The sequence below is a fragment of the Malania oleifera genome, chromosome 13 (genome assembly GCF_029873635.1).
Source record: "Malania oleifera isolate guangnan ecotype guangnan chromosome 13, ASM2987363v1, whole genome shotgun sequence".
Lineage (NCBI taxonomy): Eukaryota > Viridiplantae > Streptophyta > Magnoliopsida > Santalales > Ximeniaceae > Malania > Malania oleifera.
In genome coordinates this window covers 65,178,855-65,250,943 of record NC_080429.1, presented here as the reverse complement: position 1 = coordinate 65,250,943, position 72,089 = coordinate 65,178,855, and the positions used below count along the sequence as shown (strand labels likewise).

At 35.8% G+C, this 72,089-nt stretch overlaps 1 protein-coding gene across 4 annotated transcripts; it reads left to right on the top strand.

Moving 5' to 3' along the window:
• Window positions 1–18,796: 18,796 nt before the first annotated feature.
• On the top strand, window positions 18,797–70,098 carry LOC131146101 (uncharacterized). 4 transcript variants are annotated; one of them, XM_058095428.1, is made up of 19 exons: window positions 18,797–19,135; window positions 19,689–19,730; window positions 19,818–19,889; window positions 23,548–23,601; window positions 23,795–23,896; window positions 27,609–27,720; window positions 35,941–35,986; window positions 36,138–36,209; window positions 38,714–38,776; window positions 38,927–39,081; window positions 39,163–39,227; window positions 52,105–52,255; window positions 57,837–57,942; window positions 58,039–58,174; window positions 66,820–66,884; window positions 67,048–67,212; window positions 67,402–67,474; window positions 67,555–67,634; window positions 69,778–70,098. In XM_058095428.1, the coding sequence occupies exons 1-18, from the start codon at window positions 19,132–19,134 to the stop codon at window positions 67,614–67,616; spliced, it is 1,545 nt and encodes a 514-aa protein (XP_057951411.1). In that variant the 5' UTR covers window positions 18,797–19,131; the 3' UTR covers window positions 67,617–67,634; window positions 69,778–70,098. The 4 variants fall into 4 exon arrangements, with proteins under 4 accessions (XP_057951411.1, XP_057951412.1, XP_057951410.1 ...); XM_058095429.1 differs by having other exon boundaries at window positions 18,903–19,135; window positions 19,821–19,889; XM_058095427.1 differs by having other exon boundaries at window positions 18,958–19,135; window positions 19,821–19,889; window positions 23,548–23,612; window positions 23,800–23,896.
• Window positions 70,099–72,089: the final 1,991 nt, after the last annotated feature.

The following is a 72,089-nucleotide window of genomic DNA, read 5'->3' as shown; positions in this document are numbered from 1 at the left end:
CATGGAACTAAAAGAGTAGAAGAATGAAGATGCAAGCGACAAGTTCAAGAATGTCATGGAAATGGGTACTTAGAACTTATGTATACACATATTGCATATGATTTAATTTGAGGCTCAACATATACCCTAGAATGACCTTATGACTCATACATCTCATGAACATCATTAGAGGATATTTATGGACTTAGAAATATTTTTAAAATCCAAAAAATATTTTTATAAAAGAGCTAAGAAATGGAGCAAAGCAAATTTTTTGAACAAAAGGAAAAATCCAGGATTTGGTCACTTCAGAAGACCAAAGCTAAGCTCAGTCATCTGAAGAATTTCTTCAGAAGACCGAAGATTAAGTTCAGTCGTCTGAAGAATAAATGGTGAAACACAGAACCTAGCAGAAGCACTTCAGAAGACTGAACTCAGACTTCAGTCGTTTGAACCCGACACTTTAGAAGACTGAACCTCAACTTCAGTCGTTTGACCCTGTGTCCAGGTTTTTTTTTCGAAACTCTAAGGAACTTCAGTCGTCTGGGATTTAACCCTTAGTTGTCTGAACCTGTAGGAAAGTTTAAAATTTTAATTTTTAATGAAAGAACACGCGAGCTAATCTTTGATCCAACGGTTAAGATTGATTCTAAGGGCAAGATACCTATATAATGAACATCTAAACCCTAGTGCCCCAACCAAGATCAACTAGAACAATAAGAGAAGAGAAGAAAAAAATCTTTGGCATACGATTGAGCTGATTGCATGTTGAGCACAATTTTGAGCGCACTGCTGAAACATTTGCCTGGGATTTCAAAGCTTGTACATTGAATTTGAGCTGAGGCTATCACGATTTTCAAAAGGCCATCTAGCAATCATCGTGCTTTCATTTTGGTATTGAGGTTTGGTAAATCAATCTGCTTGTTAGTATCTATTCTCATAGAGTTTATTCATGTAAACTGATTTGCTGGTTGATATATAATTTTTCAAAGAGCTTGTCATGGCTAAATCAATTTTTGAATATTTGTTAAGAGGTTGATCTTGAGTGTGCATATATTAAATCATTTTGATAAGATTATCACTTGATAAAAGTTTTTGTTATTGATTAGATATTTTTTATTCAAGTGAGTTTTCATTCAAAGATTTGATATTTTCAATATTACAAAACTACTTGTTTGAATATCCTTAGTGTTCATAATGATATATTATTAAGGTAATTTTTCTAAAAATATAACATTAGGTTTTTTATCCTTGGAAATCTTATTGTGTATATATATTCGCATATTACAAATATCACATTGTGGTTAAATAATTGGAAGTAAACTTCTTGATTTTGATCGTTATAATATTCAAAAAGATCACAGTTGATATTTGTGCATTAAAGAAGTTGAACTCGAATCATAATTTCTCCAAAGCTTTTACTTATATCATCAATTTTGGGAGATTTGATAAAAAAGGAAATTGTGTGTTGAAGCATTTCATTCATAAAATGATTGTATCGTTTCATACATACTGAACTTCAAGTTTCATCATATATATATGAGATAGGTTTCAATTGTACTGACTTAGCTTTGTTAGAAGTGATTCTTGAGTTGTTTTGCAGATTTGATATTATATTGTAATCACGGTTCAAGTTGTGAACCGGGTGAGGAGGAGGTTCTTGTAAGCTATGGCTGTAAGGGAAGTTCCGTCCCAATTTAAGGAGAAGGGATTATAGTGGAATCCTTGAGTGGGTTGCTTAAGGCGAGAACGTAGGCCGGGTTGGCTGAACCTCGTAAAGTCGTGTTTGCCTTCTTTCTTCCCTTATCTTTTTATTTTCCGCATCGCATTCCAATATCTAGCTTGCATGTGTTTGTTGAATAACTCCACACGCACTTAATTGGGTAAAAAGGAATTCATTGATAAAATAAATTTAAATCAGCCTCAAACTCTTGCATTTAATTTGTTAAACTTATAAATTGAGATTAAGTGGTAATTAATCTGAAATAATTATAAAAATACCCAATTCACCCCCCTCTTAGGATTACACCTAAATCAACAAGTTGGAGTTTACCTCGCCTCGTAAGGAGAGATTGTAACGGCTTCTGCTATACCTGTTTAAGTGAGCAGTGATAGTGTAATCCTTGGGGGGTATGCCCAAGGCGGGGACGTAGGCTGCTTTGGCCAAACCTCGATAACAAATATCGTGTGTTTCTCTCTCCTTATCTCATTTAATTTACGCACTTTAATTCAACATGTGTATGCTTGTTCATTTATGGTTATAACAAATTGCATGTACACATTTATTTTAAATGAGATACACGTGTATGTCTACACATATTGCTTATTCAATTTTTACATACACAATCATAATTAAAATGGGATATGATATGTGGTGAATCAGCGTAAATGTTTAAATTAGTTGGAATATTTTTAAAACCCAATTCACCCCCCTCTTGGGATCACACCAATTCCAACAATTGGTATCAGGGCGAGGTTGTAATAAGTTTAACCGCTATTTATACAAAGATTGCAATGACTTATTTTTTCAATGTATCCCATTTTGAGGGTCAACCCTTTCCAAATCCTTCACTGTTTTCATTGCCTAGATTTTAGTGTTTGATTATTGAAAATGATTTTTGTAAAATCAAAAGATTGGAGGATTTGGAAAGAGTTTATCGAAAATTTTCATATCCTATCATGATTTTAAATGCAAAGTTTCCCAAACCTGAAAAAGATTTGAAAAAGCATGTCACCATTTTAATGCATATCAGTTGAGTGTCATGCATGTTTTTCTGTGCCTTAGTCACTAATGCTTTTACAAGTTCATTTTTTTTAAGTGCTAAGGATTTTGGGAACCATAAGAATTTTGGAAAAATTTAGAGAGAAAAAGACACCACTCGCGCTCAAATGCCTAAGAAGGAGCAAAGTTATGGTATATTCTTCTCCTTCTACATTATTGAAAATATTATGTCATGATTTGTGTGATATATCTTGTGTTATTTTTGTATAAATCAAGATGTATTTTATGATGCCATCTTATGAGGTGCACTTACAAATAATTTGTTTCTCTCATAAGATTTTTGGATATATGTATATATAGGGTTAGAATACTTGAAATGATTAAATAGTGTTTGGTGTTTAAGAGTTTAAAATTTTAGAAAACACTACTGCTATTCTAAGAACCCTAGGAGATTCTAGTAAATACATGAGTCGTAGTGATCATATCCAATCTAAGCTTAATATATATATCATTATGATTGGATATTACATGATAATACTGGCTATAGCATGCTTATATAAAACTATCAATTCTTGAATCAAATCTCATAAGCATGTTTAAATAAAATTCCATTCAAATGGACAAATTGATTTTAAGCGTCATTATATTCTTAATGCTATTTATATGCCTAAAGTTAAATATTTTAAATATAGCATATCTTGTCCATGATACAAAATTGAGTCTTAGGAAATTAATCTTTATACTATATCATAACCCTAAACTCATAATGAAATTTAAATGTTCAAATATCTTCAAATGCATCTGTAGCTCATCCCCTATTAGATTTTATAGATTAGAGCTAAGCATAAAATGATGAAAATTGAGAGCATAAGACAATAATGCTTAGGCTATTTAATTGAGGGGGAGTTCATTAAAATTCATCTAATGAGCATTTTTGATGTGTGGTTATACTTTTTGGATGATCTGTATGAGCTGAATGCTAATATCCATCTTTGTTGAATGACTATGTTGTGGATGGATAATTTATAATATAAATTACTATTTGAGCTACTACTATATTTCTATCTGAACTGAACGTTTACAATCCATTCTTCGCTTAAATGTTTGATCATACTAAATGGATGGATTATATTTTTTAAATGAAATGTTTGAGTTAAATGCCACTATCCATCGCCTGTAAGATAAATTTATTATTTAATGGATAATTTATATTGATTGACTACTGGAATGCATGTTTGTACTAAATGTCTCCTGCATGGCTGATGCAGTGATGTGATATGCATGCTGGTAGATATGATAGGTTCTCGCATGCTTAAACTGAATTTCTTGCTTGAATTTGTCAAGTTTACTGCATGAATTTTTTGAAAAATGTCCTATTTACAGACGACATGCTGCCAAAATTTCGGTAGACTTTCTCAACATAATTAAAGAATATAAAGCATGCTCTAAGATGATAATAAGTTTATGCATGTTAAGATATTTTTGAAAGGATGAATGAAACATAGAAGTGTTGGCCTAATAAGGCTTACAATTTTTATTTTGATGATAACAAATCAAATGATATATTTAATATGTTTCAAGTAAAAGTGTTCAAGAAAATAATAGAACTTAATTGTATAAAAAAGTTCATGGATTACAAAGAGCATGAAGAATAAAGTCATATTGTGAAAAGCTCAAAAGAAATAATGCAACTACAAAGATGGTGGAAGAACAAGTTTTGAAGACTAGATTATACTTTTAAGGATATTCTCAAATGTAAGTACTTCAAAGTAAATCTTAAGTATAAAGAAATTTGAAGCTCATAAAAATTCAAAAATATGTTTTTATATATATACTCAAAAGAATATTTCTTAAATCCATAAAAAGAAAGGGTTTAAGAAAAGAAATTTTTTTTTTGAAATAATGAAGTTTTTAAACATATTTATTTCAAAATATTTGGAAAATAAAAAATATTTTTTTAAACATATATACTCTAAAAAGTATTTTTTTAATAAATAAAAAGGGCTTAAAAAGAGAAGATTTTTTAAACCATGCTTTTAAACATATTTATTTCAAAATATTTGGAAATGAATTTTAGAAATCCTTGGGAGTAATGGATGATTTCAAAAAAACTCTATAAATAGTTCTAATCTCAAACATTTTAAATTAGAGAAAAGAAAGTACAAAGAAAGAGAGAAAGAACTTTGATGAAATATTCAAAAGAATTTTGAAATTGAGAAATCCTCTAAAGTTTCCAGATCAAGTGCTTTTCAAAAACTTTTCTGATCCAGAGATATTCAAAGTTTTTTAGATCAAAGTAAGTTTTTTTTTAAAGGTTTTGGATCAACTAATCTTCAAGTATTCAAAATTTTATTTTCAAAGGATCTAAAATTCTTTTAAGATAAACTCTCTGATCTGAAATCGATTTACATTCTGAAATTAAGTTTTCCAACGATCAAAATTTTTATCTTCTTTGGAAAATTATTTGATAATCCATCCCAAGTAATTGAGCTTAAAATTTCTTATATTTAAATTACTTTGAGGTATAAAGTGAGCTGATTGGTGTATTAATTCACTCTACTGTGAGAGTTTTCTTTTGTACACATATTCCTTCGTTATCTTTCTTAAACGATTCTAAGTTGTTGAATCGTTGAACCAAATAAGGGGTTGTTATTTGGAGAGGCGGGCTCTAGCCTAATTGAAGGAGTGCATTGTAAGTTGGTATTGTTCCACCAGGTAAAGGAACTGAGATAGTGAAATCCTTTGGTGTTTTTGCCAAAGGCGAGGACGTAGGCTGTGTTGAAGCCGAACCTCGTAAAAACTCTTGCCTCCTTCTCTCTATTTTAATTTACATACTTTATTCGCTTTTGTTATAAAATTCATGAGTGCAGGTTGCAGGATTTAAATTAAGTTCTTGATCAATAGAAAGTACGTTTTGATTAATCTTTTGCGGAAACCCAAAAGGGGAGTACGTTGATTAATTTGCGGAAATCTTAATCAAGTAAAGTGAATAATAAAATGTTACAGGGAAAGCAACAGAAGCCTAAATGTTATTGATTGATTGATAACTTTGATTGAATTATTATTTTAAATTCCAGTTTTCTTAAGTGTTGTTATATATTGTATTTTGCTGGGTTATTAAAATTAGAAAACTTAAAAATCAAATAAAATTAAAAGATTTCCAATTCACCCCCCTCTTGGGAAGCTATTCTTCATTTCAAGAAGAATATTAATTTTTCATCCTTAGTAGAAGATGCATGCACATGAACATATAAGGAAGACTGCACTAGTCACATGATAAAATGCTTTAATAGATAACTAGTGTAGTTATGTTAAAATGAGCGCTTATACTGTTTGGTATACTTAGTAAAATTAATTTTTGATTAGTATAAGCAACCCATTTCCCTTCCTAGGATGCACAAAAATTGCATAGGTTAGTACATGTAAAATATAAACCGCTAGATATTTTTGAAGACATGTACACATTTTTTGTGTCTTAGGATGAACTAGTTAATGGACACCATTTGGTCTTAATCCTTGGATTATGAATTTCACTCTGGACCTTAATGGTTGATCATCATGTCATAACATTCAAGTCCATGTAATTGGGCGATTTTCATGACTTAAGGGGAGCTTTATATTTTGTACACACTCATTGTGGATTTTGAGTTGTGTCATTCCTTCTTTGAACCACTACTACATTATCTTAAGCATAGCCTTGATGGGCTATCGTATTTCAAATTGAAATGCAATACGCTATGTTATGTGTTAAATGTATAATATTTGTTGCATACTGAAATCCTTAGAAAGGATGAAATATGGGGAATGTTCTTAAAAGACTATCATCCTTGATCTATAATGCAAGTAAGTATGCACGCAAATATACAGGGGGAGTTTAAGTCCCACTAGTAGGAAAAATGAATAAGAGCTTAATGTCTATATTCTATTGCATGCTAAGTTTTGTTAAGAAGAGTGAACATATGATGGATGTGCTTAAATGAAATTCATCCTTGCACTTAAATGCACTTATGTGTGCTTGAGATTATACCGGGGAGTTTAAGCCTCATCCTTAAGAAAAGGATAAAAATCATCAACTCCATGGACTCATACTATTATTGTTTTTACTTTTTGAGTCTGATTTGTTCTAGTACTTATACTATGTTAAACACTTAATGAATTCTCACAATTAATATTAGTATAAGTAGCTAACAGTATCTAAGCACGCAGTCAAATTGATAGGGGGGGCATCTGAAAATGATTTTCTATCTTGTTATGCTTACCAACATTGTAGGCTTAGATTTGTTCTAAATTTATTGTGGCATATGCTTAAATGTGATGCTTATATTGAAATTTTTTGAATTAAAATATTGCTTGGCCACAGTGTATTAGGTTTGCCATGTGGTCCTTGTTTTAAAATTATCATAATATTTTTAGGATCTGTATGGTTGGTTTTTCTGGGTATTTATTGAAATGCTTTGTACTTATCTGTTATACTAGAAAAACATTGTTTGCTTTAACTTTCATGTTAAAGTTTCATTTTCAACAAACATCGCCCCCAGCATTTATTGATAATCATAAGGGGAATATATATATTTATTTACTTATATATATTAATATATTTCTATATTCTTATGGTAAGAAATGATTTTAAATGATACATACCTTATTTCTTGCTTGTGTACTTAAATGCTATATTTATGGCTATATTTTTTAATAGTTATAAATTTGTATGCCCAATATGTTATATCAAATAGGGGAGAGTTTTTCTAAGAAAATTAAAAATTAAATTAAAAATGGGAAGTTCTCTTTGCTAAACCTGTTTTAAATGATAAAATTATTTTATACTTAGGTTAACCCTTTTTGTTAATGCCAAAAGAGGGAGAATTTTTATGAGCAAAATGTTAATGACCAAAAAGAGGAGGTTTTTTTAGGAGCAAAAACATTGGGGCAAATATTTGAGCCTGTGCATTAATGCTAAAGTTAAATGTATATGTTTTGAAATGTCTTCTTTCTTGAATATGTTTGCGCTATATTGTTCACATTTATAAATTATGCATATTGTTAGGGAGAGCCTTTTCATGCTGTACTCATTTTTCTCTGATGCGTTTGTCATCATTAAAAGGGGGAGATTGTTGGCTTTTTGAATACGATCCCTATTTTGATGCTGACAAAGCATCTGTATCTTATGTGTGCACTTAGTGTGTCAATGGTTTTACATTTCAGCATGGACATAAGATATGAGAAAATGAAAGCATACTAGACTTAAAGTTTATGCATTTTAGGCGTATTCCATGTAGAAGAGCCAAAGAAGAAGACACTTCATTTAATTTGTATATGCATTTGGGTCCTTATATTTTGATCTGTAATAAATGCATACATCCTGCATGATATGATCGATCAACCAACCCTAGGTTTTTATACCCTTTAACTAAATTGTCGCAAACTTATTCACACAGGGTTGAAAAAGTATAGGGGCTAAATAAGACTTAAATGCACATTTTTGAATAGCCTCGGGTGACCGAAACTTGGTGTTATAAATGCCTCGGTCGACCAAACTAGCCTAAAGTCAAACAGTTGACTTGGGTTGGGCGACCGACCCGTATTTGAACGTACTATCCACGGTCGACCCAAACTTAAAGACGACTTTTTTTATCTACCCCAACCGCCCGAACTTTTAGTTCAAAATCACCCCGGGCGACTGAATGGTGAGGGAGCCACTTGTCGGGCTACCGAACCTCGAACGATTGGAAAATCGTCTTGGCCAGCCAACCAGACTCACCTTCGGACACCCAAACTCAAAAATTCATCTTTTCTTTTTGTATCTATTCGGGCGACTGGCCCTAAGGATCGGGCGACCGAAATTCTGGGGTTGCCAAAAATTAATTGCAATAATTAGGATTAAAATTTACTTATACTTTTCTAAAATTCCTAATAGGTCCCCAACGGTCATATTTTTTAGAAAAGCTATAAATACCCATTTCATAACTTAGATTAGTAACTTTGATTAGCAAATATTTTCTCTCAAATATTTTTAACCTTTTGTTAATCAAAGTTCCCCCAACTTATTTTTTATTACAAAAACTATTTCTTGGGGCAAATCTTTTACTCTCCAAAAACTCTCTTTCATTTATTATTGTAAATCATTTTTACAAGAGAGTATTTTATTTGGGCCTTTACTTGCTTTGATTTGCACATAGATCTTCAAATGCATATATTTTGTTTTGTGCAAAATTTTTGAAACTATAACCCTAGGTTCTCCTACGCCTTATTGAAAATATTTTTTGGAGAAATATTTGGTTTAGGGTTTAAATCTTTGAAGTCTTCATCATATATATTATGTTCAAAGATTGCAAAAATATTTTGAGAAACACGCCCTTACTCTACTGAGCATATTTCATATCATATGAAAGTGTATGTTTTAGAGCTTTAAAGTTGTGCATCTCTGCTTGTATTCTGAAGCATATTTTTGTACGAAAAATATTCTTATTGTATCAGTTGGGTTCAACCCGGAATTGAACTGGGGAGTCTCAGCCCTGTAAGTGAGACCGGTTCAGTTCAGCCCGGTGAATTGAACTAGAGAGTCTCAGTCTCGTAAGTGAGACAAGTTGGGCTCAGCCTTGTAATTGAGCTGGGGTTTACCTTGCCCCGTAAGGAGAGGTTGTAACGACTTATGCTCCGCTTGTTTAAGTGAGCAAGGATAGTGTAATCCTTGGGGGTTATACCCAAGGCGGAGACATAAACTGGTTTTGCCGAACCTCGATAACAAATATCGTGTGTTTCTCTTTCCTTATCTCATTTAATTTATTCACTTTTAATTCAACATGTTTATGCTTGTTCATTTACGGTTATAGAAAATTGCATGCACACATTTATTTTAAATGAGATACACGTGTATGTCTGATTTTTTTGCTTATTCAATTTTTACATACACAATCATAATTAAAATGAGATATAAGATGTGGTAAATCGGCGTAAGTGTTTAAATTAGCCGAAATATTTTTAAAACCCAATTTACCCCCTTTTGGGATCACACCAATTCCAACAAAGTTGACCCCTTGGTGTTGGCTCCCTCCACTTTTAGGTTTGCCCTTCTTGAAAGACTTCCTGTTGTTTCCACGCCTACCACTCTCTTTGGATGTTGTGGAACTCTTTTCAGTGTAATTAGTCAAGCGTTCTGTGGCTGCTTGTATAGTAGACAAGTCTTGAACTCTTTGTTGATGAAGTTATATCCTTGCCTAAATTTTCAAGCCTTCAAGAAAATAGAATAGCTTGTTTTTCTCTGACATGTACTACATGCCCAACATCAAAGAAGAAAATTGTTTCATATACTCCTTGATTGACCCATTGTGTTTAAGATCTCTTAGTTTATGTTGAACATTGTACTTAACATTTTCATGAAAGAATTGAGCCTTGAGCTATTTCTTTAAGTATTTCTAACAATCAACAACACATTGTCCATTCTTAATTTCATCATAATTGGTACACCACCACAACTTTACATTACCAACAAAGTACATTGTTGTAGTGGCTACTTTCATCTGTTCTAAGCCTATCCTCATTGCATGAAAATATTGCTTTATATCAAACAAGAAATTCTCCAAATCCTTAACATCACTGGCACCTCCAAGTGTTCTACATTTTGGCACCCTAGTTCCTCTATATTCCTGAGCATTGGAATTTCTAGTAGCAAGAACCATTAGTGTTAGTTTGGGTGCAATCCCAATAGGGGGGTGAATTGGTATTTAAAAAATTTATCCCCTTAGTTCAACTAATCCAACAATCAGTATTACACAAGTTTAGGGTCATTCTATGTAATTGCAAACCTAATAAGATATTCAGACAATAAACGTAAACATACAAGTGTAGAAAATCAATTGCGAAAAATAAAATTGACACCAGATATGTTATCAGGGTTCGGCCAATATTGCCTACGTCCCCGCCTTGGCACACCTGCACAAGGATTACACTATAAGCTCACTTAACGGGTGGAACGACACCATTTACAACCACGTCAATTAGCGGGGTTGACCTCAACCTACACCATACCAGGATGGTGCACCTAACTTTCCTAACGGGGTTTAAGCCAATCTGGGACTATTCAACATGACTAGTCTCCCTTTTTAGGCCCACGCCTGGAATACAACGAATATGTATAAAATTTTGCATACAAGGAAATATGCTTTGTAATGACCCGAAAAATAATGATGTTTAAATATTAAAGAGAGAGGGAAATGGAAGCAGAAACTAAAGGAGGCAATAGGCTTTCACGTTCGTCGATGACATTGCATTTTGAATGGAATAACTTGAAACTCTTACATAGGGCCTCGTCGACGAACACGGGGAATTCGTCGATGAGCGCATAAGGGGACCTCGTCGATGAGATGACGTGTCTCATCGACGAACCCAGGGCTATAAATTGCCAAAACCCTAATTTTTAGCAGAATTTTGGCACAAGAAACGTCCATTTTCTCTTTCTACGCCTTGCTCCCCTTCTCTCTTCGATTCCGGCTCTGTTTCTAGCCGGATTGAAGATTTGAGGCCACTATGACGCTCCTGGCGAAGTTCTCTGCAAGTCTGCCGGAGCTGATCGTGGGAGAAGTCGGTTTGAAAATCATCCCAAATTCAAGGTAAGACATTTTACTCAGATTATGCCTTCCTCGTAGTTATAAGAAATGTTGTAGGTAAGAAAATACTGATGTTTTGTTATGGAGGAATTGATTTTCAGGGTGTTGAGTGGAGAAATCTACGGGTATAGAGCTAGAATTTAGTAGGGGCTTTTTAGAGTTAAGGTAAGGGAAATATGCTATGTTAGGAATTGTTATAATGTTAACAGAGATTTTACACATATGTATATACCAGCTTATTACCTAGTTTTACAGAATATGAATTTTAAATGCTTGTGTGACCTGAGTGGATATTTATGTGATGAAGAACTTATATAGTTTTTACAGTGTATCATATTATACTGAATACACAGATATAGATAGTATATACAGTTTATATACTTTTTCCAGCATATGAAGTTATACAGAATATATAGATATAGTTATATATTCACAGAGATTATACAGAAAGATATGCATGCATATACAACTTTTATATGAATAGTTTCATAAAACACACACACACACACACACACACACACACACACACACACACATATATATATATATATATACATATACATATACATGTATACAGTTTCACTTAAATCAGTATATATATTACAATTTTGTACATAACAATATATATAGTATTTATAGTATGCCATGTTTCCTATTACCATAACATACAGAGTATACAGACAGAGTATATAAATAGAGAATATAGACGGATATACAAAGATAGCATCAAGATGCTACAGATACAGTATACAGAGATTACAGTATTTACAGTATACAAAGATAGCGTTATGGTAATTTTGGAAATATGATGAAAACAGTAAAAGAGTATATATGTATATATATAGTATCAGATGTGATACCCCATGGATGAAAGATTTAAAAGATTAGATGTTACTATCCATATCAACAATGTGCACCTTTCTTTTCAGGAGTTTTCCCATAAGAACTCCACAGTTAAGCGTGCTTGACTTGGAGCAATATTGGGATGGGTGACCTCCTGGGAAGTTTTCTCAGGAAGTGTGTGGGTGAGGACAAAACACATTGAAAAGAACACATGTTGATCTGTGGGGTCAGTCATTAGTCTGATAAGGCCTGCCCCCCTGTTTTCTGGTCCAGGTGGAGGAGGAGAGATGCAATGCTCCATGGCAGACCCAGGTTGGGGCATTACAAATGGTATTAGAAACAACACCCAGCCGGAAGTGTGATGTGATTCACATCGCCTAGGTTTGGAAAAGTGGGTTCGTAAGGAGGACGTTGCGTTCTATAAGTGGGGGGAAATGTGATACTCCATGTATGAAATGTTTAAAAGATTATATGTTACTGCCCATATCAACAAGGTGTACCTTTCTTTTCGGGAACTTTCCCATAAGAACTCCACAGTTAAGCGTGCTTGACTTGGAGCAATATTGGGATGAGTGACCTCCTGGAAAGTTTTCTTAGGAAGTGTGTGAGTGAGGAAAAAACACACTAAAAAGGACACATGTTGATTTGTGGGGTCAGTCATTAGTCCGATAAGGCCCGCCCCCCTGTTGTCTGGTCCAGGTGGAGGAGGAGAGATGCAATGCTCCCTGGCAGACCCAGGTTGGGGCGTTACATCAAGATCCCTGAGGAAAGATTACAGACAAATACAGATAAAGAATATAAAGCACGGTACCATTGCTAGATATAGATAGAGTGCAACCACATATCTTAGTTAGTGTGTGGGTACCATCGACCATGCTCGGAGAGTATGCAGCTTCCCAGTTCGCTAGGTGGAGGGGGTTGGTTTGATGAGGTAGTAGCCAGTCCCGAGCCTAGGAATGGATGCAGTTTGGACGGGCTAAGGTAGTGTAGAGTATATTAACTTATCTGAAGGGCCGACTAGATTAAGTCTCGCCTACGGGCCGCACAATCCTCTCATGAGGGGTCAAATCATGACATACGGAGTCCAGGGATAAAGCATAGTTATATATATGTATATAGTTTTATAGTATATGATGGGTATAGTATGATATTAGCAATATGAAGAGTAGAAAACACAGATGATACAGTTATATTTTAAATTGTGAAAAGAAAGATATGCTTTACAGATTTACTATTGTAATACAGTTCAGTTGTTATTTAAACAGTATTCTTAACTTAGTTGCCACACACTATTAATAGCATATTTCCACTTACTAAGCGTCGACTCACCCCATGACTTTAACATCTTTCAGGTGAGCTAGCTGGACGAGCAGATCAGGCTCACGGATAGAGAGTATTTTGATTACCCTGGTTATAGGGTGAGTTTTTAACAGAGTTTTGTATTTTTGGGGTAGATGATGCTGGAGGGATTTGTTTTGTATGGCTATGGTCGATATATACTGGATTATGGTATTGTATAGTATTTACATATATATATGGTTATGTGATTTGTGTTCCGCTGCTTAGGTATGGATATAGATATATAGATATAAAAAATAAATAAATAAAAATAAAAATAAATATAGAGAAGTTTTGAGGGTATTACATGCTTCTTCAAAAGCAGATATGTACATTAGTATAGCTCAAGCAATAATGCAAGCACGAATGATATGTAAATATGCTCAGTGCTCAAATATGTGTGCTAAACACTCAATCAAGTAAGAATAATCAATCAATATTTAGAGTGTATATCAAAGCAAGATTTGAAATACAATATAATATCACAATATCATATCAAGGTTTCAAAAAATGCTAGCAAGATGATTCAAACAATCTCAACAAGATGTTCTCAATATACTAAGCACAAGGGATGTTTGAATGCAAGCCTGAAAATGATTTTTGCGCACAAAAATATAAGCTAAGGTAACTTGCAATGACAATGCAAGAACCACAAGCCTTTAAGTCTTCACAAATAAGATTTATCAAATAAAATCAGTGGAAGAACTTAATGCTTTACTCTTAATAAAAATCAATCAATTAATACAACAAATGAGAGTATGAGCGAATTAGAATGACACAATCACACAAAATATACTCACAACACTTGAATGATCAAGGAAAATGGAGTGTATGAGTGTATGAGAGTAGTATATGAAAAGGCCTGCTAGTAAAAATAAAATATTTTCCCCTAGTTTTTAAATTCAATCAATAACCTAAGCAGCGGAAGGTCAGTCATAAAAATAAATCCACACGTAATACAATACCAGAGTGTCCAATCATCCCACAATAAACAAACATCACTGTTCTCTTGAAACTGCCCTTACTAATACCAAGGGTTTACAAAACATGCCACCCAAAAATAATACTCACTCTAAAAAAGGGTAGTACAATAGCCCCTCTACCTGCGACCCTGCTCCGCTCACCTAGCTGGTTCACCTGAAAAACAATTCAACACTGGGATGTGCCAACGCTCAGTAAGACGAAACATTCTATTACTAATGTGTGACTATTGAGTTATATTTCTGTATTTATAATCTGTTTTAAAAAAAATAATATCATGAATAATTAGAACTGTAAATGCTGGTATAAGGAACATATTTTACAACTATATAAATTTACTTTTCATAATATTACTACTATTTTTGGAAATTTACTTATACTTATAATATTTGAAAAACTTTCCCTGGATGGCTGAATGTCATGATTTAACCCCTCATAATAGGGTTGTGCGACCCAAAGGCGGGACCTATCTTAGCTGGCCTAACAGGGTAAGTCAATTGAAATCCGACAGTCTGATCGCCCCCCTCAATTCATATCTGATGGAGAGCCTATCCCAACGTGGGCACGATCGACCTCATACCACTTACTATCTGAGTAAAGTGGTTGCACTCTGAACTGAATATCTGTAGCTACGGTACCGTGCTCTACTGTCTGATCCATCAGGGTTTGATACTATATAGGTAATTGATATCTGTAATATACTGTTTTTACTGTGATTTCTAAAATAACCATAACCACATAGAATTTATCTGAAATTCTGAATAAACTAATCGAAAATCTGATTTTTGTATAACAGAACTGCTGTCTGAATATCTATATATTGGGGCGTTATGGTACTGATAAACGTGTTATTATGAAATTACTGAAAATGCATATTTCTAAGTATACTGTACATTGAAAAATTTATCATTCTATAAACATGCAAATATCATGGTATTTCTGTTAATAACTATAAACATGGTATTCACAAATTCTATAAATATGGTACTGTTTCTGTTATCAACTCAAGCCACACAAGTAAATGTTAATATTACTAGGCTTTGAAAACTGTATATATAGTTTGAATAATAAGTTAATACAAGCATATAATTTGTATTGAAATCATATATGGTTGCTTAGCATAGCATGTTTCCCTTACCTGACTACTGGAAAGCCTCTATGGTATACTGGTCCAATACCCGCAGGGCTTCCTACTCAACACCCTGAAAACAACATTCGCCAGAACAGAATATCATTATTTATTTATCTCCATCATTTCCTACAACTACTAGAAGGCCAAAAACTGAATAAAAGGCCTTACCCTGATTATAGGGAGAAATTCGACTCGATCCCACCAACGATTCACCCCAGCAAACTTGAAGAGAATTCCGTTAGGAGCATCGTAGTGGCCTCAGATCGTTGATCCAGTGACTAACGGGGCCGAAATCGAAGAAAGAAGGGAGAGGAACCGTAGGAGAGAGAAAGAAAAGAGAACAATGCTGAATTTCTACATTAATCCGAGGTTTTGCACTATTTATATTGCGGCCTTCGTCAACGAGCTACGTCATCTCATCGACGAGTCTAATAAGAAATTCGTCGACGAGCTCTCCCCTTCGTCGACAAAATTTAGAATCGCCCAAAACATTCTCTTGGTATCTTCTAGTCGACGAAACATACCCTCATCGACGAGACCCTTTCATACCCTCGTTGACAAATGCCCTGTGTTCGTCGACGAGGCCATGAGAAAATTCCTTAGGTTATTATTATCCAATTTCACGTTCGTCGACAAAGTCTGCTACCTCCTTCTGTTCCTATTTCTATTTCTATCCCTCTTTATTATTTAAATAACATTATTCTTCGAGTCGTCACAGTATAGGCTGTAAAAAGATTTTTGAATTTGAGAGAATTTTGTCCTTAATGATCTTGCTAATCACTACTAATCTAAGCAAATGAACATGTATATATAGGCAAGGGTTGATTTATGACCGTTGGGGACCTAATGGGAATTATTAGAAAAGTTTAATAAGAGATTAAAAAAATTAACCCAATTTACCCCATTTGATCTCGGTTTAAATTCATTCAACCCAAGAGTTTCGGGTGCCTGATCCAAGATTTAGGTGCCTGAATAGACTCAATGCAAAACAAGTATTTTTGAGGTTTGGTCACCTAAAATGTGCTTTGGTTAACCGAACATAAACGATTCCCCAAAAAGACCGCAGTTCGGGTGCCTGGAGTACAATTTGGTTAACTGAACTAACAAGTTCGGTCGTCCGAGGCCATTTTGAATGCAAAGGTTCGGACGCCCGGGTTGGTGAAAAGTACTTTGACACGGGTTCGATCAACCGAGGAAGATGTGTTCACAAATGGTTCGGTTTGCTGAACACAAGTCAACATGTTAACTTGTCCACGGTTCGATCGCCCAAAGCGTTTTGAACGCCATAGGTTCAATCGCCTAACCTCTCACAATATTTTCATTTAAAGTCCAATTTGGCTTCATTTAACTTCCCTGCTATAATAAGTGATGTTGGGGACTATGTGCACTATGTGTAGGTACCTAAAGTCTAACTAGGGTCGATTTGAGCATACCTACCTATCATGCATGATGCAAATTATTACAAGCTATAGGTGTACAGTCCATAATTAAATTTACATCTCAGATTGAAGAAAATGAATAAAAATTACAAATTACAACACATATTTCTTCATTCTTCTGTTTGATCACCGCACGCCATCATGATATATATTTTAGTTTGAATACGGGCGTAAGGTGAACTTGCATGTAAGCCTTAGTACAAACATTAGTACCAAGAATATTTGTCTGGATCAAAATTGGGTGTGACCTATCAGGTCAACAATTAGGTTCATTTTGGCAGTCATCTCTACCATTTGGGCTCGTAAAGTTTCTATCATATGGTGGAGGTCCTTTGACATTTCTACCATAGAACCCCATTGAAGTTTATTTGGTCCCTCCAAAACATCAACACTTTCAACAAGTTTGACTGTCTACATGGCCACATTGTTGGTTGTATTAGCCTGTGCCTCTGGCACTTCGATTCTCTTAGTACTGATCAGCATGATCTCTTACCAATGCTTAACACAATCACATAATGAAGGCAACTGTATTCACATAGCAATTGACCAAGCTTTAGTGGCAATTATCACAGACCAAGTGTTTCACATCTTGTGAAAGGTCGTGCGACGCCAGTTAAAACACTTTTACTTAACTAGTTAGCTAAAGATGTACTACAGCTTGCCAACAAAACACAATAGTTGAGTGTAAAGTAAGTGGAAACAGTAAACAATTCATGAAAGAAAATGACAAGCAAACAGTAAACATTGAAGCAACATAATTCATTAACAAACACATATGCAAATAACTTGTGTTTAATGGGAGAAGCAAGTAGGCTAATCACATTTACAAAAGTTAGAGAGTTTTACAAGATTAATGGACATTCATTCTCATTTCAAGAGCTTTATATGCAATTTTAGCTCTAGCACTAGGAGACATCAACCTATCAGAGGAATCATGCTCTCACTTTACACTAAACCATTAACATAGTTAAAGCATAAAACCTATACTAGTATTTATATGATGATCGATAACCCATCCTATGCACACAATACAAATAGTTACAAACCAGAATAAACACACTTATTTAGTCGCCATCTAACTCAAGGTAGTTTGGGCCAACCCCTAGTCAAGGACGTGTCGAGAGGCTCAATAATTATATGTAGGCTTAACTATTCAAATATGGTTAGCCAACTACACCATAAGCCTAAGTCCTGTAACTTGGGAATATGGCAAATGAGTGTACCTTTAAAGTTTTACTTACCCTTGGTCTTGGCCCGTAAAAACTCTCATTGGTCTCTTAAAAAGGGTTCTAAGACAACAATAACTAAACTAGAGAGAACCGAGAAAATCCTAATTTCCACTATTGGGTAACTCTTTTAAAATCAAAGTTGCACACACACACACGCACAAAAAGATTGGTAATAAAAAATCAAACCAAATATCTAATTATTAAGTTATGTATTCTTCACTCAAATATCCATCTTTTATGGTCTAGCTCTCTCCCTCGAAGATTAGATACAAATTCATGTTTTAATAAATTGCCAATTTTGTCATTTGAAAGATCCACCACTACCTTATTCAGAAACATAGTCAAGAAGATCGGATCAAATGGTTTTTTGGTTCTTTATTGCAAAGAATTTCAGTAACTTTTCATTGAATCAAAATATTCTTTAAATTATTTATAACAATTATTATTGTAATGGTTTCATATGTGAGCTTTGAATCGTTATTTATTTAGTTTAATCCATTTATTAACTTTATCAGATTGGTCACCGATTTGGACAGAACCATGGCTTTCCTGGCCTCCTATCCTATGATAGCTCGGCTGCTCGAGGCATCTGGCGTTCACAACTTGTATTGACTATTGAACCGTCCGGTCCAGGTGCTGAGCTAACAGTGAACACTAAAGGGTTTCAAATCCAACCGGTTTCGACCGAGGTGCCAGCCAACAGAGGCCAAACACGAACACCACCACATATAACTGCGTGCCCCAACTGCGCCATAGCAGTCTCCAGAACAACACAACTACAAAAAGGCAAACTACTCTTTCCTCTCTCCTCCCCCCGCTAACGTAAAACCCTAGCGCCCACATCCGAGCTTAAAGCTTCTCAATCATGGGTACGCTCCCACAAATCTCCTTCTCCGTGCTTAGTCTCAGTGCTAAAATGTTCTGTGTAATCAGTTCATTTGTTTTTTGTGCCATTTATTTATTTTCTATTAGTTTCATTGATTGATTTTTTTAATTGTATGAGTTCCGATCTATGGTTTTTATATTGTTTCATCAGAAGTTTTAAATTAGTTTATATTTTATTATGATTTTGTGATTTAAGCCGTCTGTAATTCCGTTATATTAATCTGAATATGCATTACTATTGTAAGTAACGTCTTGTTTGGTTGCTGAGTAAAGTGAGGTGCAATAGCATGAATAAGTGAAAATATTAAGTCTAATGTTTATGTAAAAGAGGCGAATACTTGATTGGTGGCTCATCAGTATATATGTATTTTAAATAGAAAAACTTTCTACGCTTCTCTTTGTTTTTGTGGAATATTTATCCGGAGGAAAAGAAATTAACGTGCAAAGAATTTTTTTTTTTGCCAAGCTCTTTGGAGAAACATGGTGAATTTTCAGAATAGGTGGACTAAATTTGTTCTTATCTTTTTTGGATGCTAGATATTGAAGAGGAAATCCGCTCATTGCAGCTTGAGTCATCAGGTACAGTAATGAAGACACATCTTTGCTCTCCCTCTATCTGTAAGTTTGGGAAGGGTGAGATTGAATGCTTTTAATGAATATTGGCAGAAGATAATGGGGTGACTAATCCCGAGGAGGCAAAGCCTGAAGAAATTGAAAAACTGGACAAAATGGAAGAAGGTATGTACTATGTAGTCCTGCAAAAAATTTAATCTACTGCTTATTTGGTGCTTGGTCTCTGTGTTTTGTATGTGCCTATGTGTTTGTATTTTTATAATAAATTGATACTAAAAAGAGGAAGATGTTGTGTAATTTTACCAAAGCACAACTTATTACTCAATCACATACAATCTTGTTGCAAGTTTATATTGTTTTTCTATGTGAGTATGTTTTATTTTTGATTTGAAATGCTATTGTACTTCTTGTTTGACTAAAAAATGGAATGGAATTTCTAGAAGATGTTGGCATTTTTTATTGAGGTTAATGAGATAGATAAGAAACTATCAAAGTTCTGAAGTTGTAAATTATTGAAGATTTTTATCCATATGAATTCCATTTTTATTTATTTATTTATTTTAAAATTGGTTTCATAAAATGCCATTTTTTTGGCTATCTTTTGATCCTTATCTCCTTGTGTGGGCCTTACCTTTTCCTCCAGTGGAACTTATCACATATTATCTATTGACTTGGTGCATTTTGATGCATAGGGGACCTATCCTTATTGCTACAATGGTGGTAATCTGATTTATGATATGCAGCAACAAATTTTCTTGCTATGTAAATGTTTTATTTATGTAGAAGCTCAATCAGCTTTGTAAAACACAAACATGCATTACAGCTGTTGGTACTCAATTCTGTTAGACTATTGAAGTCAGTTTTTAAATGAGTGAGGTTAAATGCTTTGTTGTTGATGCCATTGTTTTTACAGTGTAATTCAAGGATAAACTGGAAAAACATAAAATATAAGATAAATTTACCTGCCCTGTTTCCCAATAAAAAGAAAGAGGATAAATTAAAAAAATTCAATCAATCATACTAACTAAAAACTCTTTAGTGTTTAAGTGTAAAATTTGGTTTCGATCTGTGAGAGTTGGTTTCTTTTGAAGTCTTGGAGATTTTAGGAGAGATAGAAGAGTATGGGTTTAGTCTTTCCAAGAGTTAGAGTAGGAGAAGATAAGGGTATCATGGGCCTATGTAGCATAAAACATGTCTCTTCTTCTGCATCTTCTTATTCTCTCTCAAGTTAGGGTTTCATGAGCTGCAGTTGAAGCAAGACAACAGGATGGAGGGCTCCTCCTTATCCTCTTTTCCCTCTCTGGTTACGCTTGGGTTGTTGGAAACACTTATTTCTTAATTTTTTTTTTTAATTTTACGGATAGCATTTTAAAATATTCCAAAAATGGAAGGCTTGTAATCATGTGTTCTACACGTGTTGAGCATGTCGGGGAATTACCTGCATCTATGCCTCAGAGGACAATGCGATCTTTACTATAGTGCAGCTTCTCAATATTATGGCATTATCAGTTCTTGGTGGAGTTTCTCCTTTTCAGCAGTACCAGTTTTACTGCAAGCCCCTGGACCCTTATCTATCTCCATTTGTGTGTTTTGGGTGTACTTGATCCGCTTTCTCCATTCCCTTCTGGCCTTTTATTGAACGTACCAAATGTCAGCTCATTTTAATGTGGATGGTCCTATAATCTTGCCTAATGATGTGTGCAGACTTCCTTGTGGTTTTCTTTATTCAGCTGCTTCTTTATTGACACTTTCAGCTGATTTTTCCTCATCTGCTTTGAGTGGACCCATCTGTTTTTCCTTAGCCAGCCATTACTCAAATTCACAGTAACTAGCAAGTGTTGATTTGTTTTAAGAAGTACTAGCTTCAAGTTATTGATAACTATGATGGGTCAAACTGCTGGTAGGCCCTTGCGGAGTGTTTCATTACAGTGTCGTTAGAAGTGATTCTAAGTATGACTAGGCACTAAGGAGGGAAGACTCATGGCTGTGGTGCTTCCAAGGCCCCTGTCAAGGACTCAAGGCACATTGAAATAGGCACACTTGATGTGCAGGCAGCAGGTGTCTTGACTGGGAGTCTCTTGCAGGCACAAAAAACATGCCTTTTGCTCCTTTTGATTTAATGATTATTTTCTTGGACAGTCTTGCTCTCCATTTCTCTTGATTATTTGAAAAAAGGAAGAAATAATGTTGTACATTATATAAAAAGACAAAATAGGGATATGTTGATTTTTTTCTTATTCAAATGTGTTTTCTTTTGTGATATTTTAGGGAAGCCCCTGGGTTTTTAGAATTTTTCATCAAGCTCCCCTGAGATTTTCAGCCCTTATGTTACCTTGATGTGTAATGCCTAAAATGGATTTCCTCAAAATAAATGGACACTTTTGCCCTTTGGAGTTTTCAATTTGTCCTCCTTTCTGCCCTCACTATCTGCCGAATCAAATTCTCCGGACTCTTGACTAATTGCACAATTGATTCATGTCGGTTAGAACATTGTGGTCTTAGAAGTTGTTGCAACTATGATTTTGGCTCAATTATGAGATGTAGTTGGAACCGGTGTTAAAATATTTCTGTGATGCAACCAGTTGATATGCTAAAAGGAATGCTGGGTTTTGTAGTGAGTTAGACCATGATTGGATAGCTAATTCACCAGTCACCATGAAGAATAATATCCCATCAATTAGTCTAAGGGATCGTTTGGATCCACTCATGGAGAAGTAATTTTTTGGAAAAAAGTACTTGTCTAAAAGTAGTTTGAGATTACTTCTTATAAGTACATCCTCAGATGAGTACTTTTTTCAGAAAAATATTTTTCAAAAAAAATATTTATTTTCCTAAAAATATGTATGCTGGAAAAGTGCTTTTTGAAATAAGTACTCGTTTAAGTGTAAACCAACCACTACTTATTGGCGCAAGTATTTAGCAAACACTACTTGTTGCAAAAGCAATTGGTATTTGACCATCTTAGAGAGAAACTTAACCAACTTTTGGTTCTTACTTGCTACAAATTTTCATTGAATTTGGAAATGAGGATTGATGGGTTTTATTTGTTTTTATTTATTTATTGTAGTAGATAATAACTGTTGGTTTTAATGATCCACAAGTCCATAGTTTGGTGAGGGGGGTGTTTTTGTGTGTTTCTAAAACTGTTGGACATGTTCTTAGGTTTTGGTCACGTTATCATTCATATGTAACTCCCATTGGTACCCATGGCTCAAAGATTTGACCTTGGGAGGAGCCAAAATGCTTTTGGCATCAGACACAAATTTCCTGAGACTAGAGTTTTGGGCCGACTCAGTGATATGTCAAAAAATCAATACATCTATTAGCTTGCTTATAAATCAACAATGGTGTTCACTTGACCGCCAAATTTTGCTGCATCTGTTTCTGCCACAGTCATGCCATGATCTTAAATTTTGGAAATTCCATCGAAATTTTGAATGATTTATTGGATTTTGGGCGGGTTCGAGGGGAATTGAGATTAAATTTCCTTTTTTTTTTTCCCCAAAAATTTGGCCAAAATTTCAGTAATTGAAATTGCAAAAAAAAGAGCAAATTTTGAGGTTCTAATTTTTTAAAATAAATTTTCAGCCATTTATTTTAATATTTCGAAATGTTCCATTAGAAATTTCCATAACTTATTACTAGTTTCCCCTCTTTTAATTAAAATTGTAATCTCGAAATTGAAATTTCCTTAAGTTGAGACCCTTAAATTTTCCATCGAAATAGAATTTTAGTCCTAGAGTGAAGTAGAGTTTCTTAATATTTGTGCATGTGATTGATTTAAACACACAATTTTGAAAAATTATCTTTGTGGTTATTTCAGATTCAAAGGATGAGGCCCATATGAACTTGCAGGCTGTGCAACTTGAGCAAAAAGGTGCCGCGGAGGTTCTCTTGTTACCTATATCATGATTCTTGCTTTTTGTATGTTACTTTTAAGATGTCCCATAGACATATTTTTTTTACTGATCATCAAATTGAGAGGTGGTATGCTATTTTTTTTTTGGTTTTCTTTGTTTTTTCCTTTGTTTGCCATTTTCTTCTGCTGATCTTTTGCCCTGGTTATGTAGTGAAGGATAAGGCACCTCCCGCTCCAGAAGATACTGATGCACTGGATGAAGATGAAGGAGCTAAGAAACGACACTTGAATGTTGTTTTTATTGGCCACGTGGGTATGTTCTTCTGTACTCGAACATACCGATGTACTGGAAGGAAGATTTTGCAGTCATTTTCTGGAATTTCTTTTCCCGTTCTTTCCTGCTTTCTGAATACCTCTTGTATTCCTTCTCCCCCTATAATTTTTCAATGTAATGAAACTTGAAGGTCAAACGTTCAAGTGACAAAAACCTCTCCAAATGTGGAGGTAAGGGTTTTGTAAGTAATGCCCATCATGGCCTCCACAGACCCGTGATGTGGTGTGGAGCCTTGTGTGCTGAGTGGTAGTATTTTGCTCCCCATTTTTTTTGTGTTGTTTATCCGATGTTTGATTTTGAATCACTGATTGTTGATTTTTTATTTATTTATTTTTTTGGGTACTGAAATGGCGTATATGTATGCACTTTTTGATTAGTGATGATTATCTGTCTTTTATTTCTTTTTGGGGACTTTTTCTTCTCTTCCCCAAATGTGAGCTTATCCATTGTTTCTGTGACTCTGTGAGCATAATATTGTTTGATTTCGGTATCGTTGTAGTTAGTTGAGTATGTACTTATAAACTTTTGAGTTCCCTTTCTAGATTTTGTTTATGTTGGCACTTTCTTCATCTAATTCATTTGGTGTCTTAATTAGCTCAAAATTTTGAATTGTGCTTGGATATGTAATATTTCATTGGCGTGATTCTCATTCCTATTATGCGTCTATATGATTTACCTTCTTTAAGCCTGCTTATCTTCAGAAGTTGAATGCTAAAATCTGATAGTATTGAGTTTACAAATCTAGTAAATATGTCTAAGCTTTGATAATTGAATACTAGAATATCATATTGTGAACTTCTAAATGAAAATTATATTCAAATTAAGGAGGTGTTTGGTTCATGGCATCTCTCAACACATTCCTAGGGATGTGATGTCCATGACATCTCATTCCCACATTTGTTTAGGCATGGGAACCCTGAATGGCAGGTGTCGTAACATTCCGGGGAATGAAATAATCCCAAAAAATAGGGGCATCTCATTCCATGCTCCCTCCATTGGTAAGTTTTATTGGAATCCCATTCCCATGGGAACACCACTTTTTGGACCAAATTGCCCATTATTATTTTGGTGAATTGGGCAACAATGTCCCTATTATCTAATATTATTAGACTCTATTATTATATTAAAAATAATAAATCATTAATAAAATAAAAGTAATATTATTATTATGTTATAATAATATAACTTAATTATAAAGGCACTATATTACTTCAATTATTTCGGTATATTGGATTATTTATGTATTGATATATATTTTTTAATATATGATTTATGAGAATTTTATGGCCTGGATTTAATTAATTACATGTTCCTAGTTTTTTTTTTTTGTGTTGAAAATATAATTATTCTTCATATATTGGGCATTACCATACAAATGTCAAGGATATAATGGTACCACTACCATTATAGCTGTAGTGGGTACCCATGTGCAACAAAATATTGACATGAGAATCTTGTATACATTATTGGGAATCTTACAATGTAAACCAAACGAAAACATTCCTATGATAGGAGGCATCCTATTTCTAGGAGTGAGATTCTCAGGAATGCCATTCCTTGGAAATATTTTTGATGCTATGAAAGAAACGCCTCCTAAGAGTTTCGACCATTGATTGAAATTGAATGTTTTGAACTTCATGATCTTGAAATATTGATTATTCCTCTTTAACATGTCCTTTGTTCAACCTTTTGAGTGATTTGTTGCTTGATTTGTTCATAACTTTTGAGTCAACAAAGCATTTTAATATGTTATCCTGCTTCTAAATATCATTAAAATCTCATTTCTCACACTCATTTCTTTAATGTGTCATTCTTTGGGTTTCCAAATTAATTATGGAGAAGGTTTAAATTGTTTATTGCAACTTACAAGGGATAATACATTTGAGGGACATGGAATAGCTTAGTTGTGATGTGGGCTCATTACTCTCTACATTTAAGCAGGCTTCAAATCCCATCTTTCTCCTTTTCTACCTGCCTATCAAAGAAAAGAGCGTCTGGATATTGCTCTTTCAATTGTCAAACTTCTCTTGAGTTAGAAAAGAAGAGTTGATTTTAATTCTTTTACTTCTTGAACTTTACATTTTAGTTGCATATTTGCATTTATATATTGATTATAATTTAACCCAAATCAAAAGTTTGAAGCCTATGAAATATTCTAGCTTGCGGAAGAACAATGTTTGACTTGCATGCATAAAGCATATAGCTTCCTTCTTGTTTTGAGCATGCAAGAAAATTGGTTCTGTGATAGGGGGGATGGGCTTTTGCCGTACCTGTTTTCACCATACCCATGCTCTTAAGTCTTTCTTTTGCAATGTGTCTGATTATTAAGGAGTTATATGATAAGTATGATAAAAGCTGGTGGGTTTGAGAGTGACATTATCAACTGCAGGGAAACTAAGATTGGATGGCACCAATTGAGAGAGGACGAGAGAGTTGGATATTTAAGTGTACAACTACTGCAAACTATGAGGGCAGGAGTTTAAAAAAAATGTTTTTTGGGGAATAAGTTGGCTTTGTTTCTTTATTTTTCTTTGTTTCTTTATTTATTTATTTTGAAAAGCTCGGAAATCTCTTGTTCTCCTTTAGTTTGTACTTCTTTCTCTGTTTCTTAATAAATATTAAAAGTAGGGTTCGACACTTCTACTCTATCTGGTGTAGTCATGTTTCTTGTCTTGATCATCTTGTGCACTACAATTGCATGTTGATTGAAGTTCAGAATACTCATTTCTGATGTCAATCTTAATTCATTTTGGTAATTTGGCTGTGGCATCAGACATGATCAACTTTCTCCAGCTCAGATGTTTGCGGATGGACTTTTGTTCATCAAGAATAGAAGAATATACCAATCCTCACTCCAAAAAAAAAAAAGGAAAAGAAAAAAAAGAAAAGAAAAATACACCAAAAAAGTGGAATGAAGGGAAGTGATGGGCTATGGGCTGTTTGTTTTATTATTGTTTTTTCAGTTAGTAATTTTTATGTTTTGTTGATTGTTCCTTTTCTTTCTTTCATATGATTTGAAAGGCTGAAGTTCCCTCTAAAATTAACGCTTTTATTTGGCTTGTTGTTCTGAATAAAGTTAACACTAGCAATCTGTTGCATAGTATGATGCCTTCCAACACATCATCTCGGACGTGTGTGTTCTTTGTTTTGATAGTTCTGAGTCTTTCTTTCATTTGTTTCTGCACTGTTCATTCTCTTGGAGGATGTGGAACAAGTGATTTGGTTTTGTTGGGAAAAGTTGGGTTTGTCCAGAGTCTGTGGAGGATGATATGCTGGCTATTTTTTTTTTCGGGGTTTGGAAGGAGCAAAGAGAAGTCTGCTCTATGGAGATGTGGTTTGTTTGTTGTATTATGGTTTATTTAGATGGAAGGAACAATCACATTTTAAAGGGGAAGATGACTTCTTGGTTTTTTGTTTGGGATAAGATTCAGTATTTATCTTCTTTATGGGCTGTTGCTGCTGGTTGTTTCAAGGGAATAATGTCTTCAAGATGTTCAGCGTGATTAGTTTTTCGTATAACTGTTCTGTTTTTCTACTTCAGTTTTCAGTTTTTTATTATTTATTTATTTATTTTGGTGGGGATCCCTTTTTCTGCTGTATTGTATATTCTTTCTCTATTAATATACTTCTTTCGCCATCCTAAAAAAATTATATACTGTTTTAACAACTGTCTGTTGCATTATGGTTGCAGATGCAGGCAAGTCCACGACTGGAGGTCAGATACTTTTCCTTAGCGGTCAGGTTGATGATCGTACTATTCAAAAATATGAGAAAGAAGCTAAGGATAAAAGTAGAGAAAGCTGGTGAGACCTTTTTTAGTTCCAATTTTTGGTGTTGGAAGCTGCACTTAAAAACTTTTTTCTGATTTCATCTTTCATGCGAGGACATGCAATGACTAAAATTTTTCCACTGATATTTTATATTCATGCAGCAGCACCTATTTATTTGCTTCATGTCTTAGATGTTTTATTGTATGTTATTTTATTATATTTATATCTACAAGAAATATGTGCATTAGAAGTATTTAGGTTGTTCAGCAACAATAATTAGAATTGCAGAATTGAGTTTTCTTTTATCTTTGCTAGTTTTTGTTGGCCCTAGAGTCGAGTTTAGTGGGGGGTGAATGGACTCTTTTGCGTACTTAGGCTTTTCTCTACAAAATATAAAACTTGGCAAGATACAAAGGATTATATCACAATATAAAGAATATAAATCATGCACAAGATATAAATTAAAGAGAATAGGGAAGAAAAACTCAACAAATAATATTAACGTGGTTCAGCCTCTTGCCTACGTCCACGCCTTGAGACACACTCAAGGATTTCACAGTCCACTATAAACCTCCTTCATCGGCGGAGAAGCCTTTACACAATAAGGGAACAAATCCCTTAACGCTCACCAAGAGCCTTCACAGAGGATCATATCCCTTTACGCTCACCAAGAGCCTTTCCAAGGGAACGAATCCCTTAACGCTCACCAAGAGTCTTTCAGTAAGGTTCACCAAGAATCCTTGCAATTTGGTTCATCAAGAACTTTTTTACAACAAAATGGGAGAAAATGATTTACAAATAGAAATGCTCCTTGAATGAGCTGATAAATTGATACAATCAAAGCCTCAGACAAATCTCTCAAGAAATGTATCAACACAAGATTAAAGAGCAAGAGAGATTTTGAGCACAAGAATGATGAACTAAGATGTGGTGTGCTTGGGAATAAAATGTGAATTACTAAAATCCATGTTTAAACAAGCCTTTGGCTTGTATATATAGGCAAATGGACAAACTAGCTGTTTTATGGCCGTTGGGCATTTAAAACAATAATTTTTTTTTGCAAACTAGCCGTTTTCCACTCGTTGGACTCATGTAGGCCAGAATCAACTTAGCCTATTTGCTGAAACCATCGAAGCACCTGACTTATTTCTTTCCTTTGGGTGCTTAATCTTGCTTTAACCTAAACCGGGACCAAGTATATGAAATATTTTAATACTAACATCGTTTAAAACTTGTCCCTTATGAAAATACATTTAATATGAAAGCTCATTAAGTTTTGTTCTAAGAAATTGTTGATATCCTATGTACTAGCATGCTCATGCAATTGCTCAACTATGTGTGAGACAAAACTACAAGAGTTACAGCAAATACTACCTCAGATAGTCCCCATTACATATGTTTCTACATTAGCTTCCATTGGTATGTGCTTGAGCTCTTCTGATTGAGTGTCCTCTTCATCTTTGCCTATTTGATTATCCACTCGATCTTTGTCTATGAGAATGTTAGCTTGATCTTTGCACAAAACTCGTATTTTTGTGATTTTGCCACTTATCCCTGCCACAACTTAGTATGCAAAGATTAGTTTAACTAAGAACCACTAATGGGTTGTTATCATCAAAATACGACAATTAGGATCATGTAGCCACCCAGGCTAACAGTTTTTTTTTTTCGTTTACTTACAAAAAAATCTTCTATTTCTTAATTATAAAATCTTCTATTTCTTAATTATATTTATTTCCTTGTTTTGTGTTATTAGTATGACATGTCAAACTATCCGTTCTCTTTTTGCGAGTTCCCTTATCATGAATGTAATTATTGGTTCCTTGTGACCAAAGCTTTTGCTTATCGCCTATTCACTGCCTGCTTGATGATAGTAGGCTATAATTGTCCAACTCATTCTTTGAGTGCTTTCTTGTTGAGTTTATTAGGATTAGAAGGAAAACAAATCTGAAGTTATTCGGATATTATTTTGTTAAGTTCTTGCTTCTAGAAATTATTTGTCTATTGCTGATATCTGATAGGTGTACAGTGCAGTCTTTGTGTTCTGTGTTGGTGGAATGGCTTCGCAAGGAGGTTTCAGATTGACTGAATGCAATCTTTTAGCATGCACTAAAATTGATTGGCCCTTGTAAATCTCAGAGCAAAATCTTACTTGATTCTGTGGAAATTGATTTTGGATTACTTTTTCAAATTATATCAAAGCCCAGCAATATGTTATTCCGACATTAGTAGAGCTTTGAAAAATTTTTGCCTTGTGTATTCCCCTGACAAGGGGTTTTCTTTAATGATAAGGGAAATATCTTTGATAGTTGGAGATTAATAATGAGTAATGACTCTAAATAAAGTTCGTTGGCAAGATTGAGGCAGATGGAATATGCTTTCTTTTTTCTCTCTAGTGAAACCTCTCCTTTTCTCTCACGGAGCACCCCGTGGATTCGATAGAAGATGTCAATAGAGTTGTGTGAGCGTTTGATTCAGATCGAAAGAAGGACCTTCAATCCAAGGTTAGACAAAGTTGGGGAGAATATTTGTTTGTCCTAAAAAAATACAATCAAAATAACAAGAAGTGGGTGAGATTTCCTACAAGTGGGTTTAGCATTTGATTGTGTAGTGTGCAGTATTGGGATTCATCTAATAAAGGTTGGGAATGTTCTGGAGTTAGGGTTGGGTGGAAAGGGAAGAGGTATTCTCAATTTTCATCTTTGGTGCCTCTAATGGCGAAGGGGGCTGAAGGAAGTGGATTTTCAAGTTGGCTAGTGATCTCCATCATGGTTTGGTGATGGTGTAGGTGGCAAAGATGAGGGTAATTAGCAGCATTGATTGTGGAATTAGATGGTGGTGGTAGCAGCAGTGAAGAATGTCAGAGGTGAAGGATGTAAACATAGCAATCTTCTATGGAGTTAAGTGTGTGGTTGAAGGGAAAGGGCATATTTGTTCTTAATGTGGTGCTAACTTACCTTTGAAGGATCCTAGGCATTCAACGCTAGAAGCCATTAGTTCTCGTTTCAAGCCAATGACTCTACAGTCAAGGTGGCTAGGTGTCAGCTGGGTTTGTGAAGGTGGTAGGGGCGGCTAGGGTTTATCTTGGGGAGGATGGGGTGATGAAGATTGGGCTGGGAAACTTGCTGATTATATTGGACTTGGGCCGGTTTTTAGGTGTCCCTTTATCGAAGCTGGGCCTGGCTCATAGTGTTAATGGGTTGGACTTGAATCTATTTTTGGAAAAAAACGGCTCTTTCTCTTCTTCATTGGGCCACTTTAAAACCTTCGCTGGCGGCGCCCAGGAGACTGGCATTATAGTCCATGGGTCTGATAAGCATTCTAATATGGATCAAGGGGATTCTTTTAGTTGGGGTTCATGCAATAGAGTGGTTAAAGAAGCTTCTTATGGCAAAAACTAATGCTTAAGGGATAAGTGTGAGCATGGCTGTTTTGCTAGGGGTGATGGATTGAGAAGGGAGATTTCAGTTGAAGATACAGGGGAGGACTCAGGTGGAGCAGGAACTACAATGAGTTGGAGGTAAGAATGAAGAGAGTCTTAGCAATAATTCACATCAAGAGTTGGGTATTTCTGGGAATTACAGGATGGAAAATAATGTGAGACGGTGGTAGATATGAAGGTGTGTACGTGTCGATCAACAAGGAGGGGAAAGGTAAGAAAAAAATTGCTTATTAACAATTGTATGAATTAAATCATGGTGAGGAAAATTTCTTAAAAATAGATGATGCTGGGAATTTTTATTTTGAGGAATCTGAGAATTGCAGTGAGCCTGGCATAGATAAAAGAGGAAAGAATTTTCAGGAGGAGAAAAATTTAGGGGGGGGGGGGAGTATTTCATAAAGGGATAGTTTGATAGTTTTGCATGTGATAGTGGCCTATTATTGGATGAGATCTGCAAAAGAATCGGATCATGCTTCTGACTCTTCTAATGCACCAGGGGATGATATTCTTATGTGCCTCCTCCACCACTTGAAGGTTTGAAAGATGTTTCTATTTTGAGGAGTGGGGCTTGTGAGGGAACTTAGTGGTGAATGATCAGTGTAGGGATGGCATATTTACCTCCTGGCTCCTGCAGGGAAGATCAATGGGTAGGATGTTGCTGTGCAAAATCTTTTGGATGGTATAGGATTGTGGTTGGCTGATTCTAGAGGGAATGAAGTTCGCTTGGATGGAGCTAAAAACAAAGTGAATAAAGGTCAGCAGGAATTTTCCAAATTTATTGAGCTCTATCAATTATGAAGAGAAGGGCTTAAAGGGTGTTCTCTTAATTAGGGTTTGTTATATTTTTTTTGCTTTATTTTAATTTATTTTTGGTTTTGTCTTTATTTCTTTTGTTTTTCTGCTATGAGGATCTCATTTCCTTCTCCTAGATTGTAACTCTCTAATTTTTTATTGCATTTCTTTTTTTGATAGACAAATTATATTTGATTGCTGTCAAGATATTGCATGCTATAACCATGGATTCTTATAATATGTTTTTTATTCTTGGTAGGAACCATTGCATACTGATGTTTATTCAGTGCTCTCGCAAACTTGGATGTGCATGATATGATCTTTCTTAGAGCATTATTATCTAATTAAATGGCTAAATGTTTGTTCTACGTGAGTTTTATTAGTAAAATTATTACTTTGGATGATTTACTTTATCTTTTTTTGTTTTTCATTAGCTGTATTGTCGAATTCAAAAAGGCTAGGGGTAATTCAAATGTAGGTGGGGCGCATAAAGTTGATGGGGTGCTTCAAATGTAAGTGGGTAGGGGAAGGGGGGGAGGGGTCAAGAGTGATGGCAAAATGAGGAGAGGGCTTGTACCTGCCTAATAGAAACCCTATGGTGCAACACAATATAGAAAACTAAGCTATAGTATTGTGGTGGAATTGAAAGATAAGAGGTTAGGGTAGCTTGAGTGAGATGTGGAATTCATGGTTAGATGTGGCTATAGGCTCTATTTGGCAAATGGTCACTTTACCTGGGCAGCCTTGGGTGATATGCTCGTTCATTGATACCAAAAAAGGCTAACACCTTAGCAAACCACGTATTGGTACAAACGGTCCAAAATGTACCGCATTTTTGTTCTGAAACGCTAAATCTAAAGATCCAAAGTTTTAATTCAATATATTTCAAACAACATAACTTTTTATTAGGTAGAAGGGGGAATCATCACATTTTTATTTTATTACTGTCATTATTAATCTATTCCACAACATAAACTCTGTTATAGATTTAGAAACAGCTCGACATCCTCTCCAAAATATGCAAGTGATTTTAAACTTTTTCCACCAATATATCTAATTAAGTATACCCCTAAGATCCCACATTAGAGCACGTTCCGTACCGCGATCCCATTCTTGTTCCATGAACCAGACCATTTCACATTCTATGTAACATTGGGCTCGCTTCTTCTTGCATTGATAATTTTTTGTTCATCAAAGACACCTTCCCAAATGTTACTTTGGATCACATCTTGGATGCCAATCCTATACACTGGGCCCCAATGATTTGAAAACATGCGGTTGATGCATCCTTCTTTTAGGGAGTGTGAGTGGAGAAAGCAATGTTCAAGGGTGGATGGGTTTTAGATTTATGAGCGAGCAGAAGTCCATGAAAAGTATTCTAAAATTGTGGTACAAGGATGTTTTGGTGGCTTGAAAGAGGAAAGAAATCCTATCCTGAATGAGATTGAGCACTTGGATGTGGGAGGAGTGTGGTTTGGTTAGTGAAGAGGACGGCGCCAAAATGGGTTTGCTTAGTAATGATACGGATGCGGGAGGTGTGGTGTGGGACTCTAAACAAATAGAAGGGGCAATCACAAATTTTTACAGGAGCTTGTCTTAGAGAGTCGAATGAACATGATGATAGTAGGCTTTGATTGGAGTCCTATTGATGAAAATCTCGTTATTGGGCTAGAAAGGACATTTGACATTGAGGAGGTTGGGGGCAATGTTTGAAATGGACCGAGATAAGGCCTTGGGATTTCTTTTAGGATAGTCGGGAGGCTTGGGAGGTAATTCGAGAGGACATGATGGATTTCTTATACAAGTTTCACTGGAGTAGGGTGGTGGGGAAGAATGTAAACATCACTTTTGTTGCTCGTACCTAAGAAGGAGATCTCAAAGAGGTGAGAGACTTTCAACTAATTACTAGTCTCTACAAAGTCGTTGCCAAAGTTTTATCTAAGTGGCTTCGGGAGGCGCTTGAGAGGACAATTACACTAGAACAATATCCCTTCATTAAGAATAGACTGGTTGCCAGTGAAGTGGTAGAGCATGTGAGGAGGATATCTTGTTCAAATTAGAACTTTGAAAAGCCTATGGCCTGGTTAGTTCTATCTTCTTGGATCAATTGTTGGTTAAGAAGATCTTTGGAGAAAGTGGATGAAAGGGTTCTTGGTGAATGCATCCATAATAGTGAGTTGCTGTTCTAGGGATTAAGGCAAGGGGATCTTCCCTCTCTATTTCTCTTTACACTTATTATGGACGTGTTGAGTAGGTTGATTAACCTTGCTTAGGGTAGGCAAGGAGGTCTTATTGTCCCATCTTCAATTTGACAATGATGCACATCTCTTTCTTGAAGATAGCACTAAGAAATTTCATAAGATTTTTACCTTACTAAAAATCTTTTAGAACATCTAGGGTCTCAAGATCAACATGTGCAAGAGTTGGTGGTGGGTATGAACCTTGGTAGGTCTGAGCTAGAAGGCTTGGCTGACTTAGCCAGGTGCCCCATTTTGGAGTGGTCTCTCTGACATGTTTGGGCCTCCCTCTTCTTGACAACCTTGATTCCTCCTCACTTTGGACCTAGTGGTGGAGAGAGTTGGCCGTAGGTTGGGGATTGGAAGGGAGCTTACTTGTCTTTAGGTGGCACATTGCCTTTTCCCTACATTCCCTTTAATTGTCTTTTTTGTTTTATTTTTATTTTATTTTTTTTAATTTTTAATTCCAGATGGCAGAGGAGTTGAAGAGGATTATAAGGGACTTCCTATGGGGTTTTAGGGGGGGAGCATCTTGTTAGCTGGGATAGGGTTAGCCTAAATCTAAAGGGGGCTTAGGTCTTGGAAGCAAGGAAGGGATGGCCTTATGGAGATGCGTTGCCTTTGCCCTCTTTGGGCTTTGTGGATTGAAAGGAATTCTAGTATTTTTATTTTTTAATGGCAGAAAAACCCTCCATAGTCTTCTTTGGGATAGAGTTGTTTTCCTTGTTTTCTTTTGGGCTCACTTTTTGGTTTTTTGTGGAGAATGTTATTGTCAGATCTTCAGAGGAAATGGAGGGTTGCTTTATTGTAATTTTATTTTTGTTTCTTTTAGGAGGATTACTTATCCTCCACCAGTATGTCTGGAAGTATATGCAAGGTTTAGTGTGCGAGGGTTCAAAAAATCTCTTTGATTAGTCTTGCAAAGTGAGAGAAATTAGGTTGAAGGATGTGTTACTGTGCAATAAGCATGAGCAAAGTTGAATTTATGACAACTCCCAAGTCCCAACCATGAACCCCTGAAAACTCAATTAAACTGAAAATTTGTTGGGCTAATGTTCTAAAAATTATCAAGTGCACTTTTCACTTTGGTCAAAAAGACTGTCGCTGTTAAACCCATGACTTTGCCCTTGGCTTCCAAAGAGGTTAAATTTTATCTAGCCACATTATGGGTATGCCATAAATTCTCCCCTTTTAGCAAGAATTTGAGTCAAACTGGGGGCTCTTCAAGTAAGGCATCTTCATATTTAAGGTGTTTCATGAGGAAAGAGTCAGCTGCCTCTTTGAGTTTTAGGGGTGACAACTCTTGCAAGCACAAATTTCATTATCAGCATCATCACCAATGAAGGAATATGTAGTGCCATAGTGTCGTATTGTCCTATCAAATTTTCATGGGCAAGCCAATTAATTGTGCATTTTCATATTTCTTTCACGACGAAAATTCAGGATTATGGAGTGACTTGTACCGTGACTTTATAACATGTGCGTCTACTTAATGTTACATTGGTGGTTCAGGTTGCTTACTAAGTTATACTTGTTAGTCAATGTAGAATAATTAAGTCATTTTCATTCTTAACCTATTCAAACTTGCTTAGAGTTAACCCTTTGCTCTGATTTGTGCTGGCATAAAATGTGTTGCTTGTAACATGCACCATGTTTTGAGCATCCAGTTGGCAATCACGTTATTTGAATGTATAATGTAACTTTGGACTGCGTTCTCAGTTGTTTCTCAGCTATTGCATAACATAATTTCCTTTATTAATAAAGTTTATTTAAACTTATTAGGTATATGGCATACATCATGGACACCAATGAAGAGGAGAGAGTTAAGGTATTGTTGAAGTGGCCATTGATAAATTTAGTCATATGTACCCTGTGAAATTGTTATTCTGGCTATTTTATTTTTGAAATTGTTATTTGTTTTTCAAGTTTACGTTTAACTTCATTTATTTATGAGTTAAATACTCAAATGTTGATTGCAGGGTAAAACAGTTGAGGTTGGAAGAGCACATTTTGAAACAGAATCCACGAGATTTACAATTTTGGATGCTCCGGTAATTTACTTATCAGAAATATTGTTATTGCTCCTCCTTGCATGTAAGAAGAATTGGACAACTAGCAGCCAATAATTAGCTGTTTTTGGGTAGAAAAGGAGGGGCTTAAATATTCTTGTTCCGTAGATGAACCCATTTTTGATTTGCATGGGGAGAATTTGGTACTATGAAAATTTTAAGGGCCTGTTTGGTGTCAATTTTTGTTCCTGTTTCCTGTTTTTGTTTTTGGTATAATGAATAATCATATTTTTTGGCAATGTGTTTATTTGTGTTGTCAGTTTTTTGTTTTTGTTGTTGGTTTTCAGTTGTTTTCGAAAAAAAATGAAACCAAATTTTATGGTTTTCAGTTGTTTTGTCCAGAATTATTAAAACTAAAGTAAAATAACCATGTGAATTTAAAATATAATTAAAATAAAAATCTGTCAATTTTTAAAAAAATTGCAAAAAATATTTTCATTTAAAAAATACTTTTACAAATTTTCAAGTGTCATGTACAGTAATATTTTTCTTGTAGCACTAAACAATGTGTTTTGAAATATAATAATCAAGTAAATTAATTATGATAATTTATATATTTAGTATAATATTTTTAGTTTGCATTCTTTTTGTATTAATATTATTTAATTATGTTGTTTAATTGTTTATTTGATTCAAATGAAAAAATAAGCATTTATTCAATCCGGTTTTTAATTTGTTTTAGTTTTAGAAATATTAAACGAACATGTTGCTGGTCTTGGTCTTTAGATTTTGCTTTCAGTTTTTAGTTTTCAGTTATGGTTTGATTTTTATAGTTTTGACAGTGATACAAACAGACCCTAAGATTAGGTTAAAAATTTTGTCAAGCATACTGGGGCTTTTTTTTTTTTTGGATAAGAAAAAAAATTTTAAACGAGATCAAACAGAAGTACAATGGGAGCAAAACAAAAAGAAAAATTACAATAAAGCTGCTCCTGTCATTCCCTCTGAAGGTCTGACCATGACATCCCCCAAGAAATCGGAAGAGTGGGCCCAAAAGAGATTACTCTATCCCATAACAAACATGGTGAGGTTGTATGACATCCATCAAAAGAAGATTTATCAGACCCAGACAACCCACTGTTCCCCATCAGCACCCCTAGCCTCTTTTCCCCATGCACTGCCTGAGACCTTGGCCTAGTATTACCTCCTCTTTTTTTAGAAAAAGATGCCGTTCCACCATTAGACCCATCAAGAGAACTGCACTGTGCCTTCTGCTTCTTGTACTGGTTTTGACCAGAACCAAAGGGAGATGGTTCCTTCTGCATCTCACCTCTTCTTGAATCCTCCAAAATAAAACCTCACTGCCCCTAAAGTATCATAATAGCCTTGGTCTGTTTCAAAAGCCTCCTGGGCTCTAATAGTGTAATTTTACTTTTGGGTCTGTTCCCTTAAGTGGCCCAACTGCTGAGAATTAATGAGCCAGCCTTCCTTTCCAAGAATTGGTTCAGGTCTGAACCACCAGCATTCTGGATTTGGGCCTCTTCATTTAACTGGTCCATCTGAGATATAAAATAGCCTCCTTTCCTTTTCATTAACTGGCCCAGGTCCAGAGCAATCATCACCACACCCAGGCCCACTTTACCCACTCTTCATTGCACTCTCATCCCCAAGAGAAATCGTAGTTGCTTCTGCACAACCCTTTTCTCTGTGGCTGTAGGAAATGTAGCCTTTGGATAAAGATTATGAATGCTCAGTTTTCTTTGCTTGCATCCCACTACCACAAGATGCACAGAGCTGATTCATCTCTACCATCACCACCTGACGCCGTGAATGAATACCTTGCTGGACTCCTGTACCTGCGCCACCAGCCTCAGGAAAGAAAACCCTAGGCAGTGCACAAAATTCTTTGACAAATCATCGCTATCCATCTTCTTTTGATCCACCAGGAAGAAACACTTAAAACCTATTTCCTTTCCAATCATGCCCTAACTTCAAAAACTTGCCCACCTTCATTGTTTGAATCACCATTCAGTAACTTCACACTGCCAATATGAAGTTGCAAACACTTAGAAACCTCTTACTGTGCATACCAAAAATTGACGACAACCCATCAGAAACCACTTAGCAGCAGATGAAGATAGCCTTGCCCACCTATTATGAGATGGATTGTGTTCGCTAACAGAAAGAGCAACACCTTCGCCCATTTTTTCCAATCACAGATTGAAGCTCTTTCCTTCAATCCGGATTGAACATGTGCAAGCCTCTACTTTCATTTCCTCCCACAGCCATCACAAATTTGAGAGAAAGAAAAGGGGTGGGGGTGGAGAAGGGGAGGGGCACTGGCCTGACATGTGGACATGTGGTTTTGTGCTACATAGGTAATGCATTTCCTATTGTCACAATGTACTAATGAACAATGTTCAAATCACAACTCGATGTCTGCCATCTCAATTGATATTTTTAATTTAACACTTCTTTGTATTTTTTTTTCTTTTTTTTTGGTTCTAGAGGGATATTTTTTGAGTCTTACTTCTTTTGATTGTCAGGGTCACAAAAGTTATGTACCAAATATGATAAGCGGGGCATCTCAAGCTGATGTTGGTGTGCTGGTGAGTTAATTCTATCTCATTTTCCTTTGCCCCCTTCTTTTCCTTTTTCTGTGCTGTTCTATGGCCAGCAGAGGGGGGGAAAAGTGCATCTAACTTATGTATGAGTGTTTTTGTTTTCCTTCCATATTCACTTCACCGTGTATTATTTAGGTGATATCTGCTCGGAAAGGGGAATTTGAAACCGGGTATGAGAGAGGTGGACAAACTCGTGAACATGTGCAACTTGCGAAGACTTTGGGGGTGTCTAAGCTGTTTGTTGTTGTAAATAAAATGGATGATCCAACCGTGAATTGGTCCAAGGAGAGGTGTTTTATTTGGTCATTTACGTGTGTACATGCTAGCATGTGCTTGTGGGATATATGAGTTATGTTGGAGTTCTTTTGCAGGTATGATGAAATTGAGTCAAAGATGATACCATTCCTAAAGTCTTCTGGTTATAATGTGAAGAAAGGTGACTTTATGGCTTTTCTAATATTCTATAAAATTGTTTTTTCTTTCTATTTTTAGCCTTAAAGAAATGTTATTATTTTGCACATCATTTTTTGTTTATATCTATAATTTTTTTGAATATATCAGAAGGAGCTGACTTTTCTCCATTAAATATTTAACATAAACTTTAAATGATACTAACTCCACTAAATAAAAGGGCAGCCCGGTGCACAAAGCTCCTGTGCATGCGGGGTCTTGGGAAGGGGCGGACCACAATGGGTTTATAGTATGTAACCTTACATTTTTGCAAGAGGCCATTTCCACACCTCGAACCCGTGATCTCCACATCACACAGCGACAACTTTACTGTTGTGCCTAAGCTCCCCTTTAGTAACCCCACTAAATAATAAATTATTTATTCCATCCATTTAAATTGTGAGATCCCTTAATTCTCATGAAGGTATGATGTCATGCCATCTTTTGGCGGTTGGTGGTTGGATCTATATTTGTTCAGGCTGTTCTTTGTTGTTTAATTTCCTTGGAAGTTCGCATATCTTTGATAGGCTCGTTCTCTTTATTAATAAAAGGTCGTGCGCAATGCATTGGTGCTTTTGGTGGAAGTCTCATTTTTTTCTTTTTCTTCTTGAACTCTCATGATGCCATGGCATCTTTTGGTGGTTGGATGTATGTTTATTTAGGCTGTTCTTTGTGTCATTTAATTTCCTTGGGAATTAGCAACTTAGCATACCTTTGATAGGCTCATTCTCTTTATTAATAAAAGGTTGTGAGCAATGCATTGGTGCTTTTGGTGGAAGTCTCAGTTTCTTTTCTTTTTCATTTTGGTGGGAATATATCAATGCTAGGTTTGGCATGGTTATTCAGGTAAACAGTCTTAGTGTTCCATGTGATTGCTGATACCTTTACTACTTGTGTAACGCGCACACATGCTCCTTGACCACTTTTTGCCAGATATAAATTAGAGGCCTTAGGTCCGTCATGATAGAGTTCAAGTTTCCCATGACAAAACCCATGGATTTGTAAGTTTTGAGTTTACTGTAAAATCAAGTTGTACCCTTCTATAGATCATTTCTTGACTTCTTGAATGTTCCTGATCATATCCGATACAAAATCATATTTTCTTATATTCTCTTTCTTCCCCCCTCCTCCTCTCTCTTTCTCTCTCACACACACAAGGGAGGAGATGTGAAAAGGTGTGGTGGTGGAGAGGAAGGCTTTTGACTAGGTTCTTGAAGGTGGGAACATCGACTTCCTAAGAATCAGAGAGTATCGAAGGGCTATCGGAAACATTACTAGTTAACCAATATGGATCCTTGATGGTATGGTATATTCAGTCAGATCTTCTACAGGGAATTCTCCCCAATGGGAACAAATTGTAGCAACCTCCGATGAAATCACATTTGGAAACACCCCCCCACCCCAAAACAAAGAGCTGCTTTTCTTGCTTGGAAGGCAATGAATGGGAAGGTTTTAACCCTTGATAACCTGCAGAAAAGGGGGCTGATCCTTGCCAACAGGTGTTTACAATGTGTATTTGATGCTGAATCCATAGATGACATCCTCCTGTACTGCCCCTGGACCAGGAACCTTTGGAACGTGGCCTTCTCTTTGACCAGGAAATGTGGGCCACTGCCAGCTCTGTGGGGGAGGAGTTTTGGGCTTGGAAAGGTATCAGATCCACCAAAGAGAGGAGGAAAACTCTGATTCTCATCCCTCTAGTTATCTTTTGGTGAGTTTGGCTGGAAAGAAATAGGAGAGCCTTTGACGGATCAGTTATGCCCCTTAAGTTTAGTAAAGATCAGTAGATTGCTGCTGCTACCAGCTGGCACAGTGGGCAGTTTTTGAATGAACATCATGTAATTCTTGATTTTTGTGCACCCTGCAGGGTGGGTGCTGTTTGTTGTACTGGATCGGCATTCCCCTAATGCTTTGTTTAATAAAGTTTCTTTTTGCTGATAAAGTAGGTCACAGTCACGTTTGATTATATAGCCATCTGGCTTGAAGAAAAAATTAGCAGATGGGCAGGGAGTGCCTAACTGCCTATTCAGATGGCATGCAGAAAGAGGCATGGTTATGATTGAATGAATTATAATTAATATCTGAATCTAGAAGCTCTATGAACTCAAAAGAACGAATTCTCTCTTCTTCTTTGTTCACCCCATTGTCTCTGATAACCACTTCATCTGTGAACTCTGATGTTCGTTGTTTGCATTTCTGTTGGCTTTGGGCCATCTTCCAATTCTTTTCATCTACACCGTTGTTAATTCCTAATCCTTTCATCCTTTAACCATGATTTTTTTTGTCTAATTTATTTTCCATTTTGAATTTTTTTTTTTAACTTGTTCCATCTTATTAGTTTCTTCGTTAACCTTTGTGACCACTTGGAAAGTTGATGGGAGTTTTATCATTCCTTCAAAGTGGAGAGGACGGTGTTTAATTTTTATGGAGTGGAGAATAACTCCATTCATAGATATGAGTTTGTGGGTGGTTGAATGCCATTTGAATGAATAATGAAGAATTTTAGTGGGGTTTTTTATCTGATTACGAAATTCTAGTCAGTGCATTGAGGCTTGATGCCGTACTGGGGGGTTTGGTCAGAGTGGATGGCGGTTTTCTTCACTTGAAGCTCATTGGGAACAAGAGGGGAAAGCTTTTATGTTTGGAGAGGTACAATCATGGAGGTCGTAGCTGATCCGTTTGGTCTAGAAGGTGTTGAAGCCAGTTTGTTGTGGCTGTTGTTTGATACCTTGAAGGAGTCTTTTGTCAGAAAAGGGAAGACATTCAAAGGTTGAATGGTTGTTGTACTGCAGTGTGATTGTGGTTCAAAAAATCTTCGAAGAATGAAAGGGTTTTGGTATGGCAATGTGAAGCTTGAATAGATCATACATGGATTTGTGGATGTTGAGAAGGTGTAGAATTATTAGATATCTGTCAGCCTTTATTAGAGGCGGATCTCTAGGAGATTTACAGCTAACAAATAAGTTGATATTTTAGCTATTTTTGGTTCCACGATCCCAAGGGATTTGGGTGGCGTGTTTCCCGACTCTGTAGATAGTCTTTCCTATTTTAATGCTTTCCATTTTAAATAGGATATTCTATTTTCAGTAGGCTGTAAATATCCCTAGTAATTAGATGAGAATTATTATCTATTTAAAGGGAATGTAATTTGTTCATTGGTTAGTGGAATATTTAGTTTTCTTTTCCACATTTCAACATGGTGTCAGAGCATCCTCTGAACCCTAATCTTCCCATATGACCAAATACGGTATGGCCAACGGGAGACGCGACTCCACCTTTTCAGTCTTAGACGTCACCACCTATCAGGAAGCCATGGTCTAAGGCAACATCAACAGTTCAGATAGCAGCCTCATGCCCTCAAGATTTTGCAACAAACCTGGAGAGTTCAGCCCTTGCGTTTCGAGGAAATCCATATAACAGCAGTGACAGTGGACCGAAGAAAGGGAGGCCGTGATGTGACCATTGTTGATGTCATGGTCACACCAAGGACACTTGCTGGAAAATCCATGGTAAGCCCGCATATTAGAAACCTTCTCGCTTTGCCAATGACAGAGAAGGATGGGGAAATTTCGTCGCGGTAGATGAAAAACCAACACCACACGAGCCCAGTCTCTTCAGCAAGGAGCAACTAGAATTATTGCAGAAAATGTTCAACCAATCTTCAGCAGCCCCTACTACTGTGGTTGGTACCGGTTCTTTGGCACACAAAGATAATTTTTTATGTGCTCTTAATGTTAAAAAAGGAGAAGCTAGGTCCATGAATTATATACTCAGGAGCATCTGACCATATGACCGGAGATGAAAATTTTTTTTTCTCTACTTATCCCTGTTATGAAAATTTAACAGTCAGGATAGCAGATGGTTCACTCTCAAAGGTGGTTGGTACAGGTTTTGTTAAAATTTCAGAGAACCTAACACTCAACTCAGTTCTATTAGTGCCAAATTTGGATTGCAATTTATTGTCTATTAGTAAACTCACTCAGGATCTCAATTGTGTTACTAAATTTTTACCAAATATGTGTGAATTTCACATCTTGGATTTGGGGAAGACGATTGGCAGTGCTACGATGTGTTCGGGGCTCTATCTTCTCGAGGTTGATGATCCTCCTCAAGGAACAACTAACAAATCCGATCGTTTAGTGTCTAGAAGTCAAAGTTATTTTTCTGTCATTCGTTCTAATAATGATAGGGCAATTATGTTATGGCACTATGGGTTAGGACATCCAAATTTCTTGTATCTCGAGAAACTCTTTCCTTCATTATTCAGTAATAAAAATACAAATGATTTTCATTATGAGATGTGTCAATTTTCAAAACATGTTCGCAACTCTTATCCCAACTGACCCTACAAAGCATCCCAACCCTTTTCAATGATTCATAGTGATGTGTGGGGGCCATCTAGGATCAAGAATATTACTAGATTTCCTTGGTTTATATCTTTTATAGATGATCAGACTAGACTTACCTGGATATTCCTCATGAAAGAAAAGTTAGAGGCAGGTCAGATTTTCGAAAGTTTTAACACCATGATCCAAACACAATTCCAAGAAAAAATACATATTGTGAAAATTGATAATGCCAAAGAATATATCAAATCCATTCTTGATGATTATATCTTGAGTCAAGGTATAATACGCCAAAGTTCCTGTGTCAACACTCGTCGAAAAATGGAACTGCCGAAAGAAAAAGTAGGCACCTACTAGATGTTGCTCGCTCCCTCATGTTCTCTACACATGTACCGAAACACTTTTGGGGTGAAGCCATTCTCACTGCAGCCTACCTCATAAAGAAGATGCCCTCTTGTGTTTTCAAATTCCAAACTCCTTGTCAAACTCTACTTCAATCCTTTCCGAAACTCAACTCATCTCCACTATTCCGTTCAAAGTATCCAAGTGCTTTTGTTCATGTTCATAGTCAACACCGGGGTAAACTTGATCCTAGAATCCTTAAGTGCATTTTTTCTCGAGCACTCTCCAAACCAAAAGGTTTATAAATGCTATTCACCAACTACTAAAAGATATTATCACTCCATGGATGTCACCTGTTTTGAGCAACAACCATATTACCCCAAATCTAAAATTCAGGGGGAGATTACACAAGAATTCTAGCTTTGGGATATTGAAGAGTTATCTTCTAATTCTGGTCCTTCTCACCTATCACAATTTTCTGGATCTATTCCAACTATTGAATCCATTTCTTCTTCACATCCCTTCTTAGAATCTCCCGTGAAATATCAGCATTTGGACTTTATTCAACCAACAAAAAATGATGAGTTGATTACCTATTCACAGAGGACAAGGAACCAAAAGGAGATAGAACAACAAACATCCCTTTAGAAAATCCAAGAGTCTGATCCGAGCCCTAGATCAAGTGAAAATCCACCAGGTAACTCTAATCCCGAGACTTCCCATAATGAGTTAACTAATGATGATAGTGATTGTCCTATTTCTATGAGAAAGGGTGTGAAATCATGCATAGAACACCCAACATACACTTTTGTGTCATATCAGGGGCTGTCATCGAATTTTAGATCTTTTGTTGCCAACCTCGACAAAATCCAGGTTCCTAATAACATACAAGAGGCTCTTGGTACACCTGAATGGAAGTCTACTGTCTAGGAAGAAATTAGTGCACTAGAAAAGAATGGAACATGGGAGATCAGAGAATTGCCAACTGGAAAATGTCCCGTAGGTTTCAAATGGATATTCACTGTGAAATACAAAGAAGATGGAAGTGTTAACCAATTCAAAGCTTGGCTGGTAGCAAAGGGATTCACTCAATCATATGAAATCGACTACGAAGGGACATTTGCCCTTGTAGCCAAGTTAAATACAGTGTGGGCCCTCTTATCTTTGGCAGCAAATTTAGATTGGCCTCTTCACCAACTAGAGGTCAAGAATGCCTTCCTCAATGGAGACCTAGCTAAAGAAGTCTACATGGAAATTCCTACTGGATTCGAGACGCAAACTACACACAACAAAGTCTACAAACTCAGAAGATCTTTATATGGGCTCAAGCAATCCCCAAGAAGGAAAAATTTCTATCCTCATTGTATATGTGGACTACATCATTCTAACAGGAGATTATGAGAAGGAAATGAGTAGTCTCAAATGTCTTCTAGCTAAAGAATTCGAAATCAAGGACCTTGGGAATCTTAAATACTTCCTAGGCATGGAAGTGGCACTGTCAAGGAAGGGAATCTTTGTATCCTAAAGGATATATGTTCAAGATCTTTTGAAAGAGACTGAGATGCTCGGATAGTCGTATGCAAGCCAACAAATACTCCTATGGATTCAACAACCAAACTAGGAGCCAAGGAAGATAGTGCACCAGTGAATAAAAGCAGATATAAAAGACTAGTTGGAAAACTTATATATTTGTCTCACACCCGACCTGATATTGGCTTCTCTGTCAGTATGGTGAGTCAATTCATGAACAATCCCAATGAAGAACATATGGAGGCAGTTTATAGAATCCTATGATATCTGAAGCTAACACCAGGTAAAGGATTATTTTTTGAGAAGAATCCAAGAAGAGATATTGAAGTATTCAGTGATGCAGATTGGGCAGGATCATTATATGATCGAGAAGTAGTGTGGAGAAACTTAGTTACATGGCGAAGTAAGAAGCAATCAGTTGTGTCAAGAAGTAGTTAAGAAGCTGAATCCAGGGCAATGGCACACAACATCTGTGAAGGAATATGGCTAAGAAGGCTTATAAATGAATTAAATATTTCAGGGGAAGAACTTATGAAGATGTTCTGTGACAATCAGTCAGCCATGAGCATTGCAAAGAACCCAATGCATCATGATAGAACAAAACACGTGGAGATTGATCAACATTCATAAAAGTAAAAATAGAGGAAGGAATAATCAAGATGTTGTATGTGCCTACATGTCTCCAAACAGCCGATATCCTTACCAAGGCTCTGCCAAGAAAGAATTTTGATGATCTGAGTTCCAAGTTGGGCCTAATCAATATTTACAGCCCAACTTGAGGGGGAGTGTAGAATTATTAGATATCTGTCAGCCTTTATTAGAGGCTGATCTTAAGGAGATTTATAGCTAACAAATCAACTGATTTGTTAGCTATTTTTGGTTCCACGATCCTAGGGGATTTGGGTAGCATTTTACTCGATTTTGTAGATAGTCTTTCCTATTTTATTGCTTTCCATTTTATATAGGATATTCTATTTTCAGTAGGTTGTAAATATCCCTAGTAATTAGATGAGAATAATCATCTATTTAAAGGGAATGTAATCTTTTTCGTAGGTTAGTGGAATATTCAGTTATCTTTTCCACATTTCAACATAAGGTAATTATGAGGAAAATTTAAAAATCATCGTATTAAGGCGGGTGTTAATGGGCCTATTCAAGTTAATAGGGAGAGTTATTTGTTGGGCTTTAATGAAAATAAGGGGAATAGGCCTATAACTAAGGTTGTTGAACAACAACAAGAAGTCAAGCGTTAGGTCCCATTTGGTGGGGTTGGCTATATGAATCCTTTTTTGCCAATTTACGCAATTATGGATAATTTCATCCGACAAATTCAGGGCTTTTAAATCCTTACTATCTTATTTCAAGTTACTTTTGGTCTATTGCTACCCCTTTTGCTGCCCTTCAAAATAACTAGCTCACTCCTCCTTACTGGTGCACTATTTGGCCTACGTTGCAGTCTTGCAGATGCCCAAACCATCTTAGTTGTCTTTCCCTTATCTTCTATAGTAGTTATGCCTAACTTATCACAAATATGTTCATTTTTTATGCTATATCACTCACTGACCTAAAGAATGATTGTTATACTGTCCACCATATTATTCGACTATATGACTTGTTCATGGGTTTGAAAATCCACCTTAGCATTCTCATCTAGGCAACTTTTACTTTTTCGATAAGTTGTTTCTTAGTTGCCCAACATTTTGATCCATATAGCATAGCTGGTCTTACAGCCATCCTATAGAACCTCCCTTTTAATTTTAAGGGTATTCTAAGATCACACAGCACAATTGAAGCACTTATGAATTTTAACCAACATGCTCTAACTCTATGCATTACATCTTCTTCAATTTCTATTTCAGCTTGCATAATAGGTCCAAGGTATCAAAATCTACTAGTGTTACTGATTTTTTGACCATCAAGTTTAACCTTTTGTCCAATATTCCTCGTACTATGACTGAAATTACATTTTATATATTCTATCTTATTTTTACGTATCCTAAAATCTTTAGATTTTAAAGCTTCTCGTCATTACTCTTAACTTAGATTCTATTCGGCTCCCTAGTTTCATCAATCAAGACAATATCTTCTGCAAACAACACACACAACTAAAGTTGTTAAGGAAAGTAATAAAAAAGGGCACTCTTTAAAAATAATAACTGTTCTAATAGGGCTTGAAGGAGTCCAAAGTGTTAGAAAGTCTGGATCTGGTAGTTCCTGCAGGTTTGGAGAGTAGGGGAAGTTGATTTTTAACAAGGAACATACCAGTACTGAAGTAGATAAAACAATAAGGGGCTGTTCCATTGGATGATAGGTTTGGCTCTGGTGATTCCTATGGGTTTGGAGAGGAGGGAGAGCTGATTTTCAACAAGTAACAAACCAGGACTGAAGCACAAGGGGCGGGTTCATTGGGTGATGGGCCTGAAGATAAGGAAGGAAGCATAGTGACCAGTGGAAGATTGTACCCATGTGCAAGGCGATCTCTTTGCTACTGCTTTCATTTGGTGGCTGCAATGTGTGGACGAGCAGATTGATGTTTGTAATGCCCATGCCCACTGCAAGAGTTCAGGAAGACACTGAGAATATGTGTGTCTAATGATGATTTTTGGAGAGTTTGTGTGAGTCGGAAAAGGGTTTATTCCTTGATCAACTAATGGAGGAGCGAGGAGTAGATGAAGATTTATTGGCTTATTCACCAGGTAGCCCATGCTGCGAGGATTCTCTTGATTTTCCAGTGCAATTGGGTGACCATTTACTGTTTGGGCAGAATGAGGAGGGGCATGATGTCATTACCTTACATTAGAAAATGAATTGCAAGCTTTGCATTGTTGAATTCTTTACCAGAGATCTTGGAAACCTTGGTGGTGTTCGTCATTAGTTCTGCTCTAGATGATGTGTTGTCTTTGAGTATGTTACTAACAACACCTTATTTAATGAATAAGCGAGAAGAAAGGCTGTGGCTGCAGACAGTGAACAGGCTTGTCACAGAGAAAAAGAGGAGTAAGGACAGGTCTTGAACAAGCGTGACATATCCTAGGGTCACAATAAGTCCAGGAATTGGTCAAGGCCTGAGGCAGTGGCAAATGCCACCATTGTGGCCAGGTGGAACACTTGGAAAGAAATTTCCTGATATTGAAGCGGTAGCAGAAAGAATGTAATGGCTATAAATTAGAAAAAAGAATGATGACGAAAATACTATTGTGGAGAATCAAGTGGTGGTTATCTTCTTTGACGAAAAGGAATGCTTGCCTGAGATTGAAGCGAGAGTAGAAAGAATGTAATGGCAATAAATTAGAAAAAGAATGATGAAAAAAATACTATTGTGGAGAATCAAGTGGTGGTTATCTTCTTTGATGAAAAGGAATGCTTGCATGTGGAAAATTGGGAAGTGAGTGGGTAATTGATGCTGCTGCATTCTAACATGCTGCTCCCACAATGGAATTCTTCACCATGTGCAGCACAGGAGATGGGTACTATGAAGATGTGTAACACTAGCCGTTCCAAGATTGTGGGTATTGCTTATGTTCGTATAAAAAGAACATATGTTGGGTGTACATTAGTCTTGAAAGATGTGCGACGTGTTCATAAATTGCACCTTATTTTTTTGGGATTGATTTGCATCGACAAGGCTTTGATAATTATTTTGGTAATAGGAAGTGCTAGCTCTCCATGGGTTCATTGATGAGTGCTGGCGGGGTGTTTGTTGTATGTTGTACTAGACAAATGCTTTGCCTTCATGAATGGATTGAACATATTTGAGGATGAGTTCTCCAAATTTGTGGCATGAGAAGAAGTGGCACATGAGTGAGAAAGGGTTGTAAATGATGCAAAAAAAGGCTCTTATTCCCTTTGAAGTAGATACAACACTAAATCCTTATGATTACTATTAATTTGGAAAGCAGTAGAGTATCATTTAGTATGTCTTTAGATAGAAAGCTTATTTTACTTGATATTGTGTATTTTGATTTTTGTGGTCCTATTGAGGTGGGGTCTTTAGGTGGTAGTAGACATGCTATTAACTTATTGAAGATGCTTCACATAATGGAGGAGTATACACTTCAAATGAACTAAATTTGAAGTATGGGTTATGAGTCCGAGTCCATGGTCCTAAATTTCAATCTTGACTAAAATTTTGAGGCTCCAAAAGTGCGAAAATTTCTACAGAAATTTGGATATTGGAGTCATTTCCATTTTGATTTTAAAAAATTATGGAAATACACCACAAAGCATGGATTTCTTTTATGAAACTTTAGAAAATATAAATAGACATAATAAGGCAAAATTTAGAACTAAAATATAATAAATGAAATACATGAAGGAGAAGTATATGGTGTATAAAGTGAAATAATTGTAATATAATGAAGATAGTATAAAGTGAAATAATTGTTATATAACGATGATATTAAACATGTTCAATTAATATAAATGGAGTTTATAACTCAGTTAAATATGATTTACTATACAAATACATGTAATTTTAGACATAAATGGTCAAATATAATGTTGTAGCCAATATCTAAGTTAAAATTTTCATATAACTTCTAATGTCTGAAAGCTATTTGTATCCTTCTTGTATTAATCTCGAGTTTCAATAAGGAAAATAACATGAATTAAGTGACAAATTCTAATTTAGGTTTGAATCTCACATTTGAATTTCAAGGATATTTCATTCTTTTGTTAACATTTCAACAAATTTCGCTCAAATTTCAAGATTTTGATGAGTTTCAGGTGTTTTGTGCGAAATTCGATAAAATTTTGTAATATGGAAACTGACTGCCATTTCGATTTCGAGGGTGGTGGAAATTGGAATTTTCTACAATTTCGTGGAAATTTAAAACAAGGCATATGACATGAAAAGACAGTACCTAATAGGCTACCCCTCAAAATAATGATGTAGTTTAAGAGGATGAATTTCATCATTTTTCAGAGTTAGATGCATGCTCAGAATGGCTAGGCTGCCTAAGTGGTTCTGAATACTTTTGAGTGTTGATATTTTATAGGGGTTTTGGATTGGAAAAGAACTATTTTCCTCTTCTGAATACTTTTGGTTGAAAAGCTTTTGTCGTGCACCCAAATGATATAGAGCCAAGCTTGATGATAAAGAAGTACCCTGCATATTCATGGGATATGGTGATGGAGATTTTGGCTACAGGCAGAAAAGAGTAAAAGATCATTAGAATCTGAGATGTGGTCTTCCACTAGGATGAGACTATTATTTAAAGATTGAAAAAATCAGGAAGACTAGGTGCCTGAACCAATGCCCAATCTCACATCCTTTCCTTTCTCATCATGCAATGACATGCCAGGCATGGTGGATGCTGATGTGTTGGAGTATGAAAAAGTTGAGCAAGGGTAGCAACCTGAAAGACTACAGAACCTTAGGTTAGAAGGTCAATTTGAGAGAGTTGGCCTTCATCCTGATATCCTGCACCTGGAAAATTTTCCTTATTGATGTGGGAGGGCCATAGAGTTATTAGGAAGTACTGAGACAAGCTAATAAAGATACGTGATTGCGGGGAGAGCCATAGAGTTATTAGGAATACTGAGACAAACTAATAATGATACGTGGTTGCAGGCCATGCAAGAACACAACATACCATCCCCCACAAAGCACATTGGTTTGGGATAACAATGGTTGTGCAAGAAGTGGAGAGAATATTTTCAGCATAAGATTCCCACTCAGAGACTTTAGATATGTTAAGTAAGGTGATTCCACCGGAGAAGTTGGGTTATCAAGAAGTTGGTTTGCATGCGCCCCAGCTAACAGTTTCAATGGTTTTATGCATTTACCTCCCTTGTGGGTCTGGCCGTTTGGGTCTTTTGGTTATTTTGTGTGAGGGGAGCTTTGTGGGGTGCAGCACCATTTGTTGAAATGAGAAAGGTTAGCCATGGGCACTGGTGTGCAGGAGAAGTGTAGCTCCATGCTCAAGGCATCACTGCTCGTGCATATAGCAATCCCATTGTGTTTGTTCATCTTGGCACAGCACAGAGACTTTGTTAGGATTTCAGTGTTCTCCAAGCTGTGGGATGTCATTTGAGGGGGGCTCCTTCTTGTCCTAGAAGTGTATTTTGTGATTTTTGTGCTTTCCTAATTGTCTGTACCTTGAGTTTGGGCAAATGGGCAAACTTAAAGAGGAGATGTTTCTATTCCCATTTTTTTATGCAGTGGAGTACTTCTTTAGCATGCCCTGTGATTTTTCCCTCCACTGGGAGAGGGTTACCATTATAAATTTGTGCATTCAGTAAATAGTGAGTGGATTATATATATTTTCTTTGATTTGTTGTGATATTTTTGTGTTCTTTAATTCACACGTAAATGTTACCTCTCTTTTTGTTGTTCTGGGACCTCGACAGTTATATCTGGACTGCAGATATAATTGCTATGGACTTTTTTAGATTTTACTGTGATAAAACAAGTAAATGACTGAAACTGATGAGGTATTATGTACTATGTTGCATCTGATATGGTTATTGGTTGCCACCCTATTCCAGTTTGAGTTGTAAAAGCAATTCATGGTGAGAGTACTAGTTTTCTCTCAAACTTTTTTTTTTCTTTGGGGAAAATCTTGATTGATTTAATGTTGTGATTGCTTGTTTATATCAGGTTAGTTGCTGGCAATTTTCATTTATTCGTATTTTAAATTTCAGATGTGCTGTTTCTTCCAATATCTGGTCTAATTGGTACAAACATGAAAATAAGAGTGGATAAAAGTATTTGCAAATGGTGGAATGGTCCATGTCTCTTTGAGGCCCTTGATGCTGTTGAAGTTCCTCTGCGAGATCCAAAAGGTCCATTTAGGTAAAGAATTATTTCCATTTTCATATATTATCTCCTGTCGTAATCCCAGGCTTTGTTGGACTTCATTCTATATTCTTGTATGTAATTTCTCCCGAATGAGTTCAATTATAGCTTCTTTTCAAATTTCTCAATGTTAAATAGTTAGTAAAAAATATCATCTTTATTTTTTTGTGGGGCAGCTCTTTTAGTTCTTCTACATTTTTCTTGCCTTATGTGAAGGTGTTTTGTTTTCTTGGCTTGATTGTTTTGTTTCAGTTGTTTTTTCCTTGGCTTGGGTTTCTTGGTTCCCAGTTCTTTCCATTGATGCTTCTTGTATGCTGTATATTATTTTTACTTTGCCCATAGAAGGGAAATTGTTTTGGTATTACTTCTGGGACTTACAGTTGCCTAAGTGCTGGAAGCCTGGAAATACTTTTTTGTCAGTGTTATTGGTGGATTAATGAAGCTAGCTAACCTGCTTCAAGTTCATTGTGCTGTTTCTGGCTTCTTTCATCATGTACTAGATAATGTTAACAATTATGGAGGGTTTCACCCTTCAGTTGTGGATTGACAGACAACTTTCTTGCTTTTTGCTTCAATGTTAACATATTTAACGAATTTGTTGGTAATGTATACCTTAGGCAGTTTCTGATCCAACTCTTTCTAATTCACTGGGCCATACACAATATAAGACTCTCTCTTGCACATAAATTTTTTTGTTTAAACGTATCTTCATTTTTTAAAGAAAAATATGGTTTAAGATTTAAGAAACTAGTTAATGCAGTGACCCCCCAAAACCAGTCAAGTTTAATTTTGCAGAACAACCATTCATATTTAAATGTAGGAATATGGCTGGGCTCTATGTTTGACATTTTTGGTGTATTTGTAAACATTTCTGTTTGCTTCTTTTCCTGATGTTTCCAATTTTCGATAAATTGTCTCCAGTTCTTTTCTTTTATAAGGTAGCAGAATATATGTTTGATAAATTTGTGTTTTCTGTATGGTATTTTATTTTGTTAAAAATTTGACCTTAAAAACATATATGAGAATGGGCAGGTTTTGAAAGCAGGAAAAAGTTGCTTTCAGCTATCCTCATAACAGTCTTGCACTAATATTTCTTGATTTCCTTTTAGTCGGAAACAAAATAAAAACATGTTTCATAAAACAAAAAATAGAAAACACTGCATGCTGTACAGAAAACACAGCATTACTGTGCAGAAAAAACAGCATTACTGAACAACTTTATTCCTTATTAAGTTGATAATTTACTCTGTCTTTGTATTTTGTAAAAATGTTGTTTAACTTTCCTGCAATAGATTGCATTGTCTACATCTATTGCCCACTTTCATGCAGGGTTGTTAACATGAGGATTCTATAAAGGCCTTTGCTTTTGTTGGGGAACTCTTTTTTTTGGGGGTAGGATTTCTGAGGATTGTGAGGTTTACCGCAAAGTAAATATCCAAAGGGTATTGCTGAAAAAAAGTTCAATAACAGGAACATAAAAGGTGCTAGAAGTAATAAAATTAAAAGCAACTCAAACAGTAGAATCCTTGTAGTACAAGGAGATCAGTGTTCTAATTGTTGCAGTATTAACTTATTTAAACCAACTTACGATGAATACAAATAAACACTTATGGAAAAAAATAATGTAACTTATACAAAAATTGATTACCTAATAACTACAATACTGAAAATCATAAAGATGTTTTAACTAATAAACAGTACAAAATGAAACCACCAAGCTAGATTTTGAATATTGATATCATTGTCTGAGCCACAATTTGCTCCATTTTATAACATTGAGACTATTGTCAATGTATTCAAACCTGACCATCATTAAAGCCATCCATTGTCATCAAATGTTAAGTTATTAATTTAATCTTCGTCCTCAACCTCATCATCAACATTAAAAATCACCTATTAAACACAAATATACTAAAAGATAGTTTATAAGTTAATAATTTTGTTCAAATATTGCATCTTGATTTGAATCTTCCTTGCAAGTTCCTACATTCCATATAGGATATTGTTTTGGATCCTGACTAAATTTTCCTTTCTTGCATGTTTACTCCCCCCATCCCCCACCCTACCAAAAAACCCCAGCCTGTGGTATTTTCTTGTCCAAGTATTAGAGAAAGTTTATATATTTATTTTTGCCATATTGTTGCTCCAGAGAAGTGTGAGCAGAAGCATCTCCGCTCTTTTCTTTCTCCATTTGACGAGCTTATACCATTGAGTATTACTTGAGTTGAGTTTATCCCCTTATGTTGGACAGTAACAGGAACTCGTTATTCTATATGCAGAAAGTATCTTTAAAGAGCTCTAAACATAGACTTTTGATAGAGCTGCAAAAGTTCTTGCAGTTGAATTTTTTTAAGGAAACTGATACTGAACTGAATTTTTAAATTTTTTTTTTCAAGTTTAAAGTAATCCCAAATGGAATAACCATATAATCAACCTTCAGTTATATGTTCTGGTTTTGTTATTTAGTCTAGGTCAAAATTTCGATTGAGCGAAAGTATGGTTGTCAAAATTGTACAATTCTCGATTTGAATCGTACAGTTGGATTTGATTCAACAGCCTATTAATTTGAATCTAGTGGGGGTAATAGAAATAAGTGAGAATTGACCATGAATTCTACAATTTGAGATTCATATTTGCGAAATTCACATCCTGACCCACAACCAACGAATCAAATTGGTTCCCAATCAATCCCAAATTCCCAACTATTTAAAAGTCAATTTTTCTATTTTTTAAACCCAGAAATACTTGAAACCTATTTCATGGCCATGTAGTAATAAAAAATATTTATTTTGAAATCATTCTAAAAGTTTTGGCGTCCTAAATATTCTCATGTGTTTGAAAATCCCATATACTTTTTGGAGCCAGAAGCACTTAGATTGGAGATATTTTGACCTTTTGACATGAAAGGGGTGCTACTTATTTTTATTCAACTTTCTACTTATTAGTGTAGTTTTCATTCTTTCATAAATGTGTGTTTTTATGTATATTAGCTTATTAGCTAGGGCAAATGATCATTCAAGTTTCATCAATATATTTTATTTATAAATTATTTTGTTTGTTTTGGATATATACATGTAACTTAGAATGAATTTTTATAATTTGTGCTGAATCTTACAATTCAATTCAATTTTTAATTCATAAATTTAAGATTTCGATTCACAATTCGAATCTGATTTGACAACTATGGGCCAAGCCTTCCACTTTGATAAAGCATAAGCTGAACATTCCCTGGAATTCAAACTTAAATCCACTTTAGTTGGCTGACGAGGACAAAAATACATAATTTTGGGACAAGTGGCATGTTTTGTTTTGTTCTGTTTTTTCCTTATGTTTGTTTGTTTGTTTTTTTTTTTGGGGTTCTTCCCTGGGGTTTTTTTTTTGGGTACCCTCTCTCCAAATGCAACCGATGTGCTTTAAGAACTCCAACTTTGGAAGCATTTAGAGGGAGTGGGTGAGAAGCTCCCCTATAAAATGCTCCCCTACTTGCTCTTTCTTCTTGCATTGAAGGTCTGGAGCTTGAAACTTATCACTCTTGCATAGGAGTTAGGACATGGTCCTTCGAATGACACTTTTGGGCAATTATACCAGGAGATTTAAATTAGGTTGATGATAAAAGGTTTAGATTGGAGCCCTATAGAGGAGGGAAAGTTTGTTGGGAGACCCCAAGTTGGGGAGGTCGAGGTGACCATGTTTGAGATGGAGAGAGAGAAGGCTTTTGATTTTAGTGGTTTCATGCTGTAAATCTGAAAAAGAGAATCTTATGAAACATTCTTTTGCAAAAGCTACTGGCCAAATACGAGATCCTATCCCAATCAAAGTCATCTTCTTTCTTGTGAATATACATGCATTTGGCTCCAACCATATCTCCTACAAAGTAGGAAAACTGCATTCCTCCACAATGCTACCCATCTTTACCCCTCCCAAAACCTGAAAATGAGATAGCCAATAAATTTTCCAAAGACTCTAGACGCACCCAACTCTCTCCAAATATGCCAAATAAATTATTCCACACACTGTGAAATGGAGCAATGGGGGAACAACTGAGAGACATAATATTATTAACTATTGAAATATAAAGAACATACATCCATAGATAATGCCTCAAAAAATTCTCCTACTTTGCAACAGATTGTTGGTGTTAATTCTGTTAAGAACAACTAACTGAATAAAAGCCTTAATCTTTGAGGGAACTTTGGCCTTCAAAATAGTACAATGAAGTGGGAAGGACGATGTTTCTATGGGACAAATGCTAAAAAAAAACTTGCTTGAGTACTCTCCCTAAGAATCGAGAATCCACAACCAATAGTCCCTCCTGGACAAAAGAAGATTATCTTTCGACAAATGTTATAAGGGGGTGAGCTCCAAAACCTTCCTATCATTAATAAACCTACAGAAATGAAAATCTCAAGAGAATGCATCTGCATTTTAAATAAGAAGGAAGAAATAGATTCTTTGTGTAATGAGGGGGGCCCATAAAGACAAGGAATAGAAAAATCCAAAGCGCAGGACCACCCATCCAATGTCTTCCCAAAATTGAATTTGGTATCATCACAGACAATAAATTTAATATAATGAATAAAAAGAGGATATATCTGTAAAGTGCACTTACAAGGACCATCAAAAGAACATCTCAGCCACAAATCAGCATCCCTCCCATTACCCTATGAGCCAGATTTACTTTTAACTTTGTGCCAAAAATAAGACACCTTTAAGGGAAAACACCAAAGCCCTTTACCTATTAAGGCAATCTTCTTAGACACCAACTTTCCAAGAACTGAAACCCCCTCCTTTTTAGACCAACAAATACCCTCCCAACTAACAAGATGATCCTTTTTCCTCTCCCACCTTAGGAAATCTCTCCTCAGCTTCTCAATATTTCTAGCTACCCCCATTAAATTCTAAAAACAGACAAGAAATAGAGATGAATGCTTGCCAAGGCTCTTTATATCAAATGTTTGGAGCAACAAAAATAAGAGGCTGGACAGGCTAAGGTGCGGGTTTGCAGGCTATGCATATGGGTCGATATGGGCTAGAGCTGGCTGATCCCTCACACTAGCCAGATCCTGCTAAGGCATTTTGTTAGTATAAAAACAGAAAAGGAAATGAAAAATTTTACTTATGGCCCTTATCATAAATATGAAATAAGAATTGGACAGGCCTGGATATGAATCTTGAAGAATCTAACTGTCAAAATTTAAAAATTAAGAGCTAAGTGAAATCGCATAAAACTTCAGGTATTAATTTAAACTTTATTGGTTGTTCAGTTATTCTATCCATGTCTGAAAATCAAACCAAACATCATAATTTGGAATTCTTTGAACCAAGACCAGATAAATTAACTAACTGAACCAAACACAAAGCTGGTTCAGTCCTATGCATTTTTCAGTTAGAAGTTTGTGCAGTCCTAATTTTTTTTGTGTTGATTTGAAAGCTGTATGCTGTTTATAAACATAGAACTTTTGATTCTGATTGTGTCATTCTGAATGCTCTGGATGATTTTCTTCATCAATGACAGTCGATATATATAAATATTTTATTGTTTTTCTGTGTGCATGATGTTTTGCTTCTGTACCTATAGGCTGCCAATCATTGACAAATTTAAAGACATGGGAACTGTTATTATGGGCAAGGTGGAATCTGGTAGTGTGCGCGAGGGTGATACCATGCTGGTCATGCCAAATAAGGTGCTCCTAGCTTTATTTTAATACTTTATTATTTTTCCTCTGTTAATTTTCCACATTATTTGATGGTGATTGGGAATTTGGCATGTTGATTTTCAGGCCCAGGTGAAAGTTGTTGCTGTATACTGTGATGAGAACAAAGTTAAACGTGCAGGACCTGGTGAAAACCTACGAGTGAGATTATCTGGAGTAGAAGATGAGGACATATTATGTGGTTTTGTTTTATCAAGTGTTGGTAAGTTTTCTTTGATCTATTCATAATATTCTGAACAGTTTGTAATGAGGATAATAAATGGGTTGGCCAGTGTCTAAAGGATAGGTCATTAGTCCATCAAACCAGATTGATCCAACCCATTTTGATCCATACCTACCCATGTAGCATTTCTAGTTGGGTATCCCTGAAGCTGGCTATATCTGCATTTTACATAGATGCTTCTAGTGGTTTTGATTTTTGGAGTTTTGATTGGAAGAATGATGAAAATATTTTGTGATAGTAGGCACATTCACTATTTTCTGGTGTGTTTAGTTGTTAAGGAGTCCAAGAATTTTCAAGATTTGTGCCTCTATCAACTTGTTACGGGTGAAGAGTGTTCTTTCCTCCTCGTTGGTCTTTGGTTGCAGGAGCTTTTGCTGGACTGCCTGAACTCATACTCAGCCCGTGATTGGAAGACTTTGGTCACTTAATACATTTTTCTGTATTCTTCCTTTTTTTCCTTTTGGAAGACTTCTTGTCCTTTTCCTTCTATTATTTCATTCCTCAATTACACTTTTCTCAAAATGTCGATGCCCCATTAGTTTTAAAATTTTGTTAAAATCTTAATGGTTTCTTGGAGACATATTCTGCATATAGGAAGCCAATTCTTCTATTAATTAGCAATTAAACACTTTGGTTTTAATGGTGGTGTCATTTTTGTCTTGTTAGTGGGTTGCCTGTCTTTTGCTATTTGCAAACAAAACTATTTTTATTTTAGGAAAAATCTGTACTAGTCATATGCTACCGATATATTAGTTGAAGTAATGGATAACTTTCTGTCCCTTGCTTTTCTTTTTTGAATTTTTGTTAGAATCTTAATGGACTAGCAACCTGATCCGAGAGCTTAAGACATAAGGTCTTGGCCTATCCATGTATTTAAGCCACTCCTCCCTGATTCTTTTCCATGCACAACTCAAGTGGAATTCCCAACATGGGTATATGGCCTACCGGAAGTAATTTGATGTTTCTAGTGAGAGTGAATTTGTCATGTCAGGGGCAAGATTCATGTGATTGGAGCGAGGTTCTAGAACCACCATGAAATCAAGGTTCTGAGATGTGGAGGTGTTACCTAATGAGGATGGTGTAACTAGAGGGAAAAAGAATACATATTAACTTGATAGGATGAGGTTAAATAGAATATAGGGACTTGGATCATGTTGAGAATGTTAATGATTAGACACGTCTTACACTCTTACCTAATGAATTCTTGGTTTGATTAAGAGCACCAAGTTGGCCTATGTAGGATAAAAATTGCAGGCATGTGCAGGAAATGAACCAGTGAAATGGAGCTCATACAAAACACCTGCCACTGAAGACCAGACTGAGGCGGGAAAAAATTCCTATCCAAATCAAATGAATAGGAGAAAAAGTATCCCCAAATGTCTCTGAATTCCTTTCCAACCAAATGTGCCAAACACTAGCAAGCAATGCACAATCCCATAAAATTCTGTAGGCATATTTGGCCTTCCCGTTTGCAAACAATCATTGTTATTTATTTGGTTGAGAATCATGCAGCAAACAAATGCCTTAACTTTGAAAGGAACCTTGGCCTTCCAAATAAACATTTCCAAAAGGAGAAAGTACTTAGTTGAGGTCCTGAGGAGATATGAAGAAAAAGATTTGCACAAAAATTTACCAAAATTGCTCGTCTACATGGAAGAGAATCCGACATGAGTGAAAAATAGAATTTAAGGAACTTAACTTCCCAACCTCTCCATCTTTAAGATCGTTAAAGAACTGAAGATTCCAAAAGATGCAAGAACCATCCTGATTGTGACCATTTATCAGTGGAGCATCCCCAACCCATACGATTAAAAATTTCTCATCAACAACTAACCTTTCAGCTACACTAACCGAGATCCTAAGCAATCATAAAAAATAAATAGGAATGCTAGAAAAACTAGCTGAGGTGAGAGTAATACAACCACGTGAAGAAAATTATGCACATTTTCACCTATCTAACCTCCAACGAACCCATCAACGAAGTAGCATGAGTATTACCCCCCAAAAGCAGACCTAAGTTTGAAGTCACTCGTGAACATTGCAGCCAGGCACCACAAGAGACATCCTGCAAAATCAAGCCAACCAAACTAAACCTAGCAAGTTTAATCCTAAGACCTGACCCCTAAAAAATTGCAAGTTGCTCAATGGTTTTTAATTCCTACAATGTCAAAAAATTCTTAGTTCTCTGAACTTCCAATGAAAGGAATAGTTGATTTTGCGTTCCTGGTTGCCTGGTGTGTTTGACAGGATCAAAATATGAGAATCTTCAAGGGGTATGCCATATTTTCTCGTCTCATGGACTAGGGTAGTTTTCCTAGCTTTGTTTTGGTGGTCTGCTTTTTAGAATGTTTTTTACTTATAGTAGATTTCCGATGCAAATTTAGACATTTTTATTTAGCAGTATATTCTGCCTCCTTATAGATATATATATATATATATATATATATATATATATTTTGTTGAGATAGGAAAAGAAGTTTTATTGAAATTAGAAAGGAGAAACAGATGCGTAAAAGGAGAACAGGAAGCCTGCATGATAACAAAGAAAAGAAAAAATAACTTCAATTAATAAAGACACACTGTCTTGGTTGACATATTGAAAACAGCATCCCCTAAAGCATCCTGCCTATAAGCCCAAAGATAAGCCAAGAACCTTACCTCATCCCAAAGTAGCCCCTTTGATAATCTCTTTCAAGAAAAACAAAATTCTTTCTGGCATTCTTTCCAGCCAAATTCCCCATAACATGCCTCAAAGAGCACACCTCCACAACCTCATTACATCCTTACCTTTCACAAAACCCGTAAAAGAAATAGTCAAGAACTCCTTTGAACATACCCACCCTTCACCAAGAATTCTGAAGAGATTTTTGACTAGTCCCAAGCAAAAGAACAATGTAGGAGCAAATGAGGAAACTGCATCATTGTGATGATAAGAAAGAAGCACAACACCCCCCCCCCCCCCCCCCCCCCCCAAAAAAAAAAAACAGAAAAAAACACCCCCAAAAACAACCGAACCCAAAAAAAAAAAAAGAATACATCTTCCTGAAACCTAATATGATTACCTTTGCACAATTAAAACTTTGATAAAAGAAGAAATGAAGGATGCACCTATGAAATGAACCTCCAAGAACTGAAGATTCTGAAGCCCAAATTAGCAATCTTATACAATACATACTTTTTAATTACTTTGTGCCAAAGACCAAGGGGAAACCACCATAATCATTTAGCCCAAAGGACTGGTTTTAGACACCAAATGACCATGCACCCCCCCCCCCACCTCTCTCTCTCTAAAAAGAGAGGAAAAAATGCAGTGGAAATGGTGGGAATGCTAGCTGGTACCAGAGTAATTCTACCACCTAAAGACAACAAACCTCCTTTGCAACCATCCAATCACTAAGCTATCTTGGTCATCCCTGGATTCCAAAAAGCAAGGAATGAGGCTTACTTCCCGAAAGGACTTCTAAATAGGTCGCAGGCCACACCAAAATACCAAATCTAGCCAGAGAGGTCAGCCCCAAAACCCTCTCACAAGTAAGGTTTGCCGGCCCAGCACCACTCTTGCTCAAATTAATTCTATGACCAGTGACTCAAAAATCTGTAGCATACTGAGAATGTTAATGAAAGAATCTACTGTGGTAATCTAAGGAAAATAACAGTTCCATCAGAAAAGTAAAAATGAGACACTAGAGCCTCCTTACTCACCTTAAGACCTCTGACTACCCCACTATCTAACACCATATCTATCATTTGACTCAAACTTCCACCACAAGGACAAATAGAGGAGGGGATAAACGTTTCTATTCTCTAGGCTGCCCTCATTTGTAATAACTGAAAAATGGGCAGTAAACACCCCCTTATCCAATTCCTTTACCTAAACCCAATCCTTTTTCCTCCTAAGCATCCTATCCAAGAACTCCCAACTAACTCTATTATAAGCCTTCTCAAAGTCTAATTTAAACACAATTCCCTTCTTCCTATGACGAATACCCCCCAACACCTCCTTTGCCATCAAGATGTCATCCATAATCTGCATCCCTCCCGAAAAAGCACTTCGAGCAAGGAAAAGAGAATCATTAAGGATGGAATTCCACCTATTTGCCATCATCATACTAAACTGATCGGCAAAACTCTGATACCTTAATTTACCTACCTTTCTTAGGCACCCCGGCAATAGATGTAGAATTAATACTCTTCCCTAATTTTCTGCTGTCATGAAATGCATAAAAAACCTTCATCATCTACTCCCTCATTACAAATTAACACACTAAAAAAAGCTAGGTTAAACCCATCCCGCCTAGGAGCCATATTACTTTTTAATACTAGACACTGTGGTCCTAGCCTTTTCCTCAAAAGGCTTCTCCACCCAAGACATTTGTGTGTCTAAAATATCTCCAACCCTTTAATCGCAGCCATTTCTGAATTTTCCTGAAAAATATTTTTTTAAAGAAATTGATGATCTTTTCAGCTATCATCCCAACATCGGCCACTATTTTCCCATGACATTTGTATGTTCTGAATAGGATGCTAACCAACCCCATAATTGTTGGCTTTTCAAAATATTCCTCAAAAATATATTTTTGAAGAAATATGTGGCCTTTTCAGCTGTCATCCTAACACTAGTCACTATTTCCCCAGTTCTCAACTACATATCTTTTATGTAATTAACTAATTATGCCTCATTTTCCCATTCGCCACCTTATTAAAAAAATGTTAGAGTTGCAATCCCCTCCATTCATTGTTCAAACTCTCTCCAGAGTGCCCGTGCCCCTCCCCAATCCCTTGGTGCACCAAAAGTATTCAACTTTTTCCCCCTTTTTTAACATCTCCAAACACCTCTAAGTTGCATTTTTTTAACTCCTCTTTAATCCCCTTTAGCTTCTTCTAAAACTGAAATATTCTCAGCCAATGTCACAATTACTTGAAGTCTCCTTCAACTGAATAGAAAAAGACATGATGATCCACTGGCATATTCTAAAAGGAGCGGGGCCTCATCTAACTTTAGTTTCCTCTTAAATTCTCAGAGAGGAGAAACTCGTCCTCCCACTCATTAATTTAAAAGTATGCGATCTAAATGACTAAATCTATTACTCTCCCCAATGAAGCTATAAAAAAAACTGCATGCTAGATGAGAAACTCTCATCATCGTTTTTCTCCAATGGAAATCTAATTACACTGAAGTCACCCCCAATCACCCATCTAAGGCAACACAAGTTACACAACCTGAACCCATACACAGCCCCATACTCCTCTCAAAACTGGGATCTAAAGGTAGATCAAAAAGTACCATAAACCAAAGTAAACCACCAGTACTCCATTTCCCCTATAACAACACTAACAAGGAAAGATAACCCTAGTAAAATCCACCCTATAGCCACCTGAATTTCCCAAATTACAAAAATACCCCCATCTACTGAAGATAGAATAGCCCAATTTTAACCTCAATGTGGCCATATCTCCCTAATAATACCCCCCATGAGAGTATAAAGGGTGTTCCTGGGCCACAAGGCTCCTCACTTTGTGAGGGTAGGGGTAGGGGTCGTACACTGTGATGACCCTCCCTCTGCAAAATAGCAGGGGTAAGGGGGTTTACACTGTGACAACCCCCATGAGAGTATCTGGACACCAATTCGAGGACCAAACCTCTTTTTCTACAACCTCCTAGCCTTTCAACATTCCAACTCATTAACCTCATATTTTAGCAATTTTACCATCATTACCCATCAACCCCCCCCCCCCCACAAACCAAGAATCACCTCCTTTGCTTTTAATTTCATCTCATGTTTAATTTTCCCCAAGTAATCTCTAGTCTCATCATCCTTGCTATATTGACCTGACCTGAAGGTTTAAACTCCCCCCCCCCCCCTTTTTTTTTTTTTTTCTCTTTTCGAGAGCAACTGACAAAAGATGTTGAACTTCTCCTCAGGCTTCTCTTAGACATTTTCACCTGCAACTCATTCCAAACTGAGCTGTTTCAACCCTCAGCAACTCCTTGTTCCCATCTCCTTGTCAGTGCAAGTTTTCTCAATACTGGGGTTTGATTTAGCAGCACAAATAGATGTTTTCTTGTCTCCACCCCAATCCTTCTTACAAGATTGCTTAAAATATTGGGTTGACCTTGAACCCAATTAGGCCCAGTTCCTAAAGCTCAAAACCCCATTTTCCTTCTCAAACTTTGTGCTTTCTCCACTAACTCTAATAGGCCCAGTTCATGAACAGGCCCATTTAAGTTCCCTCGAGATCCTTTACCTGAAACTCTATCCTTCCAACTGCAATCTGCGGCGACACCTTCCATCACCATCAAAATCTGGCCAAGCTCTCTGGCAAAGCTTTCTTCATTGTCAGATTGTGTCCCGGATTTGAGAATATCCATGTATCTAGGCTTGTGTTCTAATCTCTGAAACACTGACAATTTCTTTTGGGCTTCCATAATGTTGAACAATCCACAGTCCATGCATTTCAAACCCCTTTCCCCCCCAATCACATTCCTGAAATTTGTTAAACTTACTACTGAATTTTTTTGGGCTTATTTTAGTGAGAGTAGCCATAAAATGCCAAATACATAAGTTTTTAAATTATTTTGCATTTTAAGTAGAATCTTATGATCCACAATCTGATCCTATGATTTGATCCTGCGGATCCCCCAACAATCGTATATATGATCCCAATTCTAACAACTTTGACACACACACACACACACACACAGAAAGTGTTGCCAAATCGAGTTCAAACTGTAAATCAAAATTCCAATTTTTGGAATTGAGAATTGACTCAAATCATAAGATTACAAATTTTCAAAATCAAGTCCAAATTATATACAAGAAAAATTGTAAAATACGATTAAATTTTGATAATTAAATAACATTTTTCATGTTTATGCTTTCCCCAAATAATAAAAGGTAATAGAATGAGAGAAGGAAAAATAATAAAAAAATAAACTTAATGTTTTTTAAGGGAAGGAATCAAGAAAAAAAAAATTGAACTTTTGGTGTTCCTTAACAATTTAAAAAAAATTATATTAAAAGGAAAGTTTTGTAGGATGGCTATAAGACCAGCTATGCTATATGGATCCGAATGTTGGACAACTAAGAAACAACATATGCAAAAAGTGTAAGTTGCTGAGATGAGAATGCTTGGATGAATGGTATAACATTGAAAGATAAATTAAAAAATGAACATATTTGTAGCAAGTTAGACATAGCTCTTGTAGAAGATAAGATAAGGAAGGGACGACTCAGATGGTTTGGACACTTGCAACGTAGGTCACATAGTGCCCCAGTGAGGAAGAGTGAGTAGGTGTGAGGGATAGTAGAAGGGGTAGAGGTAAGACCTAAAGTAACTTGGAATGATATAGTGAGTAAAGATTTAATAGTCCTGAATTTGTCAAAAGAAATTGTCCATGATCGCATAAATTGGCGGAAAAGGATTCATGTAGCCGACTTCACCTAGTGGGACTTAAGGCTTGGGTTTTTTTTTCTGTTTTTGTTGTTTTTGTATATTTTATGGCTATTGTTTATCTAATTAAAAAATACAAAAATAAACAACTTAGAAAATTGATAATAATTGAACAAACTACTAAAAAGACCAACTTTTGAATCTTACAACAAAATGAAACAGGATGCCACCTTAGTCTATGAGTGTTCTATTCCTTCTCAATGGCAGAACACTATACCCCTCCAAGAATTTAGAATGGTTTTGTAGAGGCAACATTATACCTAAGTTCTATTTTCTCTTTTTTAGCATAGTATTGACATAGACAACGAACAGAAGGTAATCGTGTAAAAAAATAAAGGCTATAAAAAAAGAAATGCTTTTTTTTGGGGTTTTAAATTGGTTATATGATGGTTCTAAAATCAATTGATGGATTCAATTCGTTAGATTCATGTGGTGAATGATAGATTTGTTAATGATTCGGTTGTTTTTCGATTCACAAATTAGATTCAAATGATTTTGGTGTGGAATTGAAAAGAATCGTATGAATCAAATTGGGAGTTGTAAGATTCTAACGGCTGTGTGTGTGTATAGTAAAGGTTTGAATCGACTTGGTGTGGGGTTGTGAATCGAGTCATAAAAATCTGTGTACATACGTACATATATACATACATATGCATATATCTAACAATTGACTAGTGTGTGTGTGTGTATACACATGCATACATACATACATACATATATATTTATATATGTATGTAAAATTTGTTTTTGATGTAAATTATACCCTGTTTTGTAATGAATAATGAATGATGTCACAGTTAAGTTCTAGGCAAGCACTTTTGTTAGCCAAGTCGGGACATTGGTGATGCCAACCTGCATCAATTGCCTATGCTCAAATACCCAAATGTTAATTGTTTGTTAATTTTACCCCTTAAAAATAATTCAGAACAAAGTAAATAATTTTTATGCAGTATTGCCCTTATAGGAGCTTGATTATCTTTACATGTTAAAAGTGTACATGCATTCCATGGAATAAAAACAAGTAGAAGTGTAATTGCGAACTGAATTTGTTTTGGGTGGTGGTTAGAACGTATGTCTTGATTATTCATTTGTTTGTTTGTTTGTTTGTTTTTTTGTTTTTAAATATATAACTGAGCCTTTTTGTAGTGGTTCTAAATTAGTTTCTCATGCAGTGAAACCGATAGTCGCAGTTTCTGAGTTTGTTGCCCAGCTGCAGATCCATGAGTTGCTTGACAATGTATGAATATGATCTCTCTCTCTCTCTCTCTCTCTCTCTCTCTCTCTAAACCACAAAATCCTGTTGGAGAAGGGTGCATGGATGATAATTCTTGATAGATTCTACCATTCTAGTATGTGATTGAGCATCTAATATTTAAATTGCCATAAACATTTTGTTGCAGGCAATTTTTACTGCGGGCTACAAGGCTGTTTTGCACATTCATGCAATTGTTGAGGAATGTGAGATTGTTGAGCTTCTTAAACAAATTGATCCAAAGACGAAGAAACCTATGAAGAAGAAAGTTCTCTTTGTAAAGAATGGTGCTGTTGTTTTATGCCGCATTCAGGTAAATTAACACTGTAACCAAAAAATGAAAATAAAAACCCTGAATCTGAGGAAAAAAATCACGTTGCAAATATTTTTTATCATCTTTTAAGGTCTTAAGATTTGAAACGTGGTCTGGTTTGAAATATATAAATATAATTTTTTTTCAATTTATATTGAGTTCTCCCCCCTATGGCATTGTGCCACTCAGGTGAATAACTTGATTTGCATTGAGAGGTTCTCCGATTTTCCTCAGCTTGGAAGGTTCACTCTTCGAACAGAAGGTATTGAGCATATTTTAGCTTCATGCATGTGTGAGTGATGCTTTGTATGCTTTGCATTCACAAATTACTATTTTCTACAGGAAAAACTGTTGCAGTGGGTAAAGTTACTGATCTCCCTACTGCGCCTGCCAGTAGTACTTGAGCAATTTTGGCATAATAGGTAATTTGTTTTTTTGCACTTTAAATTCTTGGCGCTGTACATATATTTATGTTATTCATTTTCAAGGGCATAGAACTTACCGGATTTGCACAAATCGTCTCATCTTCTCGCTGCCTGTATTTAGTTCTCTGTTAGCTTATATTTGTCAATGCTTACTCTGAAATTTACAGAGATAGGGTTTTCATATGAAAACATTCGATTTTTCCCCTTGTGTTGATGAAAGGGGTTAAGTTTCAAAGTGGGCATCAATTCCAATGTGGCCAGCTTGTGTCACTGACTCACCCGTGGACCTGCTGTTCCCGTGGACCTGCAAACAGCTTATATTTATATTTTGCTGTTCATACTATCCTATATATGCCTTAACCTTGGCTGATAATAGAAGAAATTTATTAATTAAAAAAGAGAGCCAGAGAGAAGGATAAGACATCCTCCTACTAAACTTGCAAATAAATAAATTCATAAATAGAGAAAATCAACCAAGGAGAGCTTCCCGATTATGTGTCTACAAATTCCTCAAACTGCTACCAATTATCACTCATGTTTGCCGCCACTTGTCATCTGCCAAGCTTGTTCTCTGCTAGCCCCCATAAAATTTTGGAGCCAGATATTTAGAGGGATTGAACTACGGGGGGATTGGAAAGATATATATATATTTTTTTCCTTTTTTCTCCTACGTGGCTCTGGAAACTACTGCAAGTGAAGGATACTGAAAACAAAGATGAAACACAGAAAAGATGCACCACAAAGCATGAAATCATTGCATAACACAAGAAGAGTACGAAGAAAACCTCCATGACCAGTACCATATCATAGGGAAAAGAGGGAGAATGGAAAAATATAAAAAAAAAAATTCATTGAAAAAAATGTTGCTTTAGGGAAATAAATAAATACCATAGGACATTTGTGTAATTGTTTGGAATTCGAGGGTGTTTTCTCTCAATGTTTTAGAAGGCGAAGGCGTAAGACGAGGTGTTTTAACCCTTAAGAAGCGAGGTGTAAGCCTTTTGAGGAATTTATATTTTTAGATAGAAATATGTGAACAAATTACAAATATTGTAAAAGTAAATAAAAAAATTAAGAAAATAAAAATGTAATGTAAAAAAATTTAAATTAAATTTGCAAACTACTTATTGCTATTCAGAAATTGCTAACTTGAATTCATTATGTATATCGTGACGAGATAGCTAAGCATTACAAAATTCAAATAGTTTTTAAGATCTAAGATACAACTATCAACTAATTTAAGAAGGATGAGGTTCAAGAGTTATAGAAATCAGCTGACATTATGACTTCCTTTTATATAAACATGGAGTTAAAAATTTTCTAGCCAAATCTTACTTATAATCACACTCAAAATTTCCAAGCCTCAACTAAAAATGTGCAGGTGTGCCTTTTGCACCAACTGCAGAAGCCTCAGTGTGTAATGCATTAGTCTTTTTTATTATAAAAAAAAAATTGTGTTGGCCTTTTTTGGATTTTGGTATTTTAGATTGAACCTCAAGGCAGTTTAGGCATGCCTTGCCTTGAGACGAACTTCAAGGCAAGCATTGGATAAGCCTTTTGAAACATTGGTTTCTCTTTTTGACAGAACTTAAGGGAGATGGGTATGTTATTTTTATTTTAGTTTTGCAGTGGGCAACTGTAGGATTGCAACTGCCCACTTTTGTGGGTTCCATTTTGAGGCTCACTTTGGAGCCCACAGCCATGTATGGCTGTGATCCTGCTGTTGCATCAGGTGGCTGGATAGTATTGATCAGTTTTATCGATATAAGAAATGATCCAGCCAATAAAAATCATGCGAACGTCTTTCTGGTTTCTACCATATGTTTGGTCCTTTGTATCCCTACGAGGGCAAGAGTTAAATATATTAGTGTGTTGTTCATGCATATCAAAGCTGATTGAAATAAAGGTGCTCTGGACTGCAGCTTGTTTAGATGCAGTGCTACTTAAATTGCTTCAAATAAAGGTCTCTTTATGCATTTTAGATTCGGGACGGTATTGTCCATGCATCTGTCTGCTACTGATGTTAATAAGTGTGATTCAGGGTCATGTGCATTTAATGTTAGTGGAAACCATGGGAGTTTCCTTGACAGTTCTGTGTAGTACTTCAAAACATCAAGTTGATTTTTTTTTTCCCCAACAGAGATGCTGTGGAACAGGACAGCTTAAATTTTATACAAAAATTGAGAAGCAGCACTGAGGGAATTGGAAGTGCATGGGTGCCTTGTTGAGCCTGGGCTGTATGGGCTATGGCATAAAAGAGCTGCTGGCTTTTGTATTCTTATTTATTTGAGAGTTTGTTATTTAGTGAGTTAATTTATTCTGGCGGTCCTTGCTTTAATTGGATGCCATTTTTACAAAGCTTCTTTGTACCTAAAAAAAAAAATGTACTGGTTGTCCAGACTTCCACCTGCCCTTGGTAGGTGATATTATATTATATATCTATAATCATGGTTGCTGATAATTAGTCATTTTATTTGAATTGAGTTGCTTTTATTTGGGTATTATGATGTTAGTAGTGATTTATTTCTTAATCAATTTCCAGTTGGTGCGCTCAATTAATGAGTGGAAAGATATAATTTCATTATTCTGTATGTAGAGCAAAATAGTTCGTGGTAGTGATTTCATCTCTTAAGTTTCAGTAGGTGCCTGCAATTGTGAGAGAGATTGGGCTACACAATTCATGGCAAAAATGAGCGAGGTAGTCGGCTTGAAATGTGTTTTTTTTCCTCTGTTTTTTAGAACTAGGGTGAGATGATCTTATTAAAGTACTGGAATAGAATTAAGAAGCCCGGCCACCAGGAGGAAGCAGCAACAGAAAAACAAGCTGCTGAGCACCAACAGCAAACAGAACAGAAAACAATAGATATTAAGAAAGGTAGAGGGGAAAAAAAAAAAGAAAAAGAAAAAAAGAGCAGCAAACTCCCTACTTAGCCATCAACCTAAGACTGATGAACAGAACAGCCAGAACTACAGCCGCTAACCCATGACAACTGATGCGAAATCAGCTTCCAAAGCTCGGAAGAGCAACAGACCAATTAATGCAGGTAGAGCTTAATATCCTGAGTGATGACTGTAGAAATCTCTTCAATCTTTCCTGCGTTATGGTTATTATAAAGCAGGATGGTTTCTTGCTTTCCAGATATAACAAGCTGATGAAGACCAAATAAGTTTGCTCATATGGTTCTGAACCTCTTGGGAGGCTTGAAAACCAAGTAGTTTCATCTTTCCAAGATGAAAAGCTTCTCTTACAATTAAAAAAGAGGTAATACCTATTTTCATCCATTCCATCGTAGAATAAACCATGGTTTATTTCTTGTGCCAAGAAAAAATCTTGTTCAAAAGTAGGGAGTCTACTTGAAGCATTCAGCCAAGCTAGGAAAGCCTACGTCCAAATTACTATATACGAAGACACATTGTTCTTTTTCACTCTAATAAGGTTTCAAGCAGACTTGGTAGAAAAGTCCCCCGAAGAATGTTAAATTCCAGTTGATCTTGTCTAGTGTTTGGGTTGAGGCTGATTTTTAGGTTTCCCTTGAAGCATCTGGCATTAAGGGACAGGCTTCTAGGCCATCTCCAACCATTAGCACTCCAGAAGTCTAAAACTTAGCCTTCAAAGGCAGCCCCAGTTCAGTATGAAAATTTGAACCAGGAGTATCGCACAAAAGAGAAAAATGATGCCACTTATCTTGAAATAAAATAATTACTAACACTTCCAATTGAAAACTTAATGCTGCAATAAGCATTTCTTCTTACTTCCGAAATTTCCTTCAATACCATGTACTATTTAAGGAGGGTTTGATGTTCCAGATGCTTCCATATGGTGCCCCACAATATTTTTTAGGGGAACGAAATAGACCATGCAAGCTTAAGAGTAGTTAACCCCCAACATACAAGAATTAATTTTAGACCAAGATTACCTTTTGTAGGTTTGTAAATATTCTCCCATTTAACTTTGCAATAGGTTGTGTTCCAATCATTATCTTTCCATAGAGAAGCTTTAAACTTTCTATGAGATAGAACAATATTTATAACAATTGAGAAAAAAGGAGAGGTAATAGGCTTGCACAATTAGTTTACTTGGGAGGAATTTCATTACTCTCCAAGAGATAGAACACAAAATCCCAACAATCTGAATTAAAAGTTTTTTTGAATAAACTTTAATAGCAAAAGACCATGATCTAAATTATGTAGATGCAACAATTCTTGGCCAAGTAAAATATTATCTTGAATATTCACTCATTTTATAAAAGTTATTTGATTCAAGCCAATAAAAGAAGATGAGCATTTGTGCGATCTGTTTGCCATAATCTTTGTTATGCACTTATATTTATATAATATTGCAACAAGAGATGGCCCTAAAATCATTAGGATAAGAAAGAATTTTTAAAATTTTGGCACTAGAGCTATCAATGTAGTATTTAGTTGCTTTAGATGCTTATTGTCCTTAAAAGA

Excerpts from the sequence above, each read along its gene's own strand:
- LOC131146101 (XM_058095426.1), top strand. Across the intron at positions 23,613-23,799 it reads AGCAAAAAGGTGCCGCGGAG|GATAAGGCACCTCCCGCTCC; the intron begins GTTCTCTTGTTA and ends TATGTAGTGAAG. Across the intron at positions 52,256-57,836 it reads GATCCAAAAGGTCCATTTAG|GCTGCCAATCATTGACAAAT; the intron begins GTAAAGAATTAT and ends CTGTACCTATAG.